Consider the following 72,089-nt stretch of genomic DNA (forward strand, 5'->3'; position numbering starts at 1 on the left):
CTAATAATTTGTTCTAGGAAAGGCTTGAGACAATTTGCAACGATTTTTGTAACCGTCTTGTAGATAGTATTACAAAGGCTAACGGGCCTAAAGTTTTTTATATTGTTAGCATTTGAAATTTTTGAAACTAGGCAAAGGTAGGTTTTGTTGATGTCTTCTGGGATTTCTTGATTGTTAAAAGTTTTATGACAAAGGTTCCTGCCCTGTAATATTCTAATACTTTTGGAAAAAAAGGGGTGAAGGTCATCTGGCCTGGGGATTTAAAAGGTTTAAAGGAGACTAGTGCCCTCGTAATTTCATCATCCAATAACGAATTATCTAAATTTGTTAGGTCATACTTATAGTGACTGGAGGGGTTTGTTTTTATGCTATTCCAATTAGTAATTGAGTGAGAGGTAGTAAAAGTATCATTAAAATAGTTGCAAATGTGTGACATGATCAAGTGTTGATCATTAACCCACTTTCCAATATCATCCTTAGAATAGGTGAGTTTGTTTCTCCTCCTACTATTTGATGCCGATATGTGGAAGAATCTTGTATTGACATCTCCTTTATTAAGCCACATTATCCTAGACCTTATTTTCTAGTAGTCCTCCTCTATTTTAAGAATGTCATTGTAATCTTTTTGAGACTATCCTTTAGTGGAGAAGTTTTATTTTGTGTCTCATACAACTTACACTAGTTGTATGAGGTTCCTTTTTGTCTCACAAATTTGTGGACCCCAATCTTATACTTCTGGGTCCACAAAACTGTGAGACAAAAAAGTTGTCTCATACAACTAGTGTCAGTTGTATGAGACACAAAATAAAATTTCCCCCTCTAGTGTATGAAGAAAGTCACTGTTAGGGTAATTTCTAGAGTTTTTGATCCCTTGAAGTTTTGCTAAAATTTTCTTTTCTTACTAAAATATCTCCAAAGATCTTATCTTTCCAGAATTTAATGATATTTGTGAAGTTTTTACTAGCACTGCAATAGTCCATTCCATTCCAATTTTTACTAATAAGATTTTGGAAGTCGGGGTGTCTGCACCAAAAAGTTTCCAAACAGAAAGGTTGTGTATAGTCTTGTCTATTTCTAGGGATTAACTTTATTAATAGAGGGTTATGTTTTGAGTATGTTTTAGGTAGGTAAATTACTGAGCAATTTGAAAATAATTCAAGTCATTCCTCATTTCCTAAAGTTTTGTCTTGTCGTTCCATGATGAGCCCTTTTCTCCTTTTTCTATGATTTGACCACGTATATTTGCAGCCTTTATATGTAATATATATTAGGTTACAATTACTAATTTTTGACCAAAGATAGTTAGCTATATTACTATTTATAGGTCCCCCCCCCAAAAAAAAAAATTTTTTCATTCGATCTCATAATATCGTTAAAATCACCTCCTACCATCCACGAGCCTTTATAGTTTTTATAGGTATTCTCTAAGTTTTCCCACATAATATTCCTATTAAATACGGTAGTGGTAGCATATATAGAAGCAAATAACCAAACTTTACGAATAGTAAGTATCTAAATTATTGCATGTATTTCTTGATTTCTGCGGACAAAATTACGAACAATAACCATGTTATGATTTCACATTACCACCATACCATCTGCTTGCCCTTCTGCGGGTACTTCTATCATCTCTGAGAAACTAAAATCACTTAGCATTTGAGCATAGTTTACCATCCTTATTTTCAGTAGTATAACCATGCATGGCCTATGAGTGTCAACCATCTTCCTAAAGTTACACCCAAAGTCATCATTGTTTTCTCCCATTATATTCTAGATAATAAAGTTAGTTAGACGATTCATGGTTAGCTTTAGATTCATGTTTGTTGGGTCTCCGTTCTCCCCCACCCCCTCCAGAAAGACAGGGCTCCTTCTTAGCGAGGGAACTAGAATCATGGCTTGATTGCCCATCGTTGGATTTTGAGGTGGCCTGATATCCATTGAGCACCTGTACAGTGCCAGTGGGCAATTGAGCCCATGCCTTTTCTCTTGCATCTCCGTGAAGAGATAGACTTTTTCTTCGTCTAAGTTTGAGAACTCCAGAATCTGTTCTAAGCCTAGGTTGAGGGATACTCTTATTTCCTCTATGGTTGGCTCTTCTTGTTCTAGTTCCTGCACCATATGTGGTTGAGGTGGTGGTGGTTGTTGATCCATTGGTGATGTTGGTTTCTCTTGTGCTTGTTGTGTGTTCTCCCGTGGCATAAAGATGAGGTTCAATTGCGAGAGCATTTTTTGGTGGGAAGAAGGGCATGTCCGGGAGTAGATTCTGGGGTTATATAGGGTTGAAGAGGTGGCATGTTCCACTGATTCCTCATTGTATGTACCAAATGTGGGTTCAAGGATGGTTCTAGTGGGTGCAAGATTTTGTTTAGCCATACTTGGTTTAAGTAACTGTTCACTACGAGCCTCATCCCCTCGGTTATCAACTATGCTAGGTAATGGGTGTTTTGGAAGATGACTCACTTGACCATGGATTTGGAGATTGAACGAGACTGCATGCCCCAGTAGTCCCATGTATATCCATGAAAGAGGCTGATAGTCTTGTGCTAGAGGTGGCTGGACATAGATGATTGGTGGGTTTTTCATTTGTGGGGGAAAGAGAGGTATATTTTCCATATTTTGAGTTTTGTGCTGTCTCAGAATTTGAATAAGTCTGTGTCTTCTCCTTAGGGTAGAGGGGATTCTTGGCATTTTGTAATGGTTGATGGTTTTTAAGGAGGCTACTGGCAGGTGTGGCATTGGAATCATCAGTGGTAGAAGGAGTATTAGTAGCTAGGGCAATGATCGAATTTTCAATTTGCATGTCATTTGAGTGGGCAAGCGTTTGTTTTATAACTTGATCTTCAGAGGATTTGGTTTTCATTTCGTGTTCTAGGGGAGGTGTCATTTGTTTGTCAATAGAGTTTTTGATGGACATTTGTAAGACGTGCTTGTGGGGTTTCTCTTTTAGACCTAAGTAGGGTACCTTATCTTTGATTATTTGGTTTATAGGATAATTAGTATATGAGTCATGTTTTAATTGGTTATTTGGAACGGCAAGGTCATAATTAGTAGACGAGCTAATTATATTATTAGGGGTGGTGCTTATGTGCATGGCATTTTTTGTAGTAGTATTTAATAGTGACACGTTTGTTTCCAACGTGTCCATATTATTCGAATGAGTATCCATTTGTTCATATGTAAGGGGTGAATTATTTTTATTTTTATTTTCATTTTTAGTGATTTCACACAAAACCGTTTGCTCATTCTCTAAGAGTGAGAAGTTGTTTTGGACTGGGATAGTAGTATTTTTCATGGACAAGTTAACAGGATTCTTTTTAATGGTATTTTCATGTTTTCTAATAGGATCTTTCGACTTGTATTGTCAGACATGAGTATCCAGATACTTACCTGTATTGGCATTGAACAATTTTACAATGATACCTGTGTAGACAATAAATTGTGTCGAGAAAATAAAATCAAAACCGAAAAATATCGCAACAATCGTAGTATTTTATTTCGAATATTTGAGTATTACAATCTCTATGAATCCCCTGATTCTACTTTTCAATAGTAAATAAATTCAAGGGCCTTTGAGCTTGATCTTGAATATGTATTTGTTGCCTCGAACGATGATCTTGTTCTTGAGCTTGAACTTGACCTTAATTTGTTCTTCGTTCTTGAACTTGCACTTAATTTCTTGAACTTGAACTTGAAACCTGAAACTTGTGGAGGAATTTGCAGCGTTTGATCCACGAGCTCTTTCTTGCTTCTTGTTATAACTTTTCTTATCTTTTCTGAGTTATGAAGACCCCTATTTATAGTTGTGGAAGGGAAGAGTTGTGACAAGAACAAACTCTTTCCGACCAATCAAATTGAAGTGTGACATGGCTGCATTTGATTGGCCAGAACATGTCACTTGCACACATGGCGCGATTTCATTGGCCTTTTAGTATGACTGGACATGCCTTGTCATTTTGACACGTGGCATGGTCCTATTGACTCTTCCGCTTGACTTGGCGCGCCACGTCATTTGACACGTGGCACCACACTGGGCCTCTAGGAACACGTGGCCCATTTACAAGTTTCAGCAAGTAAAAGGAGCAAGGTGAAAAAGGGTACGAGGTACCCAGTTAATGAACGTTAACAACATTTATAACTGAGGCAAAGGAACATAAGCTCTATGAGTTATATTCAATAGTAACAGAGGTATATACAAGGTCGCACGCATTCCATATATGCCCTATGGAGGTTAACAAAAGTAGTATAAGAAAATATGATGGATGAATTCATTGCGTCAGTTGACATTTCTGAAGGATATTGTAAATGTGCTAATAAATCTCTTTATGAGACACCTAGATGGTGCACTCTAAAATAGTACAGCCAGATACGAGTACTACAAAGACATGCACTATAAGCCTTGAAGGGATAAATATTACCTTAGTGTGGCTCATCACTTTAGCCCAATTAAATGAGTTAGCCCAATGAATTAAGACTTATTTATTTAATCCATATATATTGGACTTATATAACTAATTCAATTATATTAGCCCAATAATATTTATTTGGACTAGCATATTAAAATATAGTTCATATTATTATATCGATTTAAATTCGATAAAATTTTAATGCTTACAAATGCCCCTACTTCAAGACTTGTTTGAGGTATAAATAAACTTGACAAACCTTAACACTAGGCTTGAAGTACAAGTGAAGTATCAAATCAGACTCAAGTTAATATATCTTTTTTTCCTCGGGTCAAATTAGAACTTCTGAAAAGTATCCATGCACTCTATTTGTAGTGCATAATTCCCTTCAACTACTTGGATTTGTCTTCAAGACTTTTAATAGCAATTCTCCTTAAATAATTAAATAAGGCTAAGACACGTAGCTAATAAACTTTGGTACTTGAATCTATCACTGCTAGGGATTGCAACTCATTTGCCAAATTAGAAGATCCCTTTAATGTAATGATTAGGCAAAACAATCCAATTCGAAAAGGAGACACGTAATTTCAGGAGCTATTTACATGTCCCACATGTAAGTAATCCTATTTGCAATATGATTTGGTTAATTACGGTGTCTCCTATTTGCAATATGATTCATTGCAATCATCGCCGCCTCTACAAAAGGATTATACACATCTGAATCCTTTTCTAACACATTCTCATAGTTCGTCTTACAGTAACCACTTCCAACTAGGAGCAGTAACTATGTCCCACATCGGGACTTTATTCCCAAATACTGCTTTGAGAATTCTATATAAAGGATGCATACTCTCCAACTTGTGAGCATCAATTTGCAGTATTTGTAAGCCACTTGAGTCTACTTTTGACGACTTGGAAGCATTGACGCGAAGGTAATTTCTTCTTCTTTTCTTGTGCTTTTCTTCTTTTGTCATTTTTTTGTAGGTCAAGTGAGAAAGATATGTTCTTGTTCAACAAGATGATCCACGCATGAAGAAGATAATCTTGGGTGTGAGGGGATGGGTACTCATCCCTGCCCAAATATCGGAGGGATTACTTTCATGGCCCGACTACCGGAGAGATTACTCTCAAAATGGCCCGATTCTTGGAGAGATTACTCTCAAAATGGCCCGATTCTTGGAGAGATTACTCTCAATGTGGCCCAATTCTTGGAGATATTACTCTCAAAATGGCCCGATTCTTGGAGAGATTACTCTCAATGTGGCCCAATTCTTGGAGAGATTACTCTCAAAGTGGACCGACTACCGGAGAGATTACTCTCAATATGGCCCAATTCTTGGAGAGATTACTCTTAGAATGGCCCGATTCTTGGAGAGATTACTCTTAATGTGGCCCAATTCTTGGAGAGATTACTCTCAAAATGGCCCGATTCTTGGAGAGTATTTCATCCATCTAGACCTTTGTACCCATTCTAATATTCTTGATTTGGACTTTGATGACCCCTCTTTTCTTTCTCTTTTTTTTTAGCATAAAGAGATGGCAAATTTCAGGGACTATACCTCACCTTCCTCAAAACTTAGATATCTCATCATCGAGACTGAAGATGGCATAGACAAACCAAGCTTTTGGTTCACACCTCACAAGCCGGCCGATATGCAGCCTCATGGCCTCCTCTAAGGAACTCCCTTCATATAGAGAACTGGACCTTGGAACACAAATCGATTTCTAATCCATTATCCAAGATGTGGTCTCTCCAAGCGCCAATCCATCGCCATGTAAATATTGCTAGCACCCTTCCAAACTTAGGAAGTCGCATAATTCAAGGCGAAGTACATTGGGAAAACACAACAACAATCGAGGGCGAGTATCGTCATATCCCAGGATATTGGGAATGGGCTGAAGACGTACTTGGTGGAAGCCAACAAACTCTGAGTACAACAAAGATTTACGATGCTGTATGCCTCACTTTTCACTTATGATCGAAACTCGAACATTTTGCAAGCATTTTGTGAGGCTTGGTGCCCCAAGACGAACACACTTCTTACATCAGCTGGGGAGCTATTATATCTCTTTGGGACTTACATATCCTTGGGGGTTTGGCCATTGCGGGTTCTCCGTACGAAGAAGTGGTGCCTAAGACAAGAGAACTCATCGGTTTGAATAAAAAAAAGTCAGATTTATTCCTCGATCTTGCGAGTATTTATTTGCTGCATTTCATCATCTTAAGGAGGGTACGGGTGCTAACCAAAAGGTCTCCTTCAGCAAGTGGACAAGTTTTTAGTGTAAAAAACTTTAATATATAGACCTTCCCCGTTGCAAAAGGAAAAGAAATCTGCACAACTAAAGTCAACACATAATCCTAACGGAGTTATTCCTGAGATGACAAGGTGGTCGAGTGATCAAGAAACTATTTTCTCTAAGCTTAGGGTGAGGTCTGACAAGAAAGATGAGACATATGTAGCGGCATTCTTATCAATTTGGCTATGTGCCTTTGTGTTCCCCAAGGTAGAAAACTTCATTCATCTTGAGACTTTTAAGATGGCAAGCATGATGGCAGGCGGACGAAAGATTAGCCTTGCAGTCCCAGTTTTAGCGAGTATTTATAATGGTTTGAATAAGATTTCGCATTCTTCCCAACTCGATCAGGTCAAAGTTTCTTTTCCCATTCATTATGTTTATGGCTGGCTTGCACATTACTTCAAAACCTACTATCCACTTGCTAAGGATCCGTCTGTCCCTTTGATGGTAGCATACTCAAGAGAAGGGGCTGAGGTACGTTGACGAGAAGAATGGAAGAAAACGCATCCACAATAGGGAGGATATAGTTTGGGCACCAACAATGTTAACCAATTCCCGTCCTTATTATTACGTGGATAACGATGCCCCTTAAGAGTTGGAATCAAATTACTTCATGAGCTTACGTTTTAATTACCTTCCTTTGAGGTATGGTAATTCATTCATCATCGAGCCATATAGCCCGCATCGGTTTGGTCGTCAATTTGGATTTTACCAGAACGTCCCCGGATTTTTGGAGAACGATATCCGTAACACCTCTCTAGATGAAGGAATCAGATTTTGGAGGATTTGCACACTGTATTGATCTATGTCACGTGCGATTTTTCCCCCAGCAGGAGATCCTACGGAGAAGCCTTTCTGCACTAATTATATGTCTTGGTGGGAGAAAGCGCATGGGAAGTTTCTCGAGAATAATTTACAAGCTTTGGTAGACAATGTTGGGCTAAATTCTACAACTCCTTTAGGAGGTGAAGATCAAGGTGTTGGAAAGACGCTCTCAAAAGTTAAAAAAATATCAACTCCAATCCCAAAAGTAGTTACACAACCTAAAAAAAGAAGCTTAAATCCTCAAAGGCAGCTTTGAAAGAAGTGGTGGGCACTTCAACAGCTATAGAGAAGCACCCTCTAGTTCTTCCATTTAACACGCGTGTTCCTCAAGACACAAGCCAGAGTACCGATGAAGATCAAAATTGGAAAAGAAAACGGCCTAACCCAGTAGAGATCGTAGAGGTTCAAAGTGTTGATAGTCCCTCAAGAACGCATACAGCTTGTAATAAAGAGGTAAAATACAATCGCCTCGCTCATTCCCTTTTTTTAGGAGTAGCTTCACTATAAATTACTTACTTTCTTTGCCTTTTCTTAATGAAGTTAAACACCATTGGGCATCCGATGGTATCCCCATGCGACAAGCCGCAAGTGAGTGATGAATCTATTGGAAGGCCTACATGTAAAGTGAAGTCATCGTCAAAGGCGTCATCTCTTCCTCATGACGAATCCCTAAAAGACAAACTCCAAATGAGATAACTCGCATTTGACCAATGACAAATACGGCGGTATCTATATTTGAAGGAAAAAGCATTGTTTTCAATCGCAAGAAGGAATTCATTTTGGGACTTTGGGAGGATATTTGCAATAGGCTCTCCAAAACTCGTCCGAAATTGCTCTCATCTTATAGGGAGCAAATCATTGAGATTTTCGAGGATATGAAGAAGATGAATATTCTGGATTTTTCTCCATTAGAAGATTTACTGAATTCTCTTTTTGAACTTGCAGCATCATATGACCAAGAGCGATCCAATATGACTGATAAGACGAGTGAAGATGATAAGCTGGAGCTGATTTCCAAAGCTAAAGAGCATCTCGAATCGTTCAAACTTGAAGCAAGTGAGAAAGTCAAGAAAGTTTCCTCTAGTGAAAAGAAATTGAAGAGAGTCGTGAAGAAGTTGCAGACATTACAACAAGAGAGGGAGAACCTCGAAGGTGTTATAGAAGCGACTCAAAAGGAGGTTGAAGAGATTCAGGAAAAAAATTCAACTGCCGAGACTGAGGTCTCTTCATATGACAACGTAAATTTGTTGACTGTTGATAATTCAGCCAATTTGGAGGAGAAGAAGAAGAACTTGGAGACTAACTGTCAAGAATTGATCAACTACAAATTTTGTTTAGATTAGGCTGTTAGAATTATCTCCCCTTTTATCTTTATATTATGTTGACCTATTGGATATTTATTTCATCTTAGATAAGATTGCTTCTCGTTTGCTTTACATTACCCTGCATTTATCTTAGTTGCATAATTTTTTACTTTACGCACTTGTAACGAAAGATTCATATCTTGTCGTGGGAGAGTCCAAATAATGAACCATTTGATTTTTCGAAAATTAGATTTCAATATCTAAAATATATCCAAAATTCAGAATCAAGCACCTTCAGAATTGCCCCAGATAATATTTTGGTACCAACTTTAGATCCCACCACGTTGAAAATTTCAGATTTGCGCGACTTCGTCAAAAGTTTTGTATCTTGAAGTAGAAACGTCGAAATCATGAACCGTTTGATCTACTGGAAACTTAACTTCCAAATATATAACATATCCAAAATTCAGGATTTAATGCTTTACGGATACATTCAGATAATATTTCGAAGTCAACACTAAATTCTGATACACCGACAATTTCAGATTTGCGCGACTTCACCAAATATTTTGTATCTTGATATGGAAGCCTCAAGATCGGAAGACGTATTATTTGCCATAAATTGGAATTTAAGAGCCATATTCTCACAAATATCTTTGGGTTCAAATCTCACTAAATTTGAAACGTTGCGCCAAACAATCATTTCCTTATACTTGTGTTTCCTTTTGATGCCTCACTTCTCTTCCCCCTTTTTTAGGCAGAGGGCGGACTTGGAGACCAACAAACTTGAAGGTTTGGCGAACCTGAAGACATAGAGAATCTCTGGACTTCAATACAAATACTTGACATCCTTCTAAAATCGGCCCATTGAAGATATCAATTTACCAAGGAGGGTTGCCCCCTTTAAATCAAATGAGGTCAAAGTTCAGTAGGAGGATGGCATTTCAGTTTGATCTTACATTCCTTCATACTTCATTCGAACAACTATTGGGGCAATATGTATCTTTTGAATTTAGGTGACTGAACTTAGAATGAAACTCTAAGCTGCCTACGTACCTCGGTGAAGAGGATCAAGTCATACCGTAGTTCAGACTGGATAGTTTTTTTTTACGTCCTGACTTTTGCCTAGGCCGCCTCTTTCGAGATTTTCAACCTAGCAGACTTTTTTTTTGGGTCATACACAATTTATACTCTTGCGGGCCAGGAGTGTGGCAACATGTAGTTTAGGCTCATGCGTCAAGGAGCATCATGACTTGCAGTTTAGGCTCGTACGTCAAGGAGCGTTGCAACTTCAAGGATAATACTTCTTCAAAAACTTGCCATTGATAGGGCCGATTCACATACCATCTGCATCAACCAGTTTGTAAGCCTCACTTGAGTAAGCTTCTTGTACGACATATGGCCCATCCCATTTTGAAGTGAACTTCCCTACAGGTTTATGGTAAGTAATTATGGGTCTTCATACGGCAAAGACTTGATCTCCTACTTGAAAGGATCTCGGACGAACTCTTTTATTGAAGGTACGAGACAATCGAGCTTGATAATATTCAAGACTCTGTTGAGCTTCCAATCTCTTTTCATCAAGAGCTTCCAACTCTGCTAATCGAAGTCGAGCATTTTCTTCATCAGTGATCCCTTCTTGAATAGCCAGTCGTAACGAAGGTATTTGACGCTCAAGTGGCAAGACGACTTCGACTCCATAAATGAGTGAATAAGGAGTCTCATGTGTTGGTGTGCGATGAGTCATTCTATATGCCCATAGATCTTCTTTCATACGATCATTCCAATCTCGTTTGAATTTGGAGACAACTTTCTTTAACAAGTTGCATAGAGTCTTGTTGAATGCCTCAGCTAGACCATTGGCGGCAGCATTGTACATCGAAGAGTTACGTTGCTTGAAGCCAAAGAGATCACAAATCTTGTTCATCAACCTATTATCGAATGACTTTCCATTATTCGTTATTATGTAACGAGGAATGCTAAAACGATAAATAATGTTTACTTGGATGAAACTTGCAACATTTTTCTTTTTTACTTCCTTAAGAGCAACATCTTCAGCCCATTTTGAGAAGTAGTCAGTTGCAGCCAAGATGTATAGGTGTCCACCAGAGGACTTTGGCAGTGGTCCAACAACATCCAATCCCCAAGCGTCAAATGGCCAGGATGCAACAGTCGGGTGCAACACTTCAGGAGGTTAATGAATAAAATTCGCATGGAATTGACAAGCCTTGCATTTTCAAGCATAGTCCAAGCAATCTTTTACCATCGTTGGCCAATAATATCCCATCCTTTTTATATGGAAGTGGAGCTTTGGTCTGGACTGGTGTGACCCACATACCCCAGAATGTGCCTCTTACAAAGCTTGGAGAGCTTCTTCTTCTTCTAGGCATCGCAAGAGTACTCCCTCGAACGACCTTCTGTATAGAGTATCCTTATAGTAAAGGAAGCGAGGTGCACAACGACGGATTTCAGTCCTTCTCATCGAATTTTCTAGAAGTATCCCATAGCATAAGTAGTCGATAATGGGTTGTCGCCATTCTTCTTTCTCAACTTCAGAAATAGCAACAAGATGCTTGAGTTCATTATCTTCACCTTCGACCTCATTTGGCGGCGGTACTACCCATTTTTGGCAGACGGTAACTTGCGCTTGGTCAGGCAGGGCTAATGATGAAGCTAGAGCAGCTAAAGCATCAGCCTTCTTATTTTCTTTCCTTGGTACATATTGAATAGTCACATTGATGAGCCACCCCATCAACCTTTTTGCGTAATCATGATATGGGCGTAGTTCAGGCTTCTTGACCTCGTAACTACCCAAAAGTTGATTGACCACTAACTGGGAGTCACCAAATACTTGAAATTGCAAGTGCTTCATATCAACGGCCATTTCAAGCCCAAGTATTAATGCTTGATATTCAGCAACATTGTTGGAACAGAGTTATGTCAAGGTGAAGGAGTATGACAAGATTTCACCTTGAGGAGTGACAAATACTACGCCAGCCCCGGCTCCCCCACGATGCGCATCACCATCAAAGTACATCTTCCATGGAGGTTGAACTTCAATGACCATTGCGTCCTCATCAGGTAGTTCATCAGTTAGCTCCCAGTCATCAGGTATCGGATGATCTGCCAAGAAGTCTGCCAATGCTTGTCCTTTTACAGCCTTTTGAGGGATGTACAAAATCTCGAATTGTTGAAATTGGAGGTACCATCTCGCTAGTCGATCACTAAGAATAGGTTTTGACATCACGAACTTGATGGGATTTGCTTTAGAAACAAGACGGACAACATGAGCTTGAAAGTAGTGCTTCAACTTTTGAATTGAGAAGACTAGCGCCAACACAACTTTTCAATTGGCGAATAGTTCAACTCGTTAGGTGTCATCATCCTGCTCAAGTAGTAAAGAGAGTTTTCTTTCCCCTCACTATTTTCTTGGGCCAATAATGCTCCAACAGACCTTTCCTGCGCCGCAATGTATAGTATCAATGACTTTCCTGGTATAGGAGCTGCTAAAGCTGGAGGCTTCATCAAGTAGGTTTTGATACTTTCGAAGGCATTGCTACAAGCTTGATCCCACTTGAAAGGAACGCCTTTCTTCATGACGTGACTAAATGGTTGGCACCTCCCAGCCAGGTTTGATATGAATCTTCTAAGGTATGCTAGCTTTCCTTACAGACTTTTCAATTCATGGATATCTCGAGGCTCATGCATTTTCAAAATGGCATCCACTTTGGCTTGATCAATTTCGATCCCTCGATGTCGGACAATGAAACCAAGGAACTTTCCAGAAGTAACTCCAAAGGCACATTTCAACGGATTCATCCTAAGTTGGTAACTCCGGAGCAATTCAAATACCATTCTCAATTCTTTAATGTGGTTGCCCTTCTCTCTTGATTTCACCACCAAGTCGTCAACATAGCATTTGACATTTTTGTGGAGAAGATCGTCGAAAATATTTTGCATAGCCCTCTAGTAAGTAGCACCAGCATTCTTCAAGCCAAAAGGCATTACCTTGTAGCAATAAATACCTTGGGGGTGCGAAACATAGTAAGCTCTTCATCTTTTGGTGCCATGCAAATTTGGTTATAGCCCGACGAACCATCCATGAAAGACATTGCCTCGTAACCAGTAGTAGCATCGATCATCAACTCTGGAATAGGAAGCGGGAATTCATCTTTGAGACATGCATTATTGAGGTCCCTAAAGTCAACGTATACTCGAATCTGGCCATTCTTCTTCCTTACAGGGACAATACTTGAAACCCATGTTGGGTATTTAACTTCCCGAATAAATCCAGCTTCAATGAGTTTGTTAACTTTAGTTTCAATCAGGGGAACCAAGTCCGGCCTAAAACGCCTTTGAGCTTGTTTAACAGGGCGAGCACCATTTTTGACTGCAAGGTGATGGACTACTACTTTCGGGTCCAAGCCAGGCATCTCTTTGTAACTCCAAGCAAAGACGTCCCTGAATTCTTTGAGTAACTCAATATAAGTGCTCTCTTCATCAGCTTCTAGTAAAGCACTTAGGTAGGTGGGTCTTAGTTCTTCATCGGTGCCAAGGTTAACTTCTTTTAAGGCATCAACTGTCGTCTTCACTCCTTCTTCAAGTTCAGGTAGAGCATCTTTCACATATTCATCTTCTTGAGGGTCCCCATCATTGAAGGATATGTGATAACATGGCGAAACATCCTCCAATTCCTCATTATCTTCCATCGAAGACGAAATACCATTCTCGCCTTGTATAGTGACATGATACGAAAAACCTATACTTTCTTCATCTTCGTCATGTTCCTTAGTATATACCACAGTATATGTCTTTACCTTCAGTACTTCTTCACATGAAACCACCAGTTTTGTTTGTCGCCTCATTCTGGAAGGAACCAAACTTTGGAAATCCTTAGAGATCTCCTGAATTTTTGGGTGAAGCGAGTGTTCTTGTATTTCGATGATTTCTCTGGAACTTATTCCCCTTCTTTAATGGAACCAATCTCTCAAATACAGAAGTTCTCACAGTTGATTTTCCAAGTCGATCAAAGATAGAAGGCCTGTTAGAAGCGGCAGATTCATCTTATACACTGATATAATTGCTACTCGCCCTTCTTATTGAGATGTGCACTGGTGACGGTTGCTTGTATCCCAGACCTTCATGTGGTTGCCTCGTTGCAGCTTCTGATGTGAGCTTCCCTAACTTTGACGACACATTGGGATTATATTCAGCTTTTGTAAATAGCTTATAAGCGTTAGGATCGAAACCTTCATTTGTTCGCTTTGTAGGGAGTGCCACATTCTGCAAATGATTTTGGGCTACAAACCCTGCAAGCGGCTTTGAGGACAACTTTACTACCTCAATTCGTTTTACCGGAAGAGTTAACTCCCTTAGCGTCTTGGTTTGGAGATTATGTGATCCACCCTCGTCTTTCTTCCTTTTAGGGACATATTGGAGCGCGAGACTTACTTTCTTTCCATAAGACGCAATACCCCCTTTATGAGATTTATTCACGTTGGTGGGTACCTCCTCAGTAACAGTTTTGGCTTTACCAATAGTCACATCAGCTCTTTTAGTTATGGGTTCGTCATTCTTGCTTTTCGTACCATCATCAACTTTCAGCTCCTTCACAATGCGGTTCTTCAAGTAGAACTTTGCATCGGCGAAGTGTGACTCAGCCTCGGTGAATGGCTCATCATTGGCAACTACCGTCTTCTCGACTTTACCCTCGTAGTATTTTTAACATTGATGGTAGGTAGATGTAACTACTTTATTCTTATGTATCCAAGGCCTCCCAAGAAAAACATTGTATGAAGTCTTCGCGTCGATCACATGCAGCCATGCACTTGATTGCATATCTTCAATAGTGATTCCCAGCCTGATTGCGCCTATGGCTCTTTGCCCCTCTTGGTTGAATCCTTGGATCATCACACGACTTTCTGAGAGTTCGTTCATGGGAATACCTAGTTCTTTCACAGTGTGGATTGGCAAAATGTTTACTGAGGATCCTCCATCAACCAAAATCTGATTTACCCTTTCATCGCGCATACAACCAACCATGTACAATGGGCGGTTATGAGGAGTGTCACCTAGAAAAAGATCGTCATTTTTGAACGTGACCTTTTTCTCACAAGCATTAACTTCTTGAGGAGTGGAATCGATAGGCTTTTCCGAAGATGGTGCCAACGGTAGGTCATCACTCTTTTCTTCCCCTTTGTCATCATGGCAACAAGAGGCATCAATGCCTTCATGGGAAATCTTCGTGCGGAACCAACTTGGTAAAAACTCCTCCAAGGTCACTGGATTTCGTGGCTTTTGAGAATGGTGCATCTCCACTTTTGCTTTCTTCAAATGCCTAACTGGATTCTTTTTCGTTGGTCGTTTTACCATCATCTTCCTTGTTGGTTGTTTTATTGATTCTTTTCGTGTGCTCCTTTTGTGGTGCCTACGACGAGTCACCAATGTCCAACCTTCATCTTCATCAGGTTGATTGACTTCAGCTTTGTCGTTCTCCAGTAATTCTTCATCTTTACTTTATTTAAAACCACATAAGTCATCCGGACCGAATGAGCCAAAGGTGATAGAGACTTGGTTTGCACTTGCTTTCTCATCTTCAAGCACGATCTTCTTTTCGCGAGCCAAATCCATGATTATATCCTTGAAGACAAAGCACTTCTCCAGAGGGTGGCTTACAAGTCGGTGATATTTTCAGTAGTTTGGGTCATTTGTTTTCCCAGCTTCATTTGGTCGCTTCATCTCCGGAAGCTCAATAAGATTTAACTCGAGGAGTTCTTCGAAAATGGCTGGCACATCAGAATCCAGGAATGGGTACTCTTTTTCCTGCATTTCTTTTAGAGTCAACTTTCCACTTGGCTTGTCTTGAAAAGAAGTGGATTTCATACTCTGCTTCTTGCTCACCTTCGTCGTGAACTTCATAGGTGACTTATTGACATTCATAGCTTCTTTGCTTTCAGACTTGGGTACGAACTTGCCACACTTCCTGACTTCTTGCTTGTCATTCACTTTGTCAGATTCATAGATGGGTAGCCTTTCATTTCCAGCGGAGGCCATGCTCAATTCCATGTCATGGGCACGAGTTGCAAGTTCTTCAAATGTGCTAGGCTTGATACCTTGCAAGATGTAGCGTAATCCCCAATGCATGCCTTAGATGCACATCTTTATGCCTGAAACTTCACTAAGCCCGTCTTTGCAGTTGAGGCTTGCATTCCTCTAACGATTGATAAAGTCAATAACCGGTTCCCCCTTTCGTTGACGAGTATTTGTAAGCTCTATCATACTCACCATGCATCTTATGCTATAAAAGCGATTAAGGAACTCTTTCTCTAGTTGATCCCAGTTGTCGATAGATCTAGCCTCGAGGTCCGTGTACCAGTCAAAAGCATTTCCTTTTAACGAGCGGACAAACTGCTTGATGAGGTAATCTCCATAAGTCCCAGCATTGTTGCACGTCTCCACGAAGTGCGCAATATGTTGCTAAGGGTTACCTTTACCATCAAACTATTGAAACTTCAGAGGTTGATAGCCAGCAGACATCTTCAACATATCGACCCTTGTAGTGTATGGCTTTGCATATGTAAGGGAGGATTTGGCAGCAACTTCATATCTATTCTTAATGGTTCCTTCGAAGAACTCCTTCAGTTGATCGATTGGAATCATCCCTTCAAATGAGACAGGGATAGCCTTAGTAGATGATGCTTGTCTTGGGGGAGAGTCACTCCCTAGAACTTCTGGGAGCTTGCCGGTTGCATGGGTAGATTCTTCTTCCATCAAGATTCCCACCCTGTCTGTTAGCTTGTCAATTCTAGCCTCTTGATTTTGTATGCATTTGGTCAAGCCAGCGATTGCTTTCGTCAAGTTTGCCAACTGCTCCTCCATAGATGAAGTGTTTGTCACCATGGCTTGCATGATTGTCGTGGATTACAGAGAGTAGCATAGATTTTTACACAGATTTATCCTTGACTGGCTCACGCTTTGTGGTGTAAGTGGGGAGGATCCATCACTTGAAGCATCATCATCTTCCTTCACAGCAGAGTGCTTGGAGCTGGAGAGGTCAAGCAGAGTAAGAATTTTCTTGATCTTTTCAGCAATATCGCTTCCTCCTTCAGATGCATTTGTGGAAGATCTTGCTCCTTTTGAGGATGAAGATCCGAAAACAGGGGTTGATGCGGACGACACTTGGGGTGCTTGTTGTCCTAAATAGCTTGCTTTGCTCCTCGTAATTGGTCCGAAGCTTCCAAAGGTGACATCGAGTATGCTTTCCACATCAGCATAGAACCTGGAGTTAGCAGCCTTGGTGGATGTTGATCTGGAGTTGATTTTCTTCGAAGCCATTTCAATGTTCTTGAACGTTGGTGATTGAAAAGTTGGGATGAGAGGTAGAGATGGTCCCACTGGGTGTGTCAGAATTTGTAGACAATAAATTGCGTCGAGAAAATAAAATCAAGACTGAAAAATATCGCAACAATCGTAGTATTTTATTTCAAATATTTGAGTGTTACAATCTCCATGAATCCCCTGATTTTATTTTTCAATAGTAAATAAATTCAAGAGCCTTTGAGCTTGATCTTGAATATGTATTTGTTGCCTCGAACGATGATCTTGTTCTTGAGCTTGAACTTGACCTTGATTTGTTCTTCGTTCTTGAACTTGCACTTGATTTCTTGAACTTGAACTTGAAGCCTGAAACTTGTGGAGGAATTTGCAGCGTTTGATCCACGAGCTCTTTCTTGCTTCTTGTTATAACTTATGGTATCTTTTCTGAGTTATGAAAACCCCTATTTATAGTTGTGGAAGGGAAGAGTTGTGATAAGAATAAACTCTTTCCGACCAATCAAATTAAAGTGTGACATGGCTGCATTTGATTGGCCAGAACATGTCACTTGCACACGTGACGCGATTTCATTGGCCTTTTAGTATGACTGGACATGCCTTGTCATTTTGACACGTGACATGGTCCTATTGGCTCTTCCGCTTGACTTGGAGAGCCACGTCATTTGACACGTGGCACCAAACTGGGCCTCTAGGAAGATGACATCTTGGGCTTAATGAAGTGGGCTCATCACTTTAGCCCAATTAAATGGGCTAGCCCAATGGATTAAGACTTATTTATTTAATTCATATATATTGGACTTATATACCTAATTCAATTATATTAGCCCAATAATATTTATTTGGACTAGCATATTAAAATATAGTTCATATTATTTTATCGATTTAAATTCGATAAAATTTTAATGCTTACAACCTGTGATGTTGTGATTCTCCATTAATTTGTTGAAGCTTTTCGGATTGCCCTTTGGAAGTTGCTTCTTACCTTTGTTGAAAGATACTGTTTCCACTCCCCCTCAGCATCTTTTATTATTGAAGTTGACTGATCCTTGTTTGGAGATGATTTATCCCTATTTTCCTATGCACTGGCCTAGTGTATGGCCCAGTCTTCCACAGTTTTTGCATAGGAAATTTTCGCCTTCATAGTGAATGTATCGTTTATGGTGACCAATCTAGATAAATGATTGGACTGAAAATTACAATGGTAGTTCAACACAAAGCCTAGCATAACGACCTCGGACCGTGGTTGATGTACATGCATCAATTTTTAATAAGCGCCCTGTGGCATTTCTAATTTTTTTTATAGAATTTTTCCATCGTAAATTCAGTCGGCAGTTATGGTAATATAATACATACCGCTGAAACAATTAATTTTTGTTGGTGGCTACAAAGTTTGACTTCCATTTCGTAATTGAGAGATAGTGACCATTAATGAACCATGGTCCCTGATGAAAGGCCTTTTCCATATTTTCTTTCTTATTAATAGCCTGTTTGGCCAAGCTTCTCAAGAGGCCATAAGTGCTTTTTTTTCCAAACGCATTTTTTTCCCTAACTTGAGGTGTTTGGCCAAGCTTATTTGGGGGAAAAAGTGCTTTTGGGAAGAAGCAGAAGCAGTTTCAGAGAAGTAGAAAAAAGTAGTTTCTTTCCAAAAGCAGAAGCAGAAACAGTTTTGGCTTTTCTTCTTACCTAAAGTACCCTTAACAAAATATAGTATATACCAAAATAATCCTTAAACCTAATACTTAGGATATTAATTTATAAATATTTCTTCTTATTTTTAGGAAAACTTTCTAATATATAGTGACTTCACGGGTGAATGCTTTTATATTTGTTGAAGGAATTTTAATATATTTAACTTATATTAAAAGAATTAAGTACTTTTTAATTTTATTTTCATATTTTACTTAAATAAAATGATTTTTTTTAATTATTGCGTGTAATAACAAAATTTTGAGATTATTTATTTACTTATAATATTAATTATTAAGTAAATTTATTCATGTCCTTATTCGTAATTTGACACTTAAAAGCACTTTCTAAAAAGCTTGGCCAAACACAAATTATTTCTCAAAAGTGCTTTTCTGACTGATTAGCCAAATACAAACTGGTTCTCTCCAAAAGTACTTTTTTCAAAAGCACTTTTGAAAAAAGCACTTCTCAAAATAAGCTGATTTCTCCAGCTTGGTCAAACAGGCTATAAATTTGGTGATGTAGTAGTTTTCTCCTACATCAAGCTCCGAGGGACGCCACAATTCTTGGATCTTCTTTTCAGATAATGAGGTAGTATACGCTTCACGATGATAGAAAATTTCCAAGGTTCATAAATTCTCTATCTGTTTTTCTCGGGTAGGGAAATTATTTTAATGCCTCGTGCGTTAGAGCCCATTAAATGTTCAAACGATCTGTCTTCTGAGGAATTCTCTGACAGTGCCACTTGGAATAGGTTCAAAGTAAGAAGTAAAATTCATTGGGTCTGAGGATACTAGCATATCCTTGAATGACGCTTTATCTTCCAAGCCATGCTTTGTGGTTTTTTCCTGTTCGAGATCGGATGGTTTTGGAGAAATTGTGTTTGAAGATTCATAAAACTGGGTATTCATTCTAGAGAGAGAAGCTTCTTAGATTGTCTTTTTGGGACCTTTTTGATGATTGTTTCTCTTGTATTAAACCTACAACACCATAAAGCATGAACTTCTGTAATAAATTAAACCAATTGCTAAATGGTTACTCTATGTATTCATGATTTCTTTGTACACACCGGAAAGGAAAAAAATAATTTCTCTCTCAATTCTATGTACAGTGGCGGAGCCAGGATTTTCACGGTGTCAAAATATAAGAAATAAAATACACCAAAAGATCAAAGGGAGTCAACGTATAGTAAATATACAAAAAAAAAATTATCTAATAATACAGTGTAATTTTCTAGCGAAGGGGTGTCATTTGACCCCCTTGGTTGAATGAGGCTCTGCCACTGACTGTGTACTTGTAGTTTTACTCCATATGATGTTAATAATACATAATGTGATTTTATTCCACGTCAAATTTATTTTCTTTTTCACGAATGTATCGCATTAATTTGTTTTATGGTACTCCTTGAACTTTATAATTAATAATAATTAGAATATTTATTATCTCCCGTGGTAAAAATATATTACATAATGTATTTGCACTTTACCCATGAGCTTTGTCATACGGTCTACACCATTTAACTTTTATGATTATTCGAAATTTGCTTTGACTAACACTTTCTAATTATAGTATGTTCTACTAGTATACAACCAAGTTTTGGTTGGGCAAAGAAACATTATTATACGGAAAAGGCCTAAAAATGCCACTCAACTTTAAGAAAAGGCTTATCCATGCCATCCATTAAAAAATGTTAATTCCATGCCACTGTCGTTACACATATGGCTCACTCATGCCATTATTGACTAACGGCTCAATTTTTATTTGGCCCATCCATGCCACTGTCGTTAGTCAATAATGGCATGGATGAGCCAAATGTGTAACGGTAGTGGCATGAAATGAGCATTTTTTTAATGGATGATATGGATAGACCATTTCTGAAAGTTGAGTGAAATTTTTAGGCCTTTTCAGATTATTATATTAGATTTTAGAATACGTGGCTTTAAAATTTCAGTGCTACCTCAACAGTGGATTGAAAACTCCACAAAAAATAAATAAAATGACGGGTTACTCTTAGTTTAGTCTTAACATTTTACTACTTCATATTTGTAATGTTTTACGCTTAATTTTAAGGATATAATTACCAGAGAATGGTAGTACATAAAGCTAGTTATGATTGGATGAATGAGTACAATTTTTTTTTTAAACTAAGGGAGAGCATAAGTTAGTCATGTTAAATTCAGTTTATTATTGAAATCACATACGGCGAATCAGGTTACAATAGAGAAAAAAATTCTCTATTTCTATGTCACCAATTTGCTTTTGAAATAGCCATATTTCGAAAGAAGTTCTAAGATTATTCTGAACTAATTTCACGTTTATTTTTGCATGAGCAAATGACGATCTATTATTAAAAAATGTCATGGATAACTATAATAAATGTCATGGATTCTGACCGTTCCCTAATGTGAATGCGGGTGAAAATTAAGAAAAACATACATTTGCAGATAGAACTAGATGAATGAAGAATATATCACAAAAATTACATATACTAATCTAAACAGACATGAATGAAAGGGTAAATTACAATTCAACGACGACTTTGAAACAATTTGATGAAGATTAGAGAATAACAAGAGGATAACTTACAACTGATAATAGCGACTTACACAACAAAAATTGACTGCAGTATACAACAGCTGGACTAAGCAATCACCGCGCAACAACATGATGTAACTTAGTAGGAATGCTTATCTACATAGTGGCAACGTAGCCAAAATTTAAATCAAGCTATAACATACTATCAGAAAGGTTACAACAAATTGACCGAGACCACTACATCTTGTTTGGATGAGCAAATAGTCATATTCACAACACAATGAAGTGCTACCTACAGACGAGTGAAAGCTGCGTCATGTTGTTTTCTCTCTTCTTGTATAGACTGAAATATCCGAGCGGCAGATGCTGTGGCAGACCTTGGATTGTGAGGTACAACTTTGATAACTCTTGCTGAATGATCAGTGTTGTCCGTAGCTGGAGATGTGGGGAAAAGAGAAAGCATGTTTCTTCCTTGTGTGGTGTCAGCCGCTCTCTCACTTGGACTACTTGCAGTGCTGGCTTGTAGCTCATTATCTCTGGTGGCCTGGAACCTTAAAACATCTGGAACATTTCCATTCTTCTCACTTGGAACATTACTTGAGTCCTGATGTTGAATGTTAAAGTTATCGATCCCTCCAGATAACTGGCGTTGAAAACCCGGCGAAGTAAACTGGTTTGATTCTTCGACGGTAGATGATGAGATTGGTAGATTCATAACTGGCATGCCATAATGAGGAAAATAGCCGTGGCCAGTTGGAGGCGCGAAAGGAACTCCCGTTCCTTGATAGTGAGGATGAGGACCAGGAACTCCAATAGCTGGAGGAAAAAAGTTCCCCATCGATCCTGGAGGTCCACAACCTCCATTAATAGGATTTGTAAATCCAGGTCCAGGGAATGGCTTGTATACAAGTCCTTCAGAAGGAGACATCACTGGGATCAACCATTGGTGCCCCGGAGGCTGTTGGAAGCACCAGGGACTCGTGTTAGCATCATTTGTCACAGGCATTGGTGGCGGATTTCCTGAAAATGGTCTGTGGCTAGAGAGCTGGCTACCATTTTGCACAGAAGAAAGAGATGCCTTTCCCACAGTGTTTTCAGCAGAGCATTCCATCCTGAAGTTAGGCTTCTCAGAATCATTCTTGCGCTTCGGAACACTTTGAGATTCTCTAATAATACACTCCAACGGCAGTCTTTTACCAGAGGAATTCTTTAATGGTTTGCCTAAATAACCAGCATCTTCAAGCATACTATTTGGTGACTCGGCAATGAGCTTCTGGACCTGTTAAAATAACCGGAAAAATGCATGAGCAGCGTATTAATGAATCGAAAAGCAATACATAGATCACATTTTCTATTTCACAACACCTCCCCCCACCCCACCCCCCCCCAAAAAAAAAAAAATCGCTACAAGAGATTCAGCCTTTGGAGTTGCTTTACCTTTATAAGTCGATGCAACTCAAACACTTGAATGGCAAACACTCTTTGCTGGCTGTACCAGAACAATGGAGAGAGTCAGGGAAAAAGATAAATAAATAAACTGAGAGAGATTAGCTCGTCAGATGCATGCAGCCAAAGGTATCTACAACATAAAATAAAACAGAGAGTGTACAGTGGAAACTCAGTTTGAAGAGACAGAGCAAGACAATATATAGAGAGAAACAGTAGTGATCAAGCAGAACGACTTGATAAATATCCTGAAACCACTTAACTACTCAGAACTCCTCCAAAAAGCTTGAACAAAAGAGTTTACACAGTCAATAGACAACAAATGGTAAAATTTTTATCTACAAAGAGGCAGTCTTTAAACCAATACGTATGCAAAAAGAAGTTTTGAAAAGGTCCAGTGTCGTAACTATTATCCCAAAGTACAAACTTAAAATCCCACAAAACATGTTATATCGCGTGAACTGATGTCCACTTTGCTCAAAACACCATGACTCAGATATGTGAGCCTTCCCTACTTCTATGTAGATGATTAAGGCTTTTACCAAAATATAGCGCAGGTAGTTTCCTTCAAAGCCATTACCCTTTATGGTTGATTCCCAATAACACGTGCTAGTTGCCAGAGCTATCATCTTCTCACACCCAACGCCATAAACTGGTTATCATCCCCAGCAAGAGTGGTTTACAACTCAAGAACAACAACAAAGAGGAAAAAGAAGTCCCAGCAGAATATATCAAATCGACAATGAATAGAATGATCCAGTGCCAGCTAGCTCACCTTGCACAAAGTACACAGTCTAACATGGTCCCCACAGTGCCATATATCCACCGCTAAAATCCTTCGGGTTGCTGTAAAGGACAATGCCCACTTTGTGGGAACCATCAGACTCTGCACGAAGAACTCTACTCACACAACTCGTATGATCATGCCATATGTTTCCTTCAAGAATTAGTTCAGCCACGACACATGAAAAGCTTGATACCACAGACAACCTCAATTCGGCAGTGATATACTCCACCAATCGGATACCACTGCCATCTCTAAGAGAAAAAATCATCTAAAAATAGTGTTCTAATGCCTATTATCTCATCCAAATGTGCCAAAAGATCCAAGAGCAATACTCAGTTAAATCCAGATCGCAAAGACAAACTCCTTTTTTCCCTTTGTTGGATAATAGATTGTTAAAACTAATAAAAACAAAATCGGGCAAACAAAGAGATGAACAACTAATGCTAATGAAACATTTGTGAAAGCCTCAGAACTCTAAATTAGCCTATTAGCATCATGAAACAAAAGAGAATTTTTTTTATATCATTAAGTAATAAAGAAAAAACATATACAAAAACGACAAAAACTTTTCTTTAGAGGAACTTCTAATAACATGGTACTTCTCATTAGTTTTTCTCGCACCTTATTAATTAACATTTAAGTCACAAAGTTCAAATCACTCGCGATCATCTATATCTAAACATGTAACTCAAAATTCATCAATTGGCAAGATAAACCATCACACAAAAAATTCATTTGGACTCCTTGGAGATATTGATGACACATTGTGTTATTAAAAAGATAGCAGCTGAGATATAACTATTAAGCAAAAAGTAACAAGGAAAAAGTGCCTGATATATAAATATCCTTTGTACTCAATAAATGCCTTAAATTGCAAGCGCATAACATTATCTACAGAACATGAAAATATATCAGAGAGCATACCTTATATTTACAAGAAAAGACCATGAGGATACATATAAGGGGGGTCATTTTGTCACTCTCTATATATCATGATCTGAGTTGCACTGGGTAGTACAACCATCAGGAAAATGAAAGTCAGGTCTAAAGAAAAGCTGGTCAATAAAATTTCTCGGCCCAACTGATAAATGGAACAGTATATATTTCATGTTTTGCATGATGTGACAAGGAAATTTGAATGTCAACCTGAAAGCAACAAGAACTTACTTGACAATTGCTCTTCTGGCTTTCCAGAAACGCTTTAGGCCAATTATTCCCACAACATCATCAGGAGAGATGTCCGTTCCAGACATAGATTCTACTATGGAAGTCTCCGATAAGTTGTCACCTTGGTCCATAATTCCTGTTTGTAATGATTTACATATCCTGTCTTCCTGGGATTCCGTACCATTAATGAGATTGTTAGTAATTATCTGCTCTTCTGATGCAAATTCTTTCATGGGATAAGAATCGCCATCATCTATACCCGTAACAGGTTCAGGTATGATGGTACAACCAACCTGACGTTCGAATCTGCATTCTGGTCATTGAAAAAGATTGTCTTAGGTATTATGCCAAAATCATTAGGAGGCTTACATCTTGGTGTGAAATGCAAAGTTACATCAATTTGTACTAGAAGACCTTCTGACAGCTTACCCTTGGATGGAGAGTTTGAGGTTGTTCTATGCTCTCTACTAGCTGGAATACATTTGGGATTCTCCTCATTCTGGCTCTCGCGCTGTTGCCTCAGAATTCGATCTGTAAGTCCTTCCAAGTCTTTATTGGGACGCCCTGAAAAGACTGGACCAGAGGGAGAGAGCTTTTCCATATCCAGATTATGACTCCCAGTGGCATGATCTGGCTTGGAGTTAACAAAGACAGGAACCGTAAAGTCATCCTCTTCTGTTCTCTTATTCAACTCAAACTGTTGCAAGAGTGTATTGGGATCTGAACTGTGGCCAGGTGGTTTATCAGCAAGATGTCCAGATGGAGGGTGTTGTACAGGGAAATAGACAACTCTTTCGTGCCCACTACCCTGCAAAATGTAGTTGATCCAACCAGTCAGCTTACAGATTCAACCAACCACTAAATTTACAGCTATAAATGACCTACACAGTCAATGAACGTTATCCCAAAAGAGATGGTTTCAAATCAAGAAACCTCTAAAATCCCAGCAGTAACATCACCATACAGTTTAAGAACATAATTAGATGTGACTGTAAATGTTAATATCTACATTTTCACTGACCACAGGACAAAGCCGAGAAAAAATATAACATTGACACAGCTAACATTACATCTTCACAACACATTAAGTTGAAGAATTAAGGGTTCTCTTGCACTTGGTAGTTGGTACATAAAAACATCCAAAAGGAAAGTGCTCTCCCAAATGAAAGTCTCCAAAAAGTACAAAAAAATTAGGCAAATCCAGATGATAATCAGCACAAGGTAATATATAAAGATAAGACACTTGATACTCATAAAGCAAAGACAATTGATCCTTCATGATATGTCAAGTGATGCAATGAGGTTTAACCAATTGAAGTAAAAATTACTCCCCACCCCCACCCCCCACCCCCCTTCCAAGTTTATGTGAAGCTTTTGGCTTTTCGAGATTCAAATTATGTAAACTTTGACCAATATTTCGATGTGCATTTTTTCATTATATTGACATGAGAAGATTTGCAACTTATAGTACTTTTTGTATAGTTTTTGAATATCTAAATTTTAACTTTAAAATATTGAGTTAATCTAATCCAATTTAGCTTCAAAGATTAATAAAATTGTTTCTCGAAAAGTGAAAAGGTTTACATAAACTGGAACAAAAGGAGTACATTAATATATATCACCCAAGCAATAAGCTACAAAATTGTCTTTCCCTGTATTTTCTAATGCGTGAAACATAAGCCAAAATTCAAACAACAAAAAAGAAACCAATTTAAGACTAAGTCAAGAAGCATACTAAGAAATTAACATCGGAAAACTGCTAAGAACAGTAAACCAAACTACTCAAAGTTAAGCCCTGACTCTATTCTACAGTATAAGCAACAGATATCATGTTCAAAAAGCACAAAAAGTTTGTTGAAAACTAGTTGTACCTTTGCAGTGTTATTGTTGGAGTTAGCAGGCAAAACCCCTGAATTGAATCTCTGAGAAGGTATACTGAGCTGCTCATATAAAGCCATCTTGTTCCTTGGAGGTGCTCTTGGACCTCCTTTTTCTGTATCATTTACATGAAGCCTTGGAAACATTGGCCCCATCACTTTCTCTTCACCTTTCCCTCTCTTCATTCTTTTTTCCTCCTAATAAATAAATACTCCTCTCCTACTCTTCCTATAGATTCATCCCAATCAATAACTCCTTATAATTAAAAAAAAAAAATTAATCACAACCCCAAGAATTCAAAGATCAAATTTTTACTAGCATAAACAGTAGAATCTCATAGATCAAACCCAAAAAGTCAGTTCTTTTACTCAAATTTCAAGAACATAGAAATTTGGGAAAACACAGAAATCCACCAAAAATTTCAAGCAAACAGACAAAACCCACCAAAAAAATCACAAAATTCCAACAACCCAGAAATCAAAACCGACTCTTGACCTCGAAATCAAGCGATTACCCACCAAGGGAAAAAAGACATGTACTTTGAACAGTACAAAAAACAGTTGGCCTATGTTGGGAAAATGATAAATAGAGAAATTAAAGTGACCAGAAAAACAAGAACTGATTCGAGTAAAAAGGGAAAAAGGGGCAGGAATTAGGGATTCTGAAAAGGCCAAAGAAAGATCAAAGGAAGGGACAATTGTGAAAGGGTAGAAAAGTGCCACGAGGTGGACCCAGTAGTTATGGATAGACCATAGAGAGAACCTAGAAGCTCCTAAAGTGATTATTTATTTGAATTTTAAAAAAGAAATTGGTTGGAACATAAGATAAGATTTTCTTTCACTTTTTATTGCAACTTTTGTCCCAAATCTAAATAACCAAGTCATTAGGTCTCTTTCAAGATCAAAAAATTGCAAAAATATGACATTTTTAAGGTGATTTTTAACTTTTCACCTCACCTGTCCTATGCGTAGAAATATCAAAAGTTAAAAGTACTATCTATGTCCGGTGGGGAAAGCGAAAGATAATACTTATAAAATAAATTTGTTTATGAGGTAATTGATGACAAATATTCAAGCACATCCACTATGAGGGTGATAATTGGTCTTTTTTGGCTAAACCAAAAGTTCGGCTTAACTTGCCATTAATTTTTGCATCTTGCCATTACCATGGTTGATATAGGGAATTAACGGAATGCACTCAAAAGTAATTATCTCAATATACTAATTTAGAAAAAAATTATTTACAAAATAACCAGCAGGGGTGTAGTTGTATATGTTGGAGATATACAATCCACATGTTGAACTACTCAGCATGTTGTTTACCTTAATAATCACAAAAAATTTTAAGCACGTATTTTCTATTCGTAAAATCATATAAGGGCGTCATTACTTTGTACAAGAAAGTTTCCACATACTGATAGTGATAGGCAACAAAATTCAGCTAGAAATACACATCTTATTTTGGATAATTAATGACCTAATAAACATTGTCGAAATATTTCAGTAAGAGGTATCTATTGAATATTTACAGCCAAGAAATGTAACTGCACAATCAAAAGTGGAAGTGTTACACAACGAATGATAATAATAACGGGGCTAGTAACTTTTCAGCCATATAATAGAAAAATAGGGCGAAACTCCATGACAATATCTAATTGCCGTTCTCTCCGTATTTCTATCTATACTTCTAACTTTCTTCTGTTTTCCACCCATTTCCTTTTGACATATGTGAAAATTCACCATCTAATGGACTTTATAAAATGCAAGAAATGGGTGATAATAGGGTGTTGAATATTTCTCCTCGGCCGTGTACTATGGCTACCAAAAACAGCTCAAAGTCATTGCTATGCAACGACCTATCTTGAATCTCTAGATTAGCAACATGCCAATGTACGTATGAGCTGCAAATTGGATATATTTACACAGTGCTATTTGGTCGAGACTGAGACGGTTATATTACTAATAATATATTATAATATAAGATATGTTATGCACTTTCTATTTGAAATAAACAAAATTTTAAAGTAATTTCTAAAATATTAACATCTTATGGTGTCATTAGCTATTATTTTAGTTAGTATATTGAAATAATTTATGTTACTCTAGTAGAAAGTAAAATATTACTAATTATGTACTGAATAATCCAGGTACATTGTTAAAAAGGTACAAAACAAATTTATATTGGATGTAATATTAGATATTTAAGAAAAAATAACATTTTTCAAAGAAAAGTATGTTCCAAACAATACGCCAAAACTTTGTTTCAAAGAAATACCAAGCTAACAGACGATTAACTTATGTCAAACAACATAAAACCGATTAATGCTAATGTCTATTGCTAATAACATATGTTTATTAATGCAGTGGCCAAATAAGCGAAACATATGTTTATTGCTAATGTCTTCATAAAATAAATATATGAAATAAAACCGATTAGGTTGGCAATTTAATATTTCAGGAAAAAAAAACTTAGTACAACAACAACATACCCAGTATAATTTCACGGGTGGGGTCTGGGGAGGGTAATGAGTACGCAGGCCTTACCCCTATCTGGAGAGGTAGAGAGGCTGTTTTCGATAGACCCTCGGCGTGGAAAGGAAGAATAGGGGAGAAAAAGAGGAGGAAAGAAAGGGAGGGGGGGAAGGCGATAAGCAAAGAGGAGAAAAAGCAACATCAAATAGTAACCATCAGGGAGCAACAATACACAATAAAAGGGGAGAAAAAGTAGCATCAAATAGTAATCCCAATAGCAATTTACAAAAACAAAAGACGTGGTTGCAAAGTACCAGATACAATAACAAACTAGAAGGAAGTAACTTTCAACCCACAACAAGAATATTACTAGTACTACTGGTGAACCTATGAAAAACTTGCAATTACCTGTCAACCCACCACCTTAATCTTCGACCTCCACACCTTCCTAACGCTAGTCATGTCCTTGGTTAGGTGAAGCACTGACATGTCCTGCCTAATCACCTCTCCCCAATACTTCTTAGGCGTACCTCTGCCCTTCCTCAAGCCCGCCATGGTCAACCTCTTACACCTCCTGACCGAGGTATCTATATCTCTCCTCTTCACATGCCCAAACCATCGCAGTCTCGATTTCCGTAACTTGGCTTCCACGGATGCCACTCCCACCTTGTCCCTAATAGCTTCATTCCTGATCTTGTCTTTCCTGGTATGACCACACATCAATCTCAACATCCTCAATTCTGCTATGCTCATCTTTTGGACACGAGACTTTTTGACGGGCCAACACTCAGCTCCATACAATATAGCTGGTCTAACCACCACCCTGTAGAATTTGCTCTTAAGTCTAGGCGGTACATTCTTATCACATAAAATCCCCGAAGCTAGCCTCCATCTCATCCAACCCACTCCAATGCGGAGAGTAATATCCTCGTCAATTCATGTTGCCTTGGATTATAAACCCAAGATGCTTGAAATTATTTCTTGTGGAAATGACTTGAGTATCAATCTTTGCTTCTACTTCTTCTTCATGTTTCTCCTCATTGAACTTGCACTCCAAGTATTCAGTTTTCAACCTACTCAACTTGAAACCTTTGGATTCCAGCTTCTGTCTACCTAGCGTTAACACCCCCTCGCCTCTCGTCAGTCAGTACTATGTCATCATCAAATAACATGTACCATGGCACCCTCCCTTGTATGTGACGTGTCAGGACATCCAACGCTAGGGAAAACAAAAACGGGCTAAGGGCTGATCCCTGATGCAACCCCATCTCCACTGGAAAATGTTTCGAGTCTCATCCCGAGTCTTAGCGCCTTCGTACATGTCCTTAATCACCTTAATGAGGTTAATAAATCGAACAATTCCTTTAAAATATCTTATTTAGTAATTAATTCAAATTATCTCATTTTGAAATTGTTGTTGACATGGTATTCTTTCTTCTCTTTTGATGTTAGAAGTATTAATTCATTATTTCCATTAAGATTTAAAAAAAGAAAATGACACATTTTGGTTTTATATCTAATTAGTAGTGGCGGAACCAGAAATTTTACTGAGGAAGAAATAAAGAAAGTTAACATATAGTATATATGCATAAAAAAATTGACTTAGCTAAATAGTGTAATTTTCCGCGAAAGAGTATCTATTCCATAACATGAGGTAGCTCCGCCCATGTTAACCAATCAACTATAACCATAATGAGGGGTGTTCATAAAAATCCGAAAACTCGAACTAAGCCGAAAACCAAACCAAACCGACCAAAAAAATCGGTACTTTTTGGTTTGGTTTGGTTTTGGTTTTGAAATTTAAAAACCGATCAAATTTGGTTTGGTTTTGGTTTTAATTAAAAAAAACAAACCAAACCGAATATAGGAGTAGCTATTTTAAATTTATTATTACACCTATATATATGTATACTTTTATACAAAGTTTTAAAATTTTTATAGTAAATATTAATCATTTGCACTTTTAGTACAGTTCTTTACCTTTACATTCTAGTTTAATTGGTAGTTTTCTTTTGTTAAGTATAAGAACCTATTTCATGTTAAAAATAATATATTTTTAATTGAGTTCTTAAATTATTCATCACTATTTGATTCAATTATCATCAATATATCTTGGTAAATAATAGATTTCTCAAAGAGTAATTGATTTGATAGTGTTACGTTGAAAATATAGTCGCCAAAATGTGTGTTTGGTAGTGTATGTCTTATATTTAAGAAAAAACGACAAATAACCGAAAAAACCGAAAAACCGACATAAACCGAATCGAGAAAAAACCGACTTAATTGGTTTGGTTTGGTTCTAATATTTGAAAAACTGACTTACTTGGTTTGGTTTCTTTTTAGGAAAAAACCGATCTAAACTGAACCATAAACACCCGTAACCATAATAATGATTCTTTTTTCAAGTTATATGCGAGTAGTTTAGTTTTAGACAACCCGGTGATGAAAAAGTTACAACTACGTGAACCATAATATCACGATTACGAATAATAAGAAATTGAAATATATGTGTATTGGGAAAATCGAGTTTACATATTAAAGTGATTAGAAGATGACGTGTCATGACACGAAGACTGGTCAAAGAGTGATGATTGGCAAAGAGACATGAGTTGCAATATATACGAGCAGAAGGTACAAGTAGAGGCACAAGCAGTTATTCAAAAGACTCAATGCTCGTACCTATTTATACTCAAAAGTCAAGGAGAATGAATCTGACAGCATAAGAGAGTACAAATACAGTATTTAATAAGCAGTAAATACTAAAAACGTTATAGAATCTGTATTAAATTACAATTATTATGTAACGTAGCATTTAATGTCTTTAATTGTCTATAGTGGCCTAATTATAACAAAGCAAAATGTATATCTTTAAGATAGCTATAAAAAAGAGAGAGTGGATCATTTGTAAGGACACGAAAGATCATCTGAATATACTGGTTTACTTTGTTTTCTTCTGTCTATCTTATTATTAGCAAAATCACTTTCCTTTATTCAGTTTTGATTATCAGTAACCCGTGTTCTTTTAAATTAAAGCTTTGACTGAAATTCCACTTTTTGGTTAAACAAATTGGTTCCGTTACCGGGAATCTGATAATCTACTCTTTCTTAGCCTAACCTTTTTTGTTGCATCAACTATGTCGAACATCAATGACAACACCCAAGAAAACCAAGGAAACCAACAACTCCAGGAGAATCCACAGGATGATCACATCCCAATCCCTTCTCCACAAAGTTTCCCTCAACGATCTCGAGAAGGCACTCCTGATAGATCTCATGCAAATGGAAATGCTCAATTCGAAAATGATGAAGCTATCAATGAAGCTTTGCAAAAGCTAATTGCTCAACAGGTCAATAAAGCTCTTGATGCCTTTGTCAGCCAATTACCTGTTGTACCACCAACACCCACTCTAAATAATAACACTTTGGAGAACCCTCGTTCTGGGCTTGCTAATTCAGGTAGTGGTGGAATCCCCAGCGAGCCACGAGAAGGAGAACCAGGTAACTTAATCAATTCTGATTTACAAAATTTAGTACTAACATTGCAGAAACAGCTCAAGGAGCAAAGTGACTGCATAGAGAAAATACCTGGAGTACCACCCGTAATCAAAGGGATAGATATGGAATTCACAACAACCTTGGAAGCCAAGTACTGCTCCTCTCCCAATTCCAAAGAAATTCAAAATTCCCGATATTCCAACATATGATGGAACAACTAATCCACATGATTGCATTCACAACAGGCGTAAAAGGTAACGACTTTACCAAACAAGAAATTGAATTATTATTGGTCAAAAAATTCGGTGAAACACTCACTAAGGGAGCATTAACATGGTATTCTCTTTTACCTGAAAATTTCATAAATTCTTTTGCTGAGTTTGCAGATTCATTTATCAAAGCACACTCGGGAGCTCAAAAAGTCGAAAAAGAATGGAAGATATTTTCAAAATCAAGCAAGGGGACTCAGAATTGCTTAGGGAGTTCGTGGATAGGTTCCAGCGTGAAAGAATGACGTTACCGCACGTACCTGACAATTGGGAAGCTATAGCCTTCACTAGTAATTTGAATGAAAAAGGCTCTGAAGCCACGAGGCGACTCAAGAAAAGTCTTCGTGAATTCCCAGCAATAACGTAGAATGACGTTTATAACAGATACAACACGAAGCTAAGGATAGAAGAAGATATTATCTCACGATCTCAAAAAGAAGAAAAGGTGAGTTCGAGACGGACGGAAACCGAAAAAAGGTTCGGTAAAAACAGGTACAAACCATATATGGGTCCAGTAGGAAAAGATTCACGGTCAAAACAGGACAATCCGAGGTACGATCATAGGTCGAGAAATAGAGAGTCGGGCTCGTCATCAAGATTTGGGAAAGATTGAAACGAGCGAGAGTTACGGGATGATGATAGAAATTTAAAAGCAAGGTTTGGCGATTATAATTTTAATGCAAGCACTTCCGAGCTCGTAGCTGTTTTAAGAAGCATGGGTGATAAGGTACGATGTCCAAAGAAATGAGATCGAACCCAAACAGGCGCAACCCTGATCACTGGTGCGAATTTCACAACGATCAGGGCATAAAACGGCAGACTGTAGGTTGCTGCAAGGTGAAGTTGATCATCTATTAAAGCAATGGTATCTCACTGAATTATTCAGTGAGAGAGGTAAGCAAGCCTATATGAAGAATACGCAGGAGCCCCCAAAACCACCTTCTCCCAAAAGGACCGTTAATGTGATAAGCGGAGGTGGAGACATCAATGGTGTGACGTACACAACAGCCAATAAAGTCTCCAAAGTCACAATTACCCACGGGAAGCGGGTGCGACATGTCTTAGAGGAAGAAAGCATTACGTTTGATGATGCAGACGCGGATGGCGTACTATCCCCACATAACTATGCACTGGTAATATCTTTACTTGTACATGATACTAATGTAAAACGAGTTTTGATTGATCCATGTAACATTATTTTGCTAAGAGTACTACGTGAGATGCAAGCTGAAGATAAATTGATACCAAAGGCGCATACTCTGTCTGGATTTGACAATTCCAGCATAGTGACGAAAGGGGAGGTAATACTTACAACATTTGCAGAAGGAGTTGTCAAGGATACAAAATTTCAGGTGGTAGATATGGAGATGGCTTACAATATGATCCTTGGGAGACCATGGATCCACGAGATTGATGTCGTTCCGTCAACCTTGCATCAAGTTATTAAATTTCCATCACCATGGGGAATATGTCAAATCCGTGGGGATCAACATACATCCAGAAGCATCAATTCTGTAGCAGATTCAAGTACGAAAAACGAAGAAAAATAGTAATTACAGAATCCAGTCGAGGGTACCACAATACAAACCTCAACTGAACAAGAACGAACAGACGTGGACTCAAGGCCAGATGCCATTCAAGAACCAGAAGAAAATGAAAATATCAAAACAACGATTGAAGAACTGGAAGTTGTAATATTATTTGCACAATGGCCTGAAAGGAAAGTCTACGTAGGGGCCAATCTAAGTCAAGACATGAAAAGTAAGTTGATTGAATTTTTAAAAACTAACGTGGATTGTTTTGCTTGGTCCTACTCTGATATGACAGGAATACCACCGGAGGTAATGACTCATAAATTAAATGAAGACCCATCGTATCCCCTATCAAACAAAAGAACAGAAAGCAAGGAACTTTCAAAAATCAGGTGATTCAAGATGAGATTCAAAAATTGTTAAAGATTGGGTCTATCCGTGAGGTAAAGTATCCTAATTGGTTAGCCAATACTATTGTGGTACCGAATAAGAATGGTAAGTGGCGAGTTTGTGTCGATTACACAGGCCTTAACAAAGCTTGTCCTAAAGATTCTTTTCCATTACCACATATAGATCAACTAATTGATGCTACTGCAGGACATGAATTGTTAAGCTTTTTAGATGCGTATTCAGGATACAATCAAATCAAAATGGATCCAATAGATGAAGAAAAAACTTCATTTATAACAGACAGGGGGGACTTACTGTTATAAAGTAATGCCTTTTGGTCTAAAAATGCTGGTGCAACATATCAAAGACTAGTGACCAAAATGTTCCAAGAACATTTAAGAAAAACAATGGAGGTTTACATAGATGACATGCTCGTTAAAACTCAACATTCAGGGGATCATATATCGCATTTGTCTGATACATTTCAGGTCTTGTAGATATTCAATATGAAATTAAATCCGAAGAAATGTGCATTCGGTGTTGCATCAGGTAAGTTTTTGGGTTTTCTTGTTTCTAATTGTGGTATTGAAGTGAATCCCACACAGATTAAGGACATTGAAGAAATTCCTGACATGCTTACAAGTAGAAAAGAAGTGCAGTGGTTGACAGGAAGAATTGCAGCCTTGGGGAGATTCATTTCTAAATCATCAGAAAAATACTTTAAGTTCTTTTCAGCTCTTAAAAAGCAAGATCAGTTCGAATGGACTGAGGAATGTCAGCAAGCACTCAAAAATTTGAAGGCATACCTGTCAAATCCGCCATTACTCGCAAAACCAAAGCCTGGGGAAATATTGCTCATCTACCTTGTTGTCTTAGAAGTAGCGGTAAGTGTTGTTTTAGTCAGCGAAGACCAAGGTAAACAATCTCCGATCTATTATGTCAGCAAATCTTTATTAGATACGGAGACGCGGTATCCCCAGTTAGAAAAGCTAGCACTTGCATTAATCATGACATCTAGAAAATTAAGGCCTTATTTTCAATGTCATCCTATCTTTGTAGTAACTGCTTATCCATTACGCAATATATTACATAAGCATGAGTTGTCAGGTAGGTTAGCCAAATGGGCTATAGAATTAAGTGAATATGACATTGCATACTAGCCTAGAACCGCGATAAAATCTCAGGTGTTAGCAGATTTTGTGGCTAATTTTAGCCAAGGAATGCAATTGGAAGCAGAAAAAGAATTACAAGTGTTCAACGGCTCTAATCTGAGAATTTGGACCTTATTCACTGATGGTTCCTCTAATGTGAAGGGTGCAGGCTTGGGAATTGTTTTGGTACCACATACGGGTGAAACCATTTGACAAGCCATTAAATGTCATTCTATAACTAACAATGAGGCAGAGTATGAAGCTGCGATTACAGGTTTAGAACTAGCATGAGAACTCGGCATTAATCAGATTGTGATAAAAAACGATTCGCAGCTTGTAGTTAATCAAATGCTGGGGACTTATACGGCCAGGGAAGCACGAATTCAGCAGTATTTAGAGAAGGTACGGGATCTGGTCAGGCAATTCCAAACCTGAAAAGTTATGCAAATATCAAGAGATGAAAATGTTGAGGCGGACGCCCTAACCAATCTCGCATCTGCAGCAGATGTGGCAAGCAATGAAAATGCTTCCATAATGCATTTGTTTCATTCAGTGCTCGATCCAGATAAAAATAAGGTAAATTTTAATAACTTAACCTGGGATTGGAGGAACGAGATTATTGCTTTTTTGCAGTATGGAACCATCCCTGAAGACAAGAAAAAAGCTCACGCGCTTCGGAAAAAGGCTGCTCGATATTGTTTAAAGCAAGGCAATCTTTATCGAAAAATGTTCGGTGGACCATTAGCAAGGTGCCTCGGGCCTTCACAGACGGAATATGTAATGAGAGAGATACACGAGGGGCATTGTGGAAATCACGCCAGAGGAAGATCACTGGTAAGAACCATGATTAGGTCAGGTTATTACTGGCCTAAAATGGAAGAAGAAGCAGAAAATTTTGTGGCTAAATGTATAAGTGCCAAAGATACGGTAATAACATGCATAGACCTTCAGAGTTGTTACATCCGATCATTGCACCGTGGCCATTTATGAAATGGGAAATGGATATCGTGGGTCCACTACCACAAGCAAAAGGATAGGTAAAATTCTTGCTTGTACTTATTGACTATTTTACTAAATGGGTGGAAGCATGAGCATTCGAATGATGCGAGAAAAAGAAGTTAGAGATTTCATTTGGCGAAATATAATATGTCGATTCGGTGTGCCAAAGGAAATCGTGTGTGATAATGGACCTCAATTTATAGGCGCACAAATTACAGAGTTTTTACAAAGTTGGAAGATCAAAAGGATTACATCCGCACCTTATCATCCGGTGGGTAATGGACAAGCTGAGTCAACAAACAAAGTCATTATCAACAATTTAAAGAAGCGTTTGGAGGAATCCAAAGGTAATTGGCCAGAATTGTTACCTGGTGTTTTATGGGCATACTGCATAACAACAAAAACAAGTACGGGAGAAACACCATTTTCATTGGTTTATGGAGCTAAAGCTTTAATTCCAGTTGAGATAGGAGAGCCAAGCACAAGGTTTACACAAGCATCAGAAGAGTCTAATGGCGAAGAAATGTGCATAAATCTTGATCTACTTGAAGGAAAAAAAGAAGCTGCATTAATAAGAATGGCAACACAAAAGCAGGTCATAGAACGATACTACAATCGAAAAGCACGCCTAAGATTCTTCAAGATTGGGGACTTCGTGCTCAAAAAGGTTTTTCAATCTACGAAGGCAACCAATGCGGGAAAATTGAGTCCAATCTGGGAAGGACCCTACAGGATTCATGGTATTGTAGGAAAATGAGCATACGAGCTAGAAACGATAGATGGCAAAATACTATCTTCACACTGGAATACCGTTCACTTGAAGAGATACTATTTCTAAGGAATACCCACGGTCAGGTATCCATATTTTAAAATTTTATTTTTGAATTGTTAAAATTTTACTAATGATTTTAGATTATAGGAAAAAAAGTTAGCCCGTACTAAATGATGAATCACGACTTGCAAGTCACGTGGAATAAATTAAAATTCCCAGTCTAGGATTATAACTATTCTGATAGAAATTCAGACGGGTTAAGCAGTCTTCATCTATAATCGCACCTCCGAGTCCCGTGTGTTTTTTCCTTTTCAAGAAAAGGACCAAATGAGAGGAACAATCAAGTGCTCGAGACTTCATACTTCAACGCTCAAATATTTGGGGGACTATATAATATATGTGTATGAAGAAGGCAAAGAAGATTGAGAAATAATCAAAGTTCAAGCCTGAGAAGTTTACTCATTGAGTGAGAGCAAAGTCACGAGCTAAAGCCAAAGAAAAACCTTATCATAGTTAGGGTAAAGGCAATGTACTGAAACATGTTATAAGTAAAAACCTTGTATTCATTTTCTTTTTTGAAATCTGTTATAAGGAAAACAGTTGCGAGAAAGTTATAGAAGTAATTCAAATACATGTAAAGTGTTATTTAAAACTTGACAAAGTTCAAATAAAAACTTGTCGAAGTTATTCCAAAAAACATGTATATTCCTAATTCTTTTATCGTATATTAACATCATTATGAAGTTGAGAAGTTTTCTTCATTAAGTGTCGAATATAAAAGGGCTATCTTTTATAAAATTCATGATTAATTCAAGTATTCATGAAGTTAACATAAGCATTTTTGAAGAATAAAAATGCAAATTATTCAGTAAATCCTTAAAAATAAAGGCAATAATAAACAAAGCAGAAGTTCAAACAGCAACAGAAACTTCTTAATATTAAAGAGTTTAGACTAAGTATGAATTTAGTCATAAACCAAAAGTTGTTTATACAAAGTGCCCCATAAAAGGACTGGGGACTTAATGTTTCTAACAAACCCTTAAAAAGATTAAGGGTCACAATCACGAACCACCAAAAAGAAAAAAAAAGGAATTCAAACAACATAAACTTTTCACTGAGAAGATGAAGGGACTGAAGCAGGGTCATCAGCAGCAGCGGGCTCAATTTGACTCGAAGGAGTGGGGATACCCGTATTATCTTCAACATTTTCAGAAACTTCAGCCACAGGAGAAGAAAAATCTTGGTTCTGCTGAGTCTTCTCAATAGTCTCTTTGATCTTGGCTAACTCAGATTCCAAGTTAAAATTTTCCTGGCTAACTTCAACGAGGGTATCATGGCGAGAATTTAAAAATGCCCAACTCACTTCAATGACAGTTTTATCATCAAGGATCTCGTAATCTCTTTCTCAATCAACAATTTCATTTCTTAACTTTTCATTTTCAGCCAAGGCAGATCCATAAGAACTTTGAAGAGAAGCGTGAGAACTCTCTAAAGAGCAAACCTTATCAGAAGATACCCGGAGGTCTTCTTGAGTTTGAGTCAAATTCTGCACGAGTTCACCAACATATGCTTCTTTTTCACTCAAGAGAGCTCTCAACTCTCTAATTTCTTCACTTGCCTTGGACAATTGCTCGGAAAAAGAGGTTTCCAGACAAGCCTTTTCCTTACTTGCTTGATTTGAAGAAGCTTTTTCAACTGCCGATTCTGAAGTCAAAGCCCGTACCTGCTGCTCTAAGGTACTTTTACTTTTTTCTAAAGTTTCCATGTCAATCTGAAGACTTTCACACTATTTCTTCCAATTATCTGCCCTCCACTTGGTAGTCACACACTAATTGCTCTGAGAGGGTAACTCTTTTCATCATCTTCGTGCCAATTAGATTGACCTAGAAAAAAGAGAGGGGAAAAATAAGAATCCTGAAGATAGAAAAATGACAAAGTAAAACTTGAAAAAGGAATACCTTTAAAGAAACATGCACTATATCATTCATCAAGGTCGCAGAACTATGACTATCAAGCTTAGCTCTCTCAACTAGACCAATCAAAGGCTTTAGCCACACGTCAGCTTGACCTGATTTCCTTAAAAGGTTACCCTTAACAGGGACTTCAATGATAACTCGCCTCATAGCATCATTCCTACTTAAAGAACCAACCTCTGTGTAAGGAGCAGTTGAAGGAGGAGTAGTCGAGGGTGGAATTGTGGAAACAGTCATAATAGCCTAGGGAGGAACGGCAACAGCCACGACCAGCAAAGGAGGAATCACAGGAACGGGAGTAGAAAAAGAAGCAAGAGGTGCTTCATCAGAAATCAGACCTAAATTTTCACCATCAAACCCGCGGTTAAAAAGTTGCTCAATTGAATCATGAGCAGCAACGGGGACTTCATCATCATGAATTATCACCGAGGCTTCAATAAACTCGGTAAGAGGAATAGAATGAGGGGGGATACTTCATCATCAGAAATGATTCGCCTACGAGCTCGTGGTCTTTTTACTAAGGAACCCCCATCTTCCTCTTCTTCAAAATCTTGGTCATTAGCAGCTTTCCTTTTCGATGAAGAACCCAAGATTATCTCTTGGGCTCTTTCCAAAGAAATGCGGCAAGCCACGACCGCCTCGGCACTAATCCCTCGAACAGCAAATCCTGATAAAAAGAAGGATTAAAATAAGTTTTGGGAAAAACAATAAAAAGTTAAATAAAAAAACTCTTACCATGAGTTTTCACTTTCTAACCAAATCGTTGGGAAATATGCTTCTAAGATCTACCCTCCATTGGGGCTGTATTCAGTAACCTTCCTACCCAACCACAAAAATTGGGAATTTCTTCAACAATTCCCATGGTTGCTAAAATGAAAAAGGAAAATGAGAATAGAGATCATCAAAATTGAAGAAAAAGGTACGAGAAAGTTATTAAAAAAGAAAAATCACGTGCAAAATTTCACTTCTCGGGGAAGGGGACATTTTCATCACCCACTAAATCCACGGTAGGGGAAGCAACAAACCTGGCGTACCAGCCACGGTCTCTGTCATCTTCTGGACTAACCAGAACTCTTTTGCTCCTAGCTACTAAAGTAAAAACGCCTTGGCGGAAAAGTCTGGGAGAGTAAAGATGAACTAAATGAGCAAAAGTGAAAGGCACACTGGCCATGTTTGTCAAATGCCTCAAACAAGCAACAACCCCTCACATTATAGGGCCAATTTGGCTTAAGCAAACATCGAAAAAATGACAGAATTCAAGAATAACAGATCAATAGCAGGTTTGAATCCTAATGTGAAAGGGTATGTATAAACAAAGGAAAATCCAATTAAATAAGAGGTGATTCTTTGATTCACGTTGGGAATTCTGACAGAGAAGTCATGACTCCAATGACAGTCTTTACGAACTAAAGAAATCAGACCCTCTATAATCTGAGTTGGATAGATATCAGCACGATCTAAAGAGGATACTTGATTTCTAAGGGACTCCTTGTCATTGTAGAAAGATAGTTCCACATGAACTATTTCTTCTACTGTAGGTTCACGAACAGGTTCAGCGGGTTCCTTACCCCTGAAAGAAGATCTTTGTGAGAAAGAACCTCTGGTTCTAAAGGAAGGACTGGAACTAGATGAAAGAAGAGAAGAACTACGTACAGAAGAAGACCCTAAATTACGAAGTCTACCTCCTCTTCTACTCCTGCTAGGGGCAAGAGGGAAGTTATCAACTATGTGGACTCTTCTAGGGTTAGAGTTTGGTGAAGACAAGGTAGTACGAGGAAGAAGCAAATAAAAATTCAAGAATTGAATACTCGGAAAACTTTATGTGATAAGGATAAAGACGAAAACTATGTTTATACTAGGAAGCAACCGTCAAAGGAAAAGGTGCAATGATGAAAAGGTCATAATGAGAACTGTCGCTTCGTGATTAGTGAAGCCGTAAAAAAGCCCTAAAAAGTGCTGCAAAGTTGCAGAGCTAATAAAAGGGTGCCACGTGTGATAAGCATTAAATGAAAGTGACAATTGAAGCGTCGATTTTATCGTAGCATTAATAACAGCAACATTCCCGCTTTAATAAAATTCACTTCCCAAATATTCAATTGATGAATAAATGGTAAGTAGGGGGACTATCTGTATTGGAAAAATCGAGTTTACATATTAAAGTGATTGGAAGATGACGTGTCATGACACGAAGGCTGATCAAAGAGTGATGATTGACAAAGAGGCACGAGTGGCGATAGATACGAGCAGAAGGTACAAGTAGAGGCACGAACAATTATTCAAAAGACTCAACGCTCGTACCTATTTATACTCAAAAATCAAGGGTAATGAATCTGACAGCATAAGAGAGTACAAATACAGTATTTAATAAGCAGTAAATACTAAAAACATTATAGAATCTGTATTAAATTACAATGAATATGTAACGTAGCATTTAATACCTTTAATTGTCTATAGCGGCCTAATTATAACAAAGACAAAACGTATATCTTTAAGATAGCTATAAAAAGGAGAGAAGTGATCATTTGTAAGGACACGAAAGATCATCTGAATATACTGGTTTACTTTGTTTTCTTCTGTCTATCTTATTGTTAGCAATATCACTTTCCTTTATTCAGTTTTGATTATCAGTAACCCGTGTTCTTCTAAATTAAAGCTTTGACTGAAATTTCACTTTTTGGTTAAACAATATGCAAGTACTTGTCGGTTTTCTTTATTACTTTATTCTAATTAAATTTTGTATTATTGAACGGCACACATGAAGAACTATAGAAAAATATCCTCTTTATAAAGATCCGTTTAAATTACTGTACAAATATTTAGACACTATTCTGGACTCTAACAGTCTTATTGAAATAAGGGTAAAGGTATTTTTGTTAATAAAGATATTGAAATTATATTAAAATTGAATGTGCAAGAGTTATCTTAAAATTTGAATTTTCTTGTTCTGCTTAGAAAAAAGAAGCTAACCCAAAAGCAGAAAATTTGGTCAAATAAACTACTTATAAAATTTAATTTAAAATATTAAAATTTAACAAAAGTTTCTAAATATTCTTTAAAAAAAAATCCTGAAACAGACCCAAAAAAGGAAAGAGTTTATTTCAGCTATAGTGTTATATGGACCTTATAATTGATGTCTTACTTCCCCTTTTGGCGTTTGGTGTCTACCTTCTCCAAATCCTACCACAATTTGGTGTAGGAATGGCAGTCACTACTATAAATATTTGTTTATTCTGTGGCATTGTGGATTTTGTCGGAGAATTTCATTCGGGGTCGGAGTTAAGATTTGAACTTTATGAGTTTTGAATTATACTCCTTTTAAGTTACTAGATTCATTAAATTTCTTAAGTTACTGAGTTTAGTCGAACTCGCAACGAACACCGCCCCTGATTCCATCAAAGTCATATGGAGGATACAAGAGACCGAATTTCCCAACTGCCAGAGCCAATTTTGCAACACATCTTGTCTTTCCTTGTTGTTAAAGATGCTGCAAGAATGTCTACACTGTCCAAGATTTGGAACAGTGAATGGAATTCACTCTCCTACTTAGATTTTGGTGAAGGTTTTTTCTATGGGCCACAGGACATGCGAAATCTCTTGAAAGCTGTGACTCAAATTCTAGTAATTCGGCTAAAGCACAAGATTTATGTGGAAAAGTTTTGGCTGCGATTACCCAATTTGCGTCGGAGGTTTTATTATTTTCACAAGTGGATTAAATTACTCGTAGCTTCTAATGTCAAAGAGTTTGATCTATGTGTAGGCAGACGTATTTATGATGGAAAACAGTTACACAATAAGTTGCCTGAGGTAATCTTTGATGCCAAAGCACTAAATGTGCTTACTTTGGTTGGATTTAAGATTGAATTACCCTCTCATGGTACTGTAAAGTTATCTTCTTTGCGAGAATTGCACCTCCGTTATGTAATTTTGGACGACAAATTTATGCATAAGCTGCCACAATTTAGAGTTTTTGTATTTGACGTGGTTTAATGGACTTTCCAGTTTTCAAGTTGGTGAAAAGAGTTTACCTAAACTAAAGAAAGTAAAGCTGGAAAATTGCCCTACTTCCAGATTGTTGATATTGCATCAATTAGTCTTGAAGACTTTACTATCAAAAGTAATTGGGATTTAAATTTTGTTAATATAACTTCTTGCAAAGCTCTCAAGAGTTTGTGCCTCAATGGTGTAGCCATGACCGATAAATGGTTAGAAAACTTCTTTTCAGCCTACAAAATCTTGAATTTTTTTACTTATCCTGTTGCAATACATTGACGACAATGAAGATCTCAAGCTACAGGCTCAAACAGCTTATCGTATTTGGTTGTCCTAATCTGGTTGATGCTCAAGTATATACTCCTAATTTGATACTATTCTCATATGGTTGTTGTTCATTGCCAACATTGAAACTAAAAGCTTCAGATTCATTAAAAGCCAATATCTCCTTTGACTCATTAGAAACTCCTGGCAGTGATTGGTACAACTCTACGCTCACAAATCTTCTTGGTAGCTTCAATCATTCCTTAGATATTAAATTATCAAGCAAAAAGGATGAGGTATGTTCCGCAAATTCTTTAGCTACATTGCTTCAAGAAGATAGTAGTAGTAGTGTTATTGATTTCTCATAAATTGTTTTATTTTTGGCTGTTACAGATGATAGTTATACCACAAGACATGAGAGTAAACTTGCTTCCTCCACTTTATGCTAATAATAATTTGCACGTAATATTGAAAAACGATGGAAGCATTCAGTTGTGGACGTTGTTGATAGTTTGCTTTGGATTTCTCCTCAACTGGACACCATATCTTTTAGCGAGGCTCGAGTCTTAAAGACCCTGAAGGTAATATGCTCACTGACTTTGTAAAAGAACAAAATTTGCTTAGTTGTTTCTAAGGTTTTGTTGCTCCTTTGTGTTTTCCTGGTTTTACAGTTTATACATGAAGATGCATCAAATGAAGATGAGAAGTCTTGTTGTGCATCGCTACCTTGGAAATGTTGGAGGCATAAGTTAAAGCAAGTGAAGATGCAAAACTTTTTCATGTATGGAGCAGCAGGAGTTGAGAGACTATTTTTTCACAAATGCAGATATCTTGGAGATAACTGACGTTCACTCAGAATGAGTCGAGTCCAAGATTTTATTTCAATAAATATATGTACCTTACATAGAAGCTCCCATGGGTTCTTCAGTGTGGTTGTGTCTAGTCTTATCTTTTCAAATTAATTTTATATCTAAGGATGAAACTCTATATCTCATAGCATGAATAGCCGTTCACTTCATTCGACAGCTCTCTCAGACCATTTCACATTTAAAAATGTATTTCACATGCTTCTCTGTAGTTTCACTCAGAGCAAGCCCGCATTTATTCTGCACGATTACTACCATTTTATGTTTCCTTTGCTGTGAGTGTAACTCCTCCTTGTTCTGCACTCTATCTCTTTAATAAGATACCAGTCTCCGTGAATGTGCAGTGCATCAAGAGCCTCATGGAAGGTTTTTTTAATGGACCTTCATGACTTTAGGTAGCAGCAACACCTCCTTATCTAATGCTAGCATATGTGAACTTCTTTCTTGGTGGTGATGAAAAGCGAAGCGTTCTTCCTTCTCTTCACCAGAGATTTCTGATGTCTCTGCTATTTCGTGGTGGTGGAAGCAATGGCGGATGCAGGATTACCGCCAAAGGGGGTCAAAAAAATAAAAAAGTTAAAAAGGTTGTAACTTGTGGTAATAGAATCAATGACCTTGCAAAGATTTTGAACTCCTTGACCACTAAGCTATGCTTTTGGGCTGTGTCAAGGGAATTCAAAAAATAATATATAGAGGTAAAAAACAAATTTTGTCGTAATTTTTCGATGAAGGGGATTTGGGTGAACACCAGGGCAGAAGATCATGATGGAGGCTCCAAAAGTGAAAAACTCAAGCTATAGTGTGCAGTTATAGTATGTGTTCCTTCATCGAGATGGTTAATTGACAGTTTTCTGATTATGCTCTATTAGACTACTATTACTCTGTTTGATGTTTTATACTTCAATACCACACAAGAGAGTGATTTGTGTAGTGTCAAATTTTCGCGTGCAGTGATTTGGTTCTTCTATGCGTTCCTTACACTACTGTTGCGGAATAAATAGAGCAGAAATTAAAGAACACATGTATTTTTACGTGGAAAACACCTAGCTCAAAAAGTGAAAAAACCACGATCTACTTCCCAGTATGATTTTTCTCTAACACTTCACTAAAATTCTGAGCTAAACAACAATGTTTACAAAACTCTTGTAATCCTAAGGATTACGTCTAACCCTTGTAGTAACCAGCCACAGGCTGTTGCGACAGCTTCAAGTTAACTCTAACTTGAACAATACAACACTAATACCTAATACAATTTGCTTCTAGGAAAGCTGAAAGGTACAACTCAAAAGCTCTACTACAATTGAACTCGAATAAAAGATAGACACATGGAACTAGATCTTCTATCTGGTTCATGTAGCTCCAAGTTCGCATGCTTGAAACACATAGGAATTACTTGCAAAATGCCTTGGTATTTTGCTCTCACTTCTTGCTTAACTTCAGCGTGTGTGCGTCATCTGTAAAAGATAACACAACTGAAATATATAGAGTTAGTAGGATAAGGATTAATTAGAATTCTAATGCTTTACTCCCTTGGTGGAAGAGTTCTAGTTAACTTCAATCTTTAACTTTTTTCTTATCTACGATAGAGTTCTCTTCAAGTAAGGAGTCATGCTCCTTATCTATTATGCAGCCTTTTCGTTCAGGGAGATAACCACTTATGCATATCCCTTGCACATGTATGGCTTTTGCTTAAATTTGACCGTGACCTATGTACATTGTTCATGGACCTGGTTCATGCATGTGTTCATTTGTCAATCATCAAAATCAAAATCACTCAGGTCAACAAATTTCCCTTTTTTATGATGACAAACTCTGTGCTTTTCAGAAGTATGAGACCTGTTTCAATTAAGCTCAACATCAACACAATGTTAGAATACTTTCCATTTAAAGTCATAAATCATCAAGGACCAAGTTCATTAGGTTATTGTATTGGGAAAAAACTGAGTTTATATTAAAGATGATGTGACATGACATGTGGATTAGTTAAATGGTCAAAGCGCAGCAATTGACTAAGAGGCACGGATGGAGACAACCACGGGAAGAAGAATTTAAATAGGCACGAGACGACGTATAGATACGAGTCTCGTACCAATTTAAATTATTTACAGCCAACGGATTAGAAGGCATTGAAGACAAAGATCTGATGACAGAAAGGAGTCCAAATTCATTATTAAATACTTGATACGTTACAAAATTGGTATTTAATAGGAATGATTATATAACGGCTTATTTAATGTTATTTATTACTCATGATTATATCATTAAAGCTGAGGCTTCATTCCTTTACCTAGAATTATCTATAAAAGGAATAAGTATCATCATTTGTAAGGACACGGAATACTATTGAGAATTTATTGAAATACACATCTATTTGCTTCTTTACCATCGTTCTCAAAAGTATTTTATTTTTGTCTCCTGATTATCAGTAACCCGAATTTCTTTTTAGCTTTGACCAAAGACTCAGATTTTTGGTTAAACAAATTGGTTCCGTTACCGGGAATCTGATAATCTTTCCTTTTAAGCTATATCTTATCTATTGTCGTCACCATGTCAAACAACAACGCCGACAACAATAGTAATAACACATTGGGAAACCATGAGAATCAAATACATCAAAATCAAGATGACGTGGTTCCCTCTCCTCTAAATTCACCACGTCAATCTCGTGAAGGCACTCCTGTTACTGAATCCCGTGCTGATCAACAAGAGCAATCTGAACATTTTGAAGGAGTTACAACTGAAGCTTTGCAAAAGCTAATTGATGCACAGGTCGGCAAAGCTCTTCAGGCACTTGTTAGTCGATTGCCTGCTGCGCCACCCACACCAACTCCTAATAATAATACATTGGAGAATCCCCGTTCTGGTCTTGATAATTCTGGAAACGGAGCAACCCCCAGTGAACCACAAGAAGGGGGACCAGGTAATTTAAATAATTCATATTTGCAAAATTTAGTACTAACATTGCAGAAACAGCTTAAGGAACAAAATGAGCGTATTGAACAAATCCCTGGAGTTCCGCCTGTAATAAAAGGAGTAGACATGGACAAATACTCACAACAACCATGGAAGCCTAGTGCTGCTCCCCTTCCAATTCCGAAAAAGTTCAAAATGCCTGACATCCCGAAATATGATGGTACTACAGACCCACGTGACCACGTGACTGCATTTACAACCGGCGTAAAAGGCAACGACTTGACCAAACAAGAAATTGAATCAGTATTGGTCAAGAAATTTGGAGAAACACTCACCAAGGGTGCATTAACCTGGTAGTCTCTTTTATCTGAAAATTCTATTAATTCTTTTGATGAGCTTGCAGATTCTTTTATTAAAGCACATTCGGGAGCACAAAAGGTTGAGAAAAGAATGGAAGATATTTTCAAAATCAAACAAGGGGATTCGGAGTTGCTTAGAAACTTTGTTGATAGATTCCAGCGTGAAAGAATGACTCTACCTCGTGTGCCTGACAATTGGGCTGCTATAGCTTTTGCAAGTAATTTAAATGACAAAAGTTCTGAAGCCACGAGACGACTCAAAGAAAGTCTTCGAGAATTTCCTGCAACCACATGGAATGATGTTTACAATAGGTATAGCACGAAGCTGCGAATCGAAGAAGATACCGTACCTAAGCTTCATCATGAAGAAAGGGGAGGTACCCGAAGGTCAGAAACTGAAAAAAGATCAGGTAAAAACAGGTACGATCCATATATGGGACCTGCAGGAAAGGACCCACGGTCGAAACAAGATAGCCAGCAATATGATCAAAAATCGAGGAACCGGGATTCTGGCTCTTCTTCAAAGTTCAGGAATGATCGGAACAGACAAGAGTCACGAGATGATGACAGGAGTTTAAAGGCACGATTCGGTGGATGTAATTTTAATGTCTCTACCTCCGAGCTCGTAGCTGTTTTAAGAAGCATGGGAGATAAGGTACGGTGGCCAAAAGAGATGCGGTCAAATCCAAGTAGACGCAATCCGGATCATTGGTGCGAATTTCACAACGATCACGGGCACAAAACTTCAGAATGTAGATTCCTGCAGAGTGAAGTGGATCATTTATTGAAGCAAGGGTACCTCACTGAGTTATTTAGTGAGAAAGGAAAACAAGCTTATATGAAAAACAGACAAGAGCCACCACAACCTCCTTCACCCAAGAGGACAGTGAATGTCATAAGCGGGGGAGAAGATATTCACGGCGTAACCTACACAGCCTCCAACAAGGTTTCTAAGGTAACGATTACACACGGGAAACGGGTGCGGCAGGTCCTTGAAAATGAAAGTATTTCGTTCGATGACGCAGATACCGAAGGGGTGACAACTCCACATAATGACGCACTGGTAATATCTTTACTTGTACATGATACTAATGTAAAACGAGTTTTGATTGATCCAGGGAGTTCTGTAAATATTATATTACTAAGGGTACTACGGGAAATGCAAGCTGAAGACAAAATGATACCCAAGGCGCACACCTTGTCAGGCTTCGACAATTCAAGTGTAGTAACAAAAGGTGAGGTATTTCTAACAACTTTTGCTATGGGTGTTGTGAAGGAAACTAAATTTCAGGTAGTTGATATGGAAATGGCCTACAATATGATCATGGGGAGACCATGGATACACGATATGGACGTTGTCCCATCAACTCTACATCAGGTTATTAAATTCCCATCACCATGGGGAATTTGCCAAATTCGTGGGGATCAGCAGATGGCTAAAAGTGTCAACGCTGTAACAAGTACAAGCGCCGCAAATAAACAAAAGTAGCAATTACAGGAAACAATTGAAGGTAAAAAAGATCAAACTTCAACTGAACAGGAAAAGACGGATTTGGACTCAAGACCTGACACAATTCAAGAACCTGAAGAAAATGAAAGCATCAAAACGACAATTGAAGAGCTTGAGGCAGTGATGTTATTTGATCAATGGCCTGAACGGAAGGTTTATGTCGGGGCCAATTTAAGCACGAACATGCGAGGTATGATAATCGAATTTTTAAAAGCTAACTTAGACTGCTTTGCTTGGTCCCACGCTGATATGACAGGGATACCACCAAATGTGATGACTCACAAACTCAATGAGGACCCTTCTTTCACACCAATAAAGCAAAAGAAACGGAAACAAGGTGCTTTCAAGAACCAGGTGATTCAGGATGAAGTCCAAAAATTATTAAAAATCGGATCAATCCGTGAGGTAAAATATCCTACTTGGTTAGCTAACACGGTGGTTGTACCCAAGAAAAATGGTAAGTGGCGTGTTTGTGTAGATTATACCGATTTAAATAAAGCCTGTCCAAAAGATTCCTTTCCCTTACCGCATATAGACCAACTAATTGATGCAACCGCAGGTCATGAACTTTTAAGTTTTTTAGATGCATACTCGGGATATAATCAAATTAAAATGGATCCTGGTGATGAAGAAAAAACTTCTTTCATCACAGACAGGGGGACTTACTGTTATAAAGTAATGCCCTTTGGCCTCAAAAATGCTGGGGCAACCTATCAAAGGTTGGTCACCAAAATGTTCCAAGAACATTTAGGGAAAACAATGGAGGTATATATAGACGATATGCTCGTCAAAACCCAGCAATCTCATGATCATATTTCTCATCTATCTATTACTTTTGAAATTTTGCGAAAATTTAATATGAAACTCAACCCAGAAAAATGTGCATTTGGAGTTGCATCAGGTAAGTTTTTGGGTTTTCTTGTTTCTAACCGTGGTATTGAAGTGAATCCTTCTCAGATCAAAGCAATAGAAGAAATCCCTGATATCCTTACTAATAAAAAGGAAGTACAAAGATTAACGGGAAGAATTGCAGCTTTGGGGAGATTTATTTCCAAATCCTCAGAAAGGTGTTTTAAGTTTTTCTCTGCACTTAAAAAGCAAGATCATTTTGAATGGAATGAAGATTGTCAACAAGCCCTTAGAAATTTGAAAGCTTATTTGTCAAAACCACCGTTGTTGGCAAAACCAAAGGTGGGGGAAAAACTTCTCATTTATCTGGCCGTATCTGAAGTCGCAGTAAGTGCTGTTTTAGTCCGCGAGGACCAAGGTAAACAATCTCCTATTTATTATGTAAGTAAGTCCTTATTGGAAGCTGAGACACGATACCCACAGCTAGAAAAATTAGCATTAGCTTTGATCATGGCATCTAGAAAGTTAAGACCTTATTTTCAATGTCATCCCATTGTTGTAGTTACTGCTTTTCCGCTTCGAAATATTTTGCATAAACACGAACTTTCAGGAAGATTAGCAAAATGGGCTATAGAACTAAGTGAGTATGAAGTTATTTATCAACCCAGGACCGCTATAAAGTCTCAAGTACTAGCTGATTTCGTGGCTGATTTTAGCCAGGGGATGCATTTAGAAGCAGAAAAAGAATTACTAGTTTTTAATGGTGCGAACCCGGGGACTTGGGTTTTATTCACTGACGGTTCATCTAATGTAAAAGGGGCAGGCCTAGGAATAGTCCTCGTACCACCTGCGGGTGAGACCATTAGACAGGCTATAAAATGTCATTCTATAACTAACAATGAAGCAGAGTATGAGGCTGTAATTGCAGGTTTAGAATTGGCACGAGAACTCGGCATAACACAGATTATAATCAAGAGTGATTCTCAACTCGTGGTTAATCAGATGCTGGGGACTTATACAGCCAGAGAGTCACGAATGCAAGAATACCTCGCAAAGGTACGGGAGTTAATAAAGCAATTCCAAACTTGGAAAGTAGTGCAGATCCCAAGAGATGAGAATGTAGAGGCAGATGCTTTAGCAAACCTTGCATCCGCAGCAGACGTGGCAAACAATACAGATGCTTCAGTCATACATCTATTTCATTCCGTTCTTGAATCTGATAAAAACGAGGTAAATTTTAATCATCTAACATGGGATTGGAGAAATGAAATTGTTGCCTTTTTACAGCACGGAACCGTGCCTAATGACAAAGGAAAGGCTTACGCGCTTCGCAAAAAAGCTGCACGATATTGTTTATATCAAGGTAATCTTTATCGAAAGATGTTCGGCGGACCACTAGCAAGGTGTCTCGGTCCCTCTCAAACCGAATATGTCATGAGAGAAGTACATGAAGGACATTGTGGGAATCACGCAGGAGGACGGTCACTGGTAAGAACGTTAATTCACACATGATATTATTGGCCTAAGATGGAAGAAGAGGCAACCAGTTTTGTGTCCAAATGTGATAAATGTCAAAGGTACGACAATAATATGCACAGACCAACTGAGTTACTACATCCTGTTTTAGCCCCATGGCCCTTTATGAAATGGGGAATGGATATCGTAGGTCCACTTCCACAAGCAAAAGGTCAGGTAAAATTTCTACTTGTACTTACAGATTATTTCACTAAATGGGTAGAAGCAGGGGCATTTAAACAGGTACGAGAAAAAGAAGTTAAAGACTTCATATGGCGAAATATAATATGCCGCTTTGGAGTACCAAAGGAGATCGTGTGTGACAATGGACCACAATTCATTGGAGCTCAAATTACAGAATTTCTTCGAAGTTGGCATATCAAAAGAATAACGTCTACGCCATATCATCCAGTAGGGAATGGACAAGCAGAATCAACTAACAAAGTTATTATCAATAACTTGAAAAAGAGGTTACAAGATTCAAAAGGTAATTGGCCTGAGGTGTCACCTGGAGTATTATGGGCTTATCGTACAACGACCAAAATAGGCACTGGAGAAAAACCACTTTCAATGGTTTATGGTACGGAAGCCTTAATTCCAGTTGAAATAGGTGAGCCAAGCACACGATACGATCAAGCAACGGAGGAATCTAATAATGAAGAGATGCGGGTTAGCCTAGATTTACTTGAAGGGAGAAGAGAAGCTGCTTTGATAAGGATGGCGGCACAAAAGCAAGTAATAGAACGATATTACAATAGGAAAGCACGCCTCAGATTTTTCAAAATTGGGGACTTCGTGCTTAAAAAGGTGTTCCAATCTGCAAAAGCTGCTAACTCAGGAAAGCTAAGTCCAACATGGGAAGGACCATACAAAGTCCGTGGCATTGCGGGAAAAGGAGCATACCAGTTGGAAACAATGGATGGTAAAGTTTTACCCTCACATTGGAATGCTGTCCACTTAAAAAGATATTACTTTTAAGAAAGTACCTACGGTCAGGTATCATCATGTTAAAATTTCTCTCTTGGTTTATTAATATTTTACTAACGATTTTAGATGCTAGGCAAAATATCCTAACTCGTGCCAAATGATGAGTCACAACCTGCAAGGCAAAATGGAGTATTCTTAAATTCCTAGCCCAGGGTTACAATTAATCTGATGGAAATACACACGAGTTAGGCGGTCTTCATCTATAATCGCACCTTCGGGTCCCGCATATCTTTCTGTTTCAGGAAAAAGGGCCAAAGTAAAAGAAATAAACAAGTGCTCGAGGCTTCATACTTCACCGCTCAAACACTTGGGGGACTACAATATTGTACACAGATACGTGTAGAAATGCAGATACGCAGATACGAATATCGAACGATGGAAGTCAAGTGTTGAGAAAAAATTATGAAGTCTTCAGCATTCATGAGAATAACAGAGTCATCTCTCAAAACTCATAAAAAAGTCACCTCTTAAACCCTTCTCAATATATAAAGATAGGGTCATGACTATGTACTGAAACAGGTTATGAAGAAAAACCTTGTTTATTCTATGTTATGTACAAATCTGTTACAAGAAAAACAGTTACGAGAAAGTTGTAGATGTATTGTAATACATGTAATAGTCAAACACTTGTTAAAGTTTATGAATAAAAACTTGCCAAAGTTGTTTCATACAAAACGTGTGTATTCCTATTTCTTTCATCGTATTATAACACCATTATGAAGTTGAGACGTCTTCTTCATTAAGTGTCGATAAAATAAAAGGGCCCTCTTTTATAAGCCTCATGTTAATAAGTCATGAGAAGAATCATAAAGCATTTTCAAAGGATAAAAATGCTAAACTACTCTATAAGTCCTAAATAAGTAAGGAAAAGGCAAGAATAGAACACATTGAAGTACTAACAAAACTTCTTAATATAATTAAAAAGACTAAGTAGAAACTTAGTCAATAAAGGTTTATACAAGTGCCCCATTATGATAACTGGGGACTTTCCCCAAAAAATCCTTTAAAAACTAAGGTATAAAACCATCATCCAATTGAAGGGGTTAGCACATCAGAAGTTGCAATATTAATTTCACTTTCAGCCACAGGCACGGTGGCAACTTCTGAAGAAGCAGCAACATGAACGGTTTCAGCTGAAGCAGGAATTGTAATCCCAATTGCTGCAGTAGTCACTTCTTTATTTAAAAGTTCTTCTGTTCCAGGAACTTCAAGTGCAGGAGAAGGAGTATCAATAGACTGTTGGCTTTTCTCGATGGTATCTACGACTTTGGCCAGTTCAGACTGCAAGTCAAAAATTTCTTGAGTAGCTTCCGTCAAAGCATCACGACGAGATTTCAGGAAAGCCCAACTCACCTCTATGTTAAAATTTTCCTCTAGAAGTCCATATTCCTTTTCCCACATAGCAAGATCGTTTTTTAAGATTTGGTGTTCAGCTAAATGGGAATCAAGGGAAGCTTCAAGAGAGGCATGAGAACTCTTCAAGGCATGAATCTCGTCAGAAGAAGTCCGTAAGTCAGTCTGAGCTTGAGTCAAGCTTTGCACTAACTCTCCTGCATACTCTTCCTTCTTAGCCAAAAGTGCCTTCAGCTCCCTAACTTCTTCACTAGCCTTGGATAATTGTTCTGACAAAGAGCATTCCAAAAGCTCTTTGTCTCTTTTCAATTGGCTTGAAGAAGCTTTGGCAGTTGCCAGTTCAGAAGCTAAACCACGGTTTTGCTGCTCCAGGAGATTTTTATTTTCTTGCAACTCCTCTATGGTCCCTTGAGCATTCTCAAACTGCTCCTTCCAATTGGTTGCTTCAAGCTGGGCTCCCCTAGCTATTTCTTCGGCCTCGTGGACAGTCTTTTCAGACTCACGGTCTTTTCTTTCCAGTAGGGAAATTCTTCCCATTAATTCCGTGCCAATAAGGTTAGCCTACAGAGATAACTCATAGAAATGAGAGATTGAAGATAATTAAAAAAAAACTTGTTGGTAAGAAGAAAAAATACCTTCAAAGTAGAATGAACTACGTCATTCATCAGAGTTAAGCAACTATGACTCTCCATCTTCTTCTTCTCGATATCTCCAATTAGAGGTTCGAGCCAAACATTGGCTCTACCGGTCTTCCTCAAGAGGCTATGATTGGCAGGAACCTCCAAAGTAACACTTCTCATAGTCATACTTCTACTGCTAGAACCTGTCTCTGTACGATGAACAGAGGGAAGAGGAGCAATGGAAGGAATGGAAGGAGAAGATGTAGAAACAGGAATGGAAGGAAAAGATGTAGAAACCAACGCAGGAGCGGAAGCAGGTGCGGTAGAAACAGCCAAGGGAACGGATATAGGAGCGGTAGAAACTGGCAAAAGAACGGAAGTCGTCAAAACTGGTAAAGAAATACTTACGGTTGGCAGAGGAATGGAGAAAATAGGAACAAATGAGGAAAGAGGAGCTTCATCAAAAATAGGGCCGAGCTCGCCACTCCCGAAACCACTGTCAAAAAGATGCTGAATTGACTCATTATTATCTCTTGGTTCGGTGTCCTCGTCAGAATGAATCAAAACAGGCTCGGTGGTGGAGGTTCGAGCAGGAGTGTTTTCAATTTCATCATCAATGATTATTCATCTCCTGACCCTTGGCCTGGTAATTAGGGAGGTACCCTCCTCTTCTTCTTCTTCAGAACTTTCCTTTATAGCTTTCCTTTTTGGCAGCAAGGCTCGAGCCTTATCCAAATCAAGAGCAGCATTCGCAGACATGCGAATGGCCATAGCTACTTCAGCCGTCATTCCTCTAATGCCAAATCCTGATTAAAGAATGGATATACATGATCAAAGTTGAGGAAAAAATGCTTAACATGTAAAAAAAATACATATAAAAAGGGGGATACCATGTGTTTTGACCTTCCAGCCATGTAAGGAAGAAATTGATTTCCAAGTTCTTTGCTCCCTAGAAGCAATCTTCAAAAGTGAGTCTACCCAACCACGGAAGTTGGGAATGGGTTCCACATCTCCCATGGTTGCTACAAAAAATCAAGAAGAGACGAGGTTAAAAACAAAATTTCTTTTGAAATTCTCAAAAGTAGGTACGGTAAATAAAAGAAACCTACGTTCAAAATTCCACTTCTCAGGGAAGGGAATATTTGTTTCTCCAATCAAGTCCACCGTACGAACAGCAACGTAACAGATGTACCATCCACGATCTTTGTCATCTTCAGAATTTACCAAAACTTTTTTGCTCCTTGCAGTTAAGGTAAAAACCCCATGGCGTATTAAGTTAGGATGGTACAGGTGAATGAGGTGAGAAAAGGTGAAATTGACATTGGCCTTGGAGGATAAATATCTCAAACAAGCCACTGTTCTCCACACTAATGGACCGATTTGGGCCAAACAAATTGTAAAGAAATGACAAAAATCGAGAATAACTGGGTCAATCGGAGGATTAAAACCTAAAGTGAAGGGGTAAGTATAAACAGAAGAATATCCACTTCTAAAAGAGGAAATTCTTTGATTTGGGGAAGGAATTGACATTCGAAGACTATCCTTCCAGTTACAATCTCTTCTTATGGTGGGGATTGTAAGCTCGGTTACTATTGTGGGGTAAGTATCGGCTTTTTCTAAATTTGTAATTTGTTTTTGAAGAGACGTTTTGTCACTTTCAAAAGACAAATCGCTGGGAACTATTTCATCAACTGAGGGTTCTTGAGAAGAATCAAGAATTTCCCTACTTTTAGAAGAAGGGGCCTTTGGGATAGAACTCCTTGAAGAAGAACCAGAGGAGCCGCCTCGAGTAGATTCTAACCCTGTTCGAAGCCTACCTCCTCCGCCTCTTTCTGTGTCTAACAGGGGCGTTGGGGAATTGATCTAGAATTGGAACTTTTTTACGGTTAGGGTTTGAAGAAGACATTGTTAAGAAGGAAGTGTGTGCTGAAGATTTGTGAAGAAGACAAAGGAAGAAAAAGTTATGTGTAAAATGGGAACCGTCAACCTTAGAAGTGTAATGATGGAAAGCCAATAATAAAGGCAGCTATCACTTCGTAAATAGTGAGAATGAAGAAGTCTCGAAAAAGGGTGTGAATAGCGGAATCAATTAGAAAATGACACATGGGCAGAACATTAAATGGAAAAGACTACTGAGGCGTTAATACTGTCATGAGCATTAAATGTGGCAAAAATTCCTTTTCATGAAGATCCACTTCCCAAGTATTTAATTGATAAATAAATGGAAAGTGGGGGGACTATCTGTATTGGGAAAAAACTGAGTTTATATTAAAGATGATGTGGCATGACACGTGGATTAGTTAAATGGTCAAAGCGCAGCAATTGACTAAGAGGCACGGATGGAGACAGCCACAGGAAGAAGAATTTAAATAGGCACGAGACGACGTATAGATACGAGTCTTGTACCAATTTAAATTATTTACAGCCAACGGATTAGAAGGCATTGAAGACAAAGATCTGATGACAGAAAGGAGTCCAAATTCATTATTAAATACTTGATACGTTACAAAATTGGTATTTAATAGGAATGATTATATAACGGCTTATTTAATGTCATTTATTACTCATGATTATATCATTAAAGCTGAGGCTTCATTCCTTTACCTAGAATTATCTATAAAAGGAAGAAGTATCATCATTTGTAAGGACACGGAATACTATTGAGAATTTATTGAAATACACATCTATTTGCTTCTTTACCATCGTTCTCAAAAGTATTTTATTTTTGTCTCCTGATTATCAGTAACCCGAATTTCTTTTTAGCTTTGACCAAAGACTCAGATTTTTGGTTAAACAAATTGGTTCCGTTACCGGGAATCTGATAATCTTTCCTTTTAAGCTATATCTTATCTATTGTCGTCACCATGTCAAACAACAACGCCGACAACAATAGTAATAACACATTGGGAAACCATGAGAATCAAATACATCAAAATCAAGATGACGTGGTTCCCTCTCCTCTAAATTCACCTAAATGTGGGGAGCTATAATTTATATATATGCACTGGAGTTTCTAAGGGGTCGTTTGGTAGGGTGCGTAAGAATAATGTTGAATATGGTGTATTAGTAATGTTGGTATTAGTTATGCTGGTATTAGTTATGCTGACATATCTCTTATTCATTGCTTGGTTTGATGTATTAAAGCATTATACAATTTCTAAAAGAATTGCTTGTTTACAAAAATACCCTCAAAACCAGTCCATCACTCTAACATTTTAAAAGAAACATATGTTGAGAAATATTTTTATATGAAAAAGTTTAAAAATATTATTTGATTTGTCTACCTATATTGTAAAATAGAACTAAATATTTATTTATAAAAAAGAAAATATGCTAAGTATTTATTTATTTACTAGAGATATAATTTTATTTCTCACTATTTGAATTATTTTAAACTTGCATTAATATAATAACTAGCATATTTTAATCAAGCATAAATTTTGAAGGATAATTTTGTCTTTAACTAAGCTAATGCATGCATTAAAACTCATTGCGTTGCTAGTACCATGGTTTTCTATGCATTAGTTATGCATATGATAATACCAAATAGGATGTATAACTAATGCTTGCATAACTAATGCATATATTCAAAATGTCTACCAAACAAGGTATTATTAATACACAAAGCTAATGCAAGCATTATTTTATCTAATGCATCCTACCAAACGATCCCTAATAGATTGAGAGTATATTCTCGAGAGATAATTATATTTTTGACTGATAGAACTTTTTGTTTTCAAACTTTGTGTAGTGACTTTAGAAATATTTCTCATAATGTATTTGGAATATGCATCAATCAAAATAAATTATCATCCATACTAGCTAGTTCTTGCCTTTTGGCATTTAAAATGTAAAATTGACTCTACAGAGATTAATCAACAAAACTATATAGGATAAAATCGATTCATATTAAATACTCGTATAATAGAGTGATACATGGAACCAAAAATAGATGGAAAGCGAGACAGGTGGAAGTCGAGACTGGGGGCAGCAGTCTCGGCCGGCACCGGGAAGCCCCCGAAGGGAATGTTGCTCATGAAGACAAATGAATGCTTGTCACTCGATAACATTCAATGAAGAATATTCTGCAGTAATAAATAAATAGTCCGTTATAGAGAATATGACATTCATAGCCTCCCGTTACACATTCTTCAATGGCCTCCATAATTATCATTTAAGAGGCGCTTGATCCTAGGATCTTGTTCTCTTGGTTCCACTATAAATAAGGATTCCAACAACCATTGTAGGGACACAAATTTTCTGACAAACTTATGCTATACACTTTATTCTAAGCTCAATAACATTTTATTTCTCACTTTTATTGTTATTACTATTGCCTCCGAAAGCTCTGCTCCCGGAACCAAGTTATCTGCTATCTCATCTCGATTTCAATGCTAAGTCCTGCATTTTATTTAATTTATTTATCATTTTGGGATAAAATCGATTCGCTTGTCTATAAACCACGTATAAATTCAATCGTACTGTTTTAGAGGTAAAAAATTTAGCGCCCACCGTGGGGCTTAGACAGTTGCGTAATTAGGTTGATCCTTGCATCTATTACTAACCTATTTAAATTTTCTGTCTCTTAGTGAAAAATCATAGAAAATGGCAGATAATGGTGTGAACAACACGCACAATGTTGACGCCTAAGGAAATCAGCCTCAACACGAAAATTTAATCAACGATGCCCACAACGAAGAGGGCATAGCCATGCCGGTCCATGGCGTACAGTATCCACAACACGTTCTAGAGGCAACTCCTTATGATGCTGAGACGAGCACGTCGTGGAAACAATGAAAAACTTAAGGGAGCAACAAAAGGCTATTATGGGCCACCTCTCACGACAAGATCATGTCATGACGGAGTTTAAGAAAATGTTGTCGGGTGCTTCTAACAACGTGAATGGAAGATATCCAGTTCCTTCCAGTACTTGTGCAAACCAAACAGCACAAATGTTTGATAACAACACCCCGATGGGTGAGGTCAGCTTCGACAGGGCCGGGGGGAACGACGGTGGACCCGGTACCAACAATGAGAATGATCCCTTTAAAATCGAACTCATGCGGTTTATGAGGGAAATAAACACCCCAATGGATCAAATTCCAGATGCACCACCGATGTAGTAAGGATCGAACTCAAAGAAATATACTTAGTTGTCGTTGAAACCAAGCGCGACACCAGAATTGATTCTGAAGGTGTTCACGATGCCAGATGTGCCAAAATACGATGGGACTTTGAATCCTCAGGAGCACATCATCAGTTATACAATGGCGGTGAAAGGAAACGACTTAACTCCGCACTAGATTGAATCAGTCTTTTTGAAGAAGTTCGGGGAAACCCTCACAAAAGGGGACCTGACATGGTATTCACTTTTGCCCGAGCACTCAATAGATTTCTTCGAGATTCTCACATATTCTTTTATCAAGGCCCATGCAGGAGCCAGGAAGGTACATGTCTGAAAGGCCGACATACTCAGAATTGCACAAGGAGAGTATGAATTACTGCAGAGTTCATAACCAAATTTCAGAAGCAGAGGATACTGCTTCTAGCCGTGCAAGATGAGTGGGCAGTAGAGGAATTTACTAAAGGGTTGAATCCGAGGAGTTCTAATGCTTCCCGTAAATTAAAAGAAAGTCTGCTCGAGTTCTAGGCAACGATGTGGGCAGATGTTCACAACTGTTATGAGTCAAAGATAAGAATTGAGGATGGCCAGCTCGGTTTCCTAGTATCAACCAAGGGTTGGGATCGAGAGAAGAAAAAGGAAAAGTTGAAGGATGGTTTTGACATAGACCGAGGGTCCTCCAAAGGTCGATTTGTGCCCTATGAGAGGATCGAAGGACGTGGCAGAGGCTTTCGGTCGGTGGATAAATTCTCTGCCAATATAAGAGCTTATCATGGCCGAAAAAATAGGTTATTTCAAGACAATAAAGTATCTATCTCTCAAGACTCCACCAATCCAGGCTGTCTAAGTACAATTTCAACATCAGCATAGTGGAAGTGGTTTCGGTAATGAGAAACATTAAAGAAGCTCGAATACCCAAGGCCAATGAGATCTGATCCTAGCTAGAGGGATCCCAATATATGGTGCGAGTATCACGGTACTAATGGTTATCAGATAGGGGACTGCCATCATTTTCGTAAAGAGGTGGCAACACTGCTGAAAAATACCTATTTCACAGATTTCTTAAGAAATCGGGATAAGAATAACTATGGACACAACTTGGATAACGCAGAACCCTCAAAAATAGGAGAAGATCCCCATCGCCTAATGATCAACATGATTTTCGAAGGGAACGAGATTAATGGTGTAACTCTCTCGGCAGCAAAAAAACAAAGGTATCGGTGACCCATAGCAAGAGACTCCGGGAAGTCGCCGAGGACGACATCACCTTCACGGAGGAAGACACAGATGGACTCTTACTACCGTAAAACGATGCTTGGTAATCTCTCTTAATGTTTTAGATTTTAAAATCAAACGTGTTTTGGTGGACCCAGGAAGTTCAGCCAATATTATCCAATGGAGAGTGCTGGTACAAGCCAAGCTGACCGGAACTATCATTCCAACCACAAATCTCCCCGACGGGTTCAATTTAGCAAGCGTAATAACTCGAGGGGAGATTCTGCTGCCTACGAATGCCGAAGAGGTAATGAAGATGACCCTCTTCAAAGTAGTAGACGACGATATGAGCTACAATATTATTCTTGGGAGACCACGGCTTCATGAGATGAAGGTTGTACCATCAACATATCAACTTCTAACATTCCTAACTCCGGAGGGAATTAAACAAATAAGATGAGACCAACCAACAATAAGGGAGATGAACGCGATCTCAGTTTCCAACAACAAAGAGAAGGAACATGAGGCATAGAAATTACAGAAGCCGGCGCCTGCTCCCGAGCTGAATGAAGTCAACAGGGGGAGGAGTCATCGAAATCCTATCAGGTACCAAGATATTTTCAGGTACCAGAAGAGACGAACGCAACCAAATCCACAGCGGAAGAACTTGAGCAAGTTTCATTGTTTGAGAAATTCTTGGAAAGGAAGTTCCACTTGGGGACATGATTAAACCCCGAGCTTAGGTCAGAATTCATTGAATTTCTTAAGTTCAATGTTGATTGTTTTGTGTTATCGTATGTGGATATGATAGGTATTCTGCCAGAAGTGGTCGTGCACAAGTTAAGCTTGGATCCTAATATCCCTCCAGTAAGGCAGAAGAAACACCCTCTTGCCAAGGTCAGAAACAAATTCGTCAAAGGAGAGGTAACTTGATTGCTTGATATCGGTTTAATCCGGGAGGTAAAGTATCCTGACTGGCTAGCTAACATAATAGTAATTCCAAAAAAGAATAATAAATTTTGCATATGCGTAGATTATAAGGTTTTGAATTAGGCATGCCCAAAAGATTCGTTTCCGTTGCCAAATATTGATCAAATGATTGATGCGATGGCGAGCACGAGTTGATGAGTTTACTCGATGCCTATTACGGGACGACCAAATTAAAATAAACCTAGAGGATCAGGAAAAAACATCGTTCATAACGAACTTTGGCACATATTGCTATAATGTGATGCCTTTCAGGCTTAAGAACATTGGAGCCACTTATCAGAGGCATGTAAACAAAATTTTTGAAAAATAAATAGGGAAAACGATGGATGTTTATATAGATGATATGCTAGTTAAGTCTTTGAATGCAGGTGATCATCTGAAACACCTCCAAGAAACCTTTGACATCCTAAGAAAGCACAACATGAAGCTTAACCTCGAGAAATATGCATTCAGAGTTAGCTCCGGTAAGTTCTTAGGTTTCCTGGTGTCATAAAGGGAGATCGAAGTCAATCCTGATAAAATTAAAGTCATTGAAGACATTCTAGACTCGTTGTCTAATGTGAAAGAGGTCTAGAGGTTGAAAGGAAGACTGGCTGCTCTAAGCAGGTTTATTTCCCGGTCTTTAGAGAAGTGCCATCACTTCTTTTCTCTTTTGAAGAAGAAGAAGAACACTTTCGAATGGACTCCGGAATCCTAGCAGGCTCTGAAAGATTTGAAAAGGTATTTATCGAGTCCTACCTTACTATCAAAATTGGAGGAAGGAGAATATCTACTTATTTACTTAGCGGTCTTGGAGGTAGAGGTAAGTGTCATTTAGTCCGTGAAAAGAAGGTACGCAATCTCCTATTTACTATGTTAGTAAAATTTTAACGGGAGCAAAACCTCGCTACCCACACCTCGAAAAATTGGCCTTAGCTCTCGTAGTTGACCCTTGAAAGCTTAGGCCTTATTTTTAATGTCACCCGATAGCTGTAGTGACAACTTTTCCCTTGCGAAATATCCTTCACAAACCTGAACTTTCAGGTCGACTGGCCAAATGGGTAGTCGAATGAGGGAATTTTACATAGAGTATAAACCCGGGACTGCAATCAAGTCACAAGTTTTGGCCGACTTTGTAGCTGATTTCAGTCTTGGACTACTGCCTTTGGCCACCAAAGAAGCGGCGATGGTGTCGGAATCGACATTGGGAGTCTGGACCTTGTTCACGGATGGAGCTTCCAACGTAAAAGGGTCTAGGCTCGGTGTAGTATTAATCACGCCTACGGGAGAAATTCTGAGGCATGCCATAAGAATTGTTCCCTTAACTAACAATGAAACGGGGTATGAGGCCTAGATTGCAGGACTCGAGTTGGCCCGGGGACTGGACTCCGAGGTCATAGAATCAAATGTGATTCCCAACTGTTAGTAAATCAGGTCTACGAAATCTTCGATGCCAAAGAGGAGCGCATGTAATAATATGTTGTGAAAGTCCAGGCCCTATTTGCAAGATTTAGGGAATGGTCAATAACCCATATTCCGAGGGAGGAAAATGTGGAAGTAGACGCGCTAGCCAATCGAGGCTCGTCCACAGAAATAAAGGAGCTAGACTCTGGTACGGTTGTGCATCTTATGCATTCGGTATTGGATATGGACGGCTATTATGAAGTAAACGCGACTAATTTGGTCTGGGACTGGAGGAACGAGATGATTGACTATTTCGAGCATGGAAAACTACCCGATAATCCCAAGGCATCTCGGGCGCTGCGCACTAAAGTAGCTCGATACTTCTTCAAAAGAGGTCAATTGTATAGAAGATCTTTCCAAAGCCCGTTGGCCCGATGTTTGGGAGCCTCCGAAGCTAACTACGTTATGAGAGAAGTTCACAAAGGGATCTGCAGAAATCACTCGGGCGCGGATTCCTTGGTATTAAAGCTAATTAGTGTAGGATACTACTAGCTCCGGATGGAACAAGACGCTAAGACTTATGTTCAGAAATGCGATAAGTGTCAATGCCACGTATCGTCGGTGCATCAACTGGCAGAGCTATTGCACTCGGTTTTGTCGCCTTGGACATTCATGAAATGGGGGATAAACATAGTCGGTCCGCTGCCGGCAGCTCCAGGTAAGGTAAGATTTCTTTTGATTTTAATTAATTGCTTTTTGTAAGTGGGTTGAAGAAGGTCCATACCAGAAAATCAGTGAATGCGAAGTAGTCGATTTCCTATGGGAGAACATAATTTGCAGATTCGAGATATCACAAGAGATAGCCTGCGACAACGAGCTGCAATTTATAGGCACAAAGGTCACAAAATTCCTTGAAGACCTGAAAATAAAAAGAATCACATCATCACCGTACCACCCAAGCACAAACGGACATGCGAAATCGATGAACAAAGTAACTATTCAAAATCTCAAAAAGAGATTGGAAGCAGCCAAAGGCAAATGGCCCAAAGAGCTACCGGGAGTGCTATAGGCATACCGAACAGCGACTAAATCAAGCACGGGGGAGACACCTTTCTTTCTCATATATAGAGAAAAAGCCTTGATACTGGTGGAAGTAGGACAACCTACCATGAGATACTTTCGGGCAGACGAAAAAGCAAACAACAAAGCATTAATGGTCAGATTGGAGTTGCTCGATGAATGCAAGGACTTGGCGTATATAAGGATGGCGGCCCAAAAATAAAGAACAGAAAGATATTATAACCAAAGAGCCAATCTCCATTTTTACAAAGTGGGAGACTTGGTTTTAAGGAAAGTGACTCAAAATACCCGAGAGATCAACACAGGAAAGCTAGGTCCAATGTGGGCCTCTACCGGGTTTCAGCTGTCACCGGAAAGGGATCATATGAATTGGAAAATCAAGACGGAGTAAAATTACCGAGCAACTGGAACGTGGCACGCCTCAAAAGATACTATTGCTAATGAAGCACCGCCGACACTAAAAGCATGTGCTGCACTCTTTTCTTTCTTCGTCCAGTTTTGTCCCGGTTGGGTTTTTCTAGCAAGGTTTTTAACGAGGTAGAAATGAAAAGCATACTATGAATAAAGCACTGTCAGCAGAAGTAAGACCTTTAAATGACAAGGCATAGAAGCAATGAACCACCATGGGACGGTTAGATAATCTTTTGCTCGGTAGCCAAGTTCCTACTAGGAAGTAAAGTTTGCTATCGGATCAAATGTTACCCGACCGCTCACGAGTGCAAGACACTGAGGGGGTGGTTAGTTAGTCTTTGGATCTATAGCAAAGTTCCTAATGGAAAATGAAGCTTGCTATCAGACCAAAAATTATCCAAACCTTCACTAGTGGTATCTTTAAAGGAGCAAGACTCACAACATTCAAATTCGCATTTTTTGCATTCGAACACTAGGGGAGGGGGGAATGACATGAGAATACGGCAATATGACTGCTACATACACCGGGACTTTGAAATCCGGGAACAAAGATGTATCATCGGGACGGGGAGTGTGCGGTCAACCCCATAGAAACAAGTTGTACAAATTAGCCACAAGTAATGTCAATTTCTTTTTCAGCACAACAAATGCTTATGTCCTTTTGAAAATGGAAGGAATTAAGTAAAGTCCTTTTATTTTTATCTTGTTTCTTGTCTGAATGATGAATTAATTTTATCATTTAAAACTCAATCAAGTATTTCAAATGCTAGTACCAAATGAGCATGTGACGTCCTCTTCAAGAACACCATAAACGTAAGAGGGCCCTCTCTTATGAAACTCTTATAGTAAAGGGTTGGTTCCAGAAGAACCTATACCCTGAATCCAAAATGCCATTGGAGAAAAATATACCCGAATCCTTGCATAACTCGACACAAAAAAGTAAAATTTACGCAATGCTTAAACAAAAAAGCACTTTTATGTACAACAAGCGTGCCAAGCAGCACAGTATAAAAGTATAGAAAAGAAAAACAAAGCGAAGAAAAAGCAAAAATCTAAACTGCTGCATCCCCGGAATCCGGGGTAAGAGAAACATCTGCGCCCCCAGGAGAAGTAGGTGGATCTGCCACCAGCTCAAAGATCTTGGCCTTTATCATCATCCCCTTCTGGTTCTTCTTCAGTTCCCGATAACTCGAAAATGGAACCAAAAAAGTCAGTCGCATCAGGTTGGACAGAGAGACCCCTTCAGCAGTTGACTCCAGCTCACAGGCCTTGGCGATTTTGGCATCAAAGTCAATGATGCCTGCTTTGGCCTCTTCCAAAGTTTTTCTTCTCGTGCTATACATAGAATATGTTTTTTCAATAATAAGGGAAGTCGTCGGGTGCTGAAGTTCTTCCTTAAGCCGGTCAACCTCGATCGAAAGGTTATTCCATTCAGATCTAGCGGCCTAGAGGTTGACGTCAAGGTCACAGATAGTGGAGTTATGAACTTTATTATGCTTTATGACCTTCCTGTGCCTCTTTTCTAACGGGCATGCTTTTCCGCAGCAACAACAACCTCTTTAGCTTGGAGTTCAAGGCTGCCTCCAAATTATTCAGTCTTTCAGTAGAGGCAGCTTCGCTATAGGCAGCAACAAGAACAACATTTTGGACCTTGACCCACTTTGCCTTGGCCTCTTCAAATTATACCCTTAACAGGGCGGCCTCTTGGCTGAGAGTCACCATCTCTTGCTCGCTTTGCTGCAACCGAGCCTCCAACTCAATAATCTCCGCAGCTTGTACTTCCAGTGCAGGGAGGTGAGCAGCAATTTGATCCTGCTCGGCCAACAGTTGATCCCGCTTAGATGTGAGTTTTTCTTTATCAAGATCAACCTCTGAAGGCCCTCGGAAGTAAGGAAGTTAGCCTGCAAAGCGAAAGCTCAAATTAAAAATCTTGCCTTGACAATGATACAAGGAATAACAAATGGAACGGATATCATACCGTTACTGCGTTGTGTATGGCATTGTTTACCATGCACTCTCGTGAGAGAGACTGTATTTTATTCCTATCTTACTCTGAAGACAGAGGCTTCAAGTAATTAGAAAGTTTCACTAGCCGGGACAACAGATGGCACCCCGTAGTGACCCAGGGGGAAACGCTACTCCTCCTATGAGAATCTTTGGAGGGGGGCGAATAGTTATGCCCCAAATTCCCAGGGACTGGGGAGAAGGGACATCCTCTTTTCAGGTGTCCACAGCCGGTGGAGATGATGTAGCAGTTGCTGGTGGAGAAGGCACGATTGGCGAGGAAGGAGATGAAGTTGATGGCGTTGTAGGTTGAGAAGCAGCTACAACAAAGGCAGTGCTAGTTATTGTTTGCTCGCCAACTGAAGACGGAAAAGACCCGTTACCTAGCATTATGGTACCGGGAGCAGCGACGGGGGCCCGGAAGCGATAGTTGGCATCTTCCACTCTATCACACTCTCCAGAGCGCCTGGATATCATCCTCGGTTGATGTAACTAACTCAACAGATTGAGCAGTCTGTTGAGCTGATGAAGGTCATCGTCTTTTATGTAAAGAAGCCCCTTCATCACTGGCTCCTCCATCATTATCGATCACCACGGTGTCTACGGCTGGCTCGAACGTGATGTTCTTCAACTTTTTATTTTTACCCTCGGCCATAGAGGAGCGTCACCTTTTTTGTTGCTTTGTTATCCGGTCGGGGACTCCGAGAGGAAGCATTCACACCGGAAGCAGATCCAGCGACACCTGTTACGGCAAAGGCGTCCTGCAACAACCTCAGCGCGTCTGCGGGATCAGCTAAAACGTCCTCCTCTAAGACGGTACCAGAGCCCTGCGAAAGACCTGAATTCAACAAAAGGAGAAGTTAGCTAGTTTTCCTATATATGAGATAAAGAACAAGATAAACTCAAGAATCAACTTACCATGGTTATTGGCCTTCCACCCATATTTGAGGGCCAGTTTTTTCTACCGGTATGTCTCAAGCGTGGTAACATCCAAAATTTTTTAGACCCACTGATCCAAGCCTTCAACCCTTGGTGGAATCCACCAAGTTGCTGAAATAATGAAAAAAGAAGGATCGGTGATAGCATGGAATAACCTTTAACCAGTAGAAAGGATAGACGTTAAACTTACGTGTACGATTTCATGATGCAAGAAATGATGGAGTTGTGGCCGGGATGATGTCCCTGGTGGCAACTACAACAACCATATGCGAATAGTATCAAATTAGGAGTGTATACTTGAGCATCAACAAGATTAGGACAACCAAATACTATCAGCTGTTTGAGCTGGTAGCTCGAGATCTACATGGTGGTCAATGTATTGCAATAGGATAAGTAAAACTTTTCAAGATTTTGTAGGCTGAAAAAGAGTTTTTCTAACCATTTATCCGTCACGGCCACACCATTGAGGAACAAACTCTTGAGAGCTTTGCAAGTAGTTATTTTAACAAAATTTAGATCCCAATAACTTTTGATAGTAAGGTCTTCAAGACTAATTGCTGCAATATCAACCATCTGAAATTCAGAAAGTTGTATTTTTTTTTGTATGTTTCGAGAAACAAAAAACAATTTTATATATGTAGAAATTTTTATTAAATTTTACGTAATATTTTAATTTAAATTTATAGTTTGTTTGACCAAGCTTTTAAAGTCCCAAATACACTTTTTTTTCTCTTTAGAATTTACTATTTCTTTTGACAAAACACCTGATCAAATTTAAGGTAAAACTTTTTAGAGAGACTATCTTTATGGATAGACCATAGAGATGCAAATTTGAGTTGTTTCGCCAAAAGAAATAGTAAATTCTGAAGAGACTATGAAAAGTGTATTTGGGGCTCTAAAAACTTGGTCAAATGTCCAACTCATTTTTGAAAAACTTGTTTCATCTTATCTTGGAAAACCATTTTTTTATAATTTCAGCCAAATCTATGTCGCTAGCTAAAAATAATCTTAAAGGAACATAGCGTGCTAGCTAAAAATCAATCTCAAAAAAATATAGCGAGACCGATCAACCGCCAACACAATTTATCTGCAATATAAGTTAGAACCAAATATAAAAGAAAAAAAGTTCATTTATTGTGCAAGGAAACGTGTATAGAGTCTATTGATCAAGATTATATAAGTTGAATTATAGTATAAGGGTTCAAAATTGACTAACAACAATTAGTAAGAACATGTTTGTTTTCGTTTGTATCCAGAGAAAATAGAACACTTGCAGTTATAGGCTGATCCATGGACAGAAAATACAAACCTCATTTAGATAAGAATAATTTTCAATACAAATATATACACAAATTATTTTAAAAATCCAACTCATCATTTACCTACTTTCTAAACTCATTATCCACTACCCAACGGTCCATTTTAATTATCGTCCCAATAAATTACACTCACCATTATCCTATAACAAAATTGATAAGGTAGACAAAATATAGATTGTAAGCAACAGATAGATTGTAACAAAGGATATTTTAAACACATTTTTGCGTAGATTTGCTAAAAGCAATCAGGTTTAGTCTTGATTAATAAGACTCAATTTTTTTTTCCGAACAACGATTACGCAATGCTGAAGAGTGATATCTGGTCGTCAAAGCAGTAGTGGCACAGTGTGGAGGCTAGTAGTATTTATTTTCGCCTAGACGATATTAAAATTCATAGAAAAAAGAAAAGGTACAAAATATTTATAAAAAAGACTGTCTATTGTTTAGTATGTAGTACAAATAGTTTAGATCTTTGAATTAAACAACTCAAATCATCATATTAGTAAATAAAACTTTTACAACTAGATCTAAGGTAATGTATTGCAAACAGATGGCTAACGACTTATTGATTTGTTAACCTTTATTAATATAAATAATAATATTACTATGTTGAATTGAGAAATTCATATCTTGTAAAGATACTATAAAAGAACAAGCATGAAAAAGGCGAACTATTTTTTTGCATATACTAAATTAGATTAAGAAGTTTAAAGTCTCTTATTAAAAAGGCAAACTATTTGAGTTTAATGATTACGTTGAGATGAAAAACATTACCGACCTCCTATATTGATTGGCTTGATCCTTTAAACTTTTGTAGTTGGTTTAGACATGATAAAAGAAAGAATGATAGTACCTAACAGAGTCACAAATATATCAAATACTCTTTACATTTTTCCGAGGGTCACCGTGGACATTATTTTAAAATTAGTTTAACTTGGGTTTTGGCATAATCACCGTAGGTGAGAAATGTGAACATAATTTTCATATTGATGCAACTGTATCGGGTTTAAATTTATTATTCTCTTCATGCAATGTAAATTTTATTTAATTATTATTCTCTTCTTTCAACGTAAATTTTGTTCAAAGAGTGGTACTGTCACCATGATCTGTGACTCGGGTCGTCCTTTGAGTTTGACTGATAGTAAAGCTAGGGAATTCACCCCTTTGATGTTATTTGATTGGGTATGAGCCTCTAAACTTTGTTTTTGGTAGTGGGTGGAAAGCACAGTCAGTAAGTTTTCTCTAACTTTTGCTTGGGTAAATTGATAACAACATAAATGGCAAACTGATATTTCTTTCCTTTATTTGACCAAAGGATCTAAATTTATATGTTTGTTTGTCTTATTTGCAGCTCAAGGGAACAGAAATCGGTTATATTGACTTGTCTAATCGTCCCTTTGAGCACCGTGAAGAGGAGGGGAACAATATCACGATTGAAAATCCTAGTGCAAAGTTTGAAGTAAAGTAAAGTGTTTTGGAATGTAATGTTGTGTTGTCAATAGCTTTACTAATACTTTATTTGATCCAATAAAAGGTAAAGACTTGTGGTCTGTGTGATTTTCTTAGTCCATATAAGCTAGAAAAATTTAAAACAATTGTAAGGCAAAGCGTTTTGGGAAAGAACAAATAGGTCCGTCAAGCCTTGTGGTTTATAAACATATCTGCAAAGTGTCAAACAATATTACGTTATACCAGATAGCACTGGCCCTTTAAAAACAGTAGAGAATTCATCTACTTTGAATTTTGCCTCTTCAACTCCTACTTGTATTAGGAATGTTGATCGTGTGAATATGCAAGCTAACAAATGCATAATTTTTACTCTAATGAGCTTACTCAAAGTTTAAATGATGGCAATGTCTTGGAGGGTCCATGTGTAGTGCAACAGGAGTTAGATAATTCTTCAACATTGTCAAGATATGGTGGGCCAGCAAAGATCATTAATTTGACTACAATTGTTTGGTGAACGTTAACTTAATATTACGAGTTGATATGAATCAAAATTCACCATTGTGTAAAGGATCGTGCTTTGATCTCTTCAGCTACAAAGATTTCTCCAAGTATCTAGTCGAGTTTAACCAACTGAGTCATAAAAATAATTCTACCCAAGTTCTATTAGGCAAGCAAACTCATTTAGAGGACTGATGTCTACATTTTCTGCGGTCCTAGCTGCTATACAGAATGGATCAAAAACATATATAGCCATCTCTTAAAGGCATTGAATATTTAACTATGTACTATATCTTTCCATGAAAATAGCTACTTTAATTGGGGCGAAGCTAGAAGCCCAGCTACTTGGTTGAACCTTTATGTTCCGCTGAACCCAATAGTTTTTGCTCAAATAGTATATCTGTACTAAGAAATTTATTAAATATTTACAAAGATATTACAATCAAGTTATTAGCACTTGAAGCCATTGTTCGATAATTATTGAAATTCTGGCTCCGCCTTTAATTGTAACTCTCAAAGGCTAGCTGTGATATAAAAAAAAACATATACATTTTGTTTCCTATGCTCACTGTCATTTGGGTTGCAAATTAAGAAGCAGGCTGCACATATCCCTCTGCACTATTGACATTTGAAAAATATATGCAGGATAAAGTTCTTTATAAACTAATTGTACATACAAGAAGAAAAAGAGAGAAATACTTTTTTTTCTTTTAAAGAAGAGGAACATCTTATTATGTT

At 38.1% G+C, this 72,089-nt stretch overlaps 5 protein-coding genes across 5 annotated transcripts; 2 read left to right on the plus strand and 3 right to left on the minus strand.

Annotated features, from left to right (window-relative positions):
• The first annotated feature begins 8,236 nt into the window (after positions 1–8,236).
• Positions 8,237–8,869, plus strand: LOC104231034 (uncharacterized). Its single transcript, XM_070154848.1, has one exon. It carries the CDS (start codon positions 8,237–8,239, stop codon positions 8,867–8,869), a length of 633 nt encoding a protein of 210 aa, XP_070010949.1.
• A 1,190-nt stretch (positions 8,870–10,059) lies between these two features.
• LOC138875968 (uncharacterized) lies at positions 10,060–11,714 on the minus strand. Its single transcript, XM_070154849.1, has 2 exons — positions 11,245–11,714; positions 10,060–10,177 (listed from the first exon to the last, which is right to left on the minus strand). Exons 1-2 carry the CDS (start codon positions 11,712–11,714, stop codon positions 10,060–10,062), a joined length of 588 nt encoding a protein of 195 aa, XP_070010950.1.
• A 9,640-nt stretch (positions 11,715–21,354) lies between these two features.
• Positions 21,355–27,422, minus strand: LOC104231030 (protein EARLY FLOWERING 3-like). The gene is made up of 5 exons (XM_009783951.2): positions 26,657–27,422; positions 25,215–25,593; positions 24,786–25,098; positions 22,823–22,874; positions 21,355–22,664 (listed from the first exon to the last, which is right to left on the minus strand). The coding sequence occupies exons 1-5, from the start codon at positions 26,846–26,848 to the stop codon at positions 21,678–21,680; spliced, it is 1,923 nt and encodes a 640-aa protein (XP_009782253.1). The 5' UTR covers positions 26,849–27,422; the 3' UTR covers positions 21,355–21,677.
• An 11,431-nt stretch (positions 27,423–38,853) lies between these two features.
• On the minus strand, positions 38,854–39,507 carry LOC138875969 (uncharacterized). Its single transcript, XM_070154850.1, has 2 exons — positions 39,207–39,507; positions 38,854–39,104 (listed from the first exon to the last, which is right to left on the minus strand). The coding sequence occupies exons 1-2, from the start codon at positions 39,505–39,507 to the stop codon at positions 38,854–38,856; spliced, it is 552 nt and encodes a 183-aa protein (XP_070010951.1).
• Positions 39,508–43,117: 3,610 nt separating this feature from the next.
• LOC104231033 (putative F-box/LRR-repeat protein At4g00320) lies at positions 43,118–44,337 on the plus strand. The gene is made up of 3 exons (XM_009783956.2): positions 43,118–43,684; positions 43,784–43,917; positions 44,010–44,337. Exons 1-3 carry the CDS (start codon positions 43,118–43,120, stop codon positions 44,335–44,337), a joined length of 1,029 nt encoding a protein of 342 aa, XP_009782258.2.
• Positions 44,338–72,089: the final 27,752 nt, after the last annotated feature.

Source organism: Nicotiana sylvestris, chromosome 8 (assembly GCF_000393655.2).
Source record: "Nicotiana sylvestris chromosome 8, ASM39365v2, whole genome shotgun sequence".
In the NCBI taxonomy this organism is placed as follows: domain Eukaryota; kingdom Viridiplantae; phylum Streptophyta; class Magnoliopsida; order Solanales; family Solanaceae; genus Nicotiana; species Nicotiana sylvestris.

Excerpts from the sequence above, each read along its gene's own strand:
- LOC104231034 (XM_070154848.1), top strand. The coding sequence starts at position 8,237 with ATGACAAATACGGCGGTATCTATATTTGAAGGAAAAAGCATTGTTTTC.
- LOC138875968 (XM_070154849.1), bottom strand. The coding sequence starts at position 11,714 with ATGGCCGTTGATATGAAGCACTTGCAATTTCAAGTATTTGGTGACTCC. Across the intron at positions 10,178-11,244 it reads AAGGATACTCTATACAGAAG|ATGGTATGTGAATCGGCCCT; the intron begins GTCGTTCGAGGG and ends TGGTTGATGCAG.
- LOC104231030 (XM_009783951.2), bottom strand. The coding sequence starts at position 26,848 with ATGAAGAGAGGGAAAGGTGAAGAGAAAGTGATGGGGCCAATGTTTCCA. Across the intron at positions 25,099-25,214 it reads CTCAAACTCTCCATCCAAGG|AATGCAGATTCGAACGTCAG; the intron begins GTAAGCTGTCAG and ends TTCAATGACCAG. Across the intron at positions 22,875-24,785 it reads GCCAGAAGAGCAATTGTCAA|CCAGCAAAGAGTGTTTGCCA; the intron begins GTAAGTTCTTGT and ends GTTCTGGTACAG.
- LOC138875969 (XM_070154850.1), bottom strand. The coding sequence starts at position 39,507 with ATGGAAACTTTAGAAAAAAGTAAAAGTACCTTAGAGCAGCAGGTACGG. Across the intron at positions 39,105-39,206 it reads TTCTCACGCTTCTCTTCAAA|TGAGTTGGGCATTTTTAAAT; the intron begins GTTCTTATGGAT and ends CTGTCATTGAAG.
- LOC104231033 (XM_009783956.2), top strand. The coding sequence starts at position 43,118 with ATGGAGGATACAAGAGACCGAATTTCCCAACTGCCAGAGCCAATTTTG. Across the intron at positions 43,685-43,783 it reads TGCCACAATTTAGAGTTTTT|ATTGTTGATATTGCATCAAT; the intron begins GTATTTGACGTG and ends CCCTACTTCCAG. Across the intron at positions 43,918-44,009 it reads GTAGCCATGACCGATAAATG|GCTCAAACAGCTTATCGTAT; the intron begins GTTAGAAAACTT and ends CTCAAGCTACAG.